This window comes from Sinohyriopsis cumingii, chromosome 8, assembly GCF_028554795.1.
Source record: "Sinohyriopsis cumingii isolate HCF-2022 chromosome 8, ASM2855479v2, whole genome shotgun sequence".
NCBI lineage: Eukaryota > Metazoa > Mollusca > Bivalvia > Unionida > Unionidae > Sinohyriopsis > Sinohyriopsis cumingii.
Genome location: NC_142968.1, coordinates 82745380 through 82817468, shown reverse-complemented (window position 1 = coordinate 82817468; position 72089 = coordinate 82745380). Strand labels below are relative to the sequence as shown.

At 34.7% G+C, this 72089-nt stretch overlaps 1 protein-coding gene across 2 annotated transcripts; it reads left to right on the top strand.

Annotated features, from left to right (window-relative positions):
- The first annotated feature begins 21228 nt into the window (after positions 1–21228).
- Positions 21229–53452, top strand: LOC149794009 (uncharacterized). Of its 2 annotated transcripts, XM_089967942.1 has the most exons (26): positions 21229–21348; positions 24982–25174; positions 26798–26944; positions 27790–27925; positions 28243–28373; positions 30924–31106; positions 31603–31788; positions 32008–32262; positions 34101–34298; positions 34775–34984; positions 36444–36622; positions 37926–38232; positions 39587–39748; positions 40462–40623; positions 40960–41164; positions 41603–41766; positions 42495–42671; positions 43729–43959; positions 44466–44636; positions 44998–45201; positions 47086–47352; positions 48922–49104; positions 50189–50344; positions 50645–50677; positions 52396–52480; positions 52888–53452. In XM_089967942.1, exons 1-26 carry the CDS (start codon positions 21280–21282, stop codon positions 53033–53035), a joined length of 4542 nt encoding a protein of 1513 aa, XP_089824068.1. In that variant the 5' UTR covers positions 21229–21279; the 3' UTR covers positions 53036–53452. The 2 variants fall into 2 exon arrangements, with proteins under 2 accessions (XP_089824068.1, XP_089824069.1); XM_089967943.1 differs by lacking the exons at positions 34101–34298; positions 34775–34984; positions 36444–36622; positions 37926–38232.
- Positions 53453–72089: the final 18637 nt, after the last annotated feature.

Genomic DNA, 72089 nt, shown 5'->3' with positions numbered 1-72089 from the left:
TGAGTCTTTTCACGGAAGGACAGAGAATGTCAGCCTCTAACTGACTGAGCTAATGTTTGAAATCATCTCTTTGTAACTACCCACTGCTAATAATACTGAGCATATCCTAATAAAAATACAATTTTTTTGTATATTAAGCATTCGGACACTAATAATTCCATATCTCTACCGCTCAGGTGATATTCGTGTCAACGAATTTATCTGCACGTGATGTGATGTGATGTGATTTTTATTTTTAACGTAGCTTTAACAATTTTTCAGTCATATCGCTACGATGTCTGCAATGTGGCAGTTTATAGTGATGTCTAGCACTGGGGCATCATGCCGCAGACATGTAGCATGATGTCCCACCCAGTCACATTATCCTGACACCAGGCCGACCAGTCCTAACACTAACCTCTTAATGCTGAACGCCAAGCGAGGCAGCTGTTAGTACAATTTTTTAAGTCTCTGGTATGACTCGGCCGGGGATCGAACCCACGACCTCCCGCATCCGAGGTGGACGCTCTAACCACTAGGCCACCGGAGCGGTTTATCTACACGTAAATATGATCGTGATGTCGGACGCTCGCTTTCCTTGAATGTGTTTTATGTAGGCGCCACAGGTAACGCAGGTGAAATATTATGACCCAATCATTTGCGGGAAAAGGGACATGAAATACAGATTCTCGTTTCTTCAGTTTTCTATTTAAATTATTGTTAATATTTGCACAGCATATCACCAAGTAAATGATTAAAAGTAATAAAAAAATTCATTTTTGTGTAATTGTATTGACAATTATTAATATCGAGTCATTTTTGTCATTAGCCTCCTTATATTTCAGTATACGTATATGTACCTTCTCCATAACAAATGTTTCTCTTGAGAAATATTTCAAGCTCAGTCACCTTATTCTTTTGTCACCGTTTCCAATGCATCATTTATGATATGCCTAGTACTAGCGGATAAATGATGACCTAGATAGATTAATATGTGATTTTGAAAATTCAACGCCAAATCTAGTATAATCATATGTTAAACCAGTTGGACAAAGTTTTCTGTATTAATGTTATATTTCTTAGAAGCTTCACTATTGAACTCAGCCAATTGCATCGTTATTCTGATCCATATGATTTAGTTTTTTAACGTTGCATAAAGTGATCTCTAGTCGCAGGTATCTATCTACCTTACAGGCATTTCCTAGCATTTACTCCCTGCGAATCAGCCAGAGCAAACGTACGGATGCTTGATAAGAAAAAACACATTTGGCTTTGTTTGGATACATTCGAATTAGTTTACGATTAGAGAAAATTTGATAGAACATGTCAGAATTATTCATATTATGGGGATTATTTACTAGGAAATTATTCGCTCTATGTTAATTTTAATTCTTTCAAACTGCTTGATTTGTTACACTTTATTGAAATAAATTTATGCTTTGGAAACTTGAAGAATTGTTGTATTGCCTTGTCATGTTGGATACGCTTTAGTCCTAGGCGTAAAACTATACAGGTTTAGCCAATATAACCGCTGAACCTAAACGTTGCGAAAGTGTCCCGTAGAACCAGGTTCGAATTCCGAAAGGTCATTTTTGGTTGTTTATAGAACTAACTGTTTGAATGCGACAAATACTAGATATTAGTAATACAGATGTTAGCTTCTGTGTCCGTGGGAATTACATTTCACTACCATGTTCACATTAAGATATAGCCAATAATGTTTTGAAGATGCCCCAGCAAATGAAAACATATTATTCTTTAACGTTCTTACGATTTGTTCACACCATTTATAATGCTTTAATAGCGCCGACAATATGACATGGTTCTGGGGTTGGATAGCGTTTATGGTTTGCACTCTGCAAATTCAAATGGAGAATCAGACATTTCAAGTTATGATCAGATCCCAATTAGATTTTTTTCCTGCCAAATAACACTAACTGTGCGTGAAAGATTACATGTGGATCCTTTAATGAACGGAAGATATCTCATAAGTGATATAGAATATGTCTTTCGGATCCCAATTCAAAATTGATAGATTTTCTAACTGTCACATTACGTTGTCGCGTTGCAAGCATGTGAACCTGAGTGTGATAAGATAATGTATATTGCGATACTAGTACCTGTTTCATTATGTCATCAATTAGACTTAGAGACCTTGCAATGGTCCACAGCAAAACTAAGACAAAATGGCTTTTTTTTTAAATATGTAGACCACAGAGAAGCAAAGAAGACTAGTGCAACTGTTATCCTAACTTGTTAACCAAGAGATTCGATAATACCCTCAGAGAACAAACAAACTCTGATATCATATGTGCATGAAATGATCGTTGTCAAAATTTAGCAGGGTAACGGAGAAACACAAGTTTAGAAGCCCCTTAAAAATCTAATAATGTAACTTCATTTAAATCAGCCTTATAGTAAGTCTTAGATATCTGAGCTTGACTAATTTGAGTTTTGATTAACATATTTCAAGCACAAACCAAAGAAATCATTTCAACACTTAAACTAAACCTTAATGACGGTTGAGTCACATTGCGTGTTAAGCAATCTCTTCCAGTTATATAGGTTATTATGTAGAATGTTCAAACCTTCCCCTATCTAAAGTTCATTGATATATATGTATAACTTCATGATTTATTGTCATTCTATGGATGTGAAATTAAATGTACAAATACTATACAAGAAAAAGAAGGAGTTTGTTTCTTTTCTTATCATATTCTATGGCCCCATTCTAAGGACAAACGATTTACTTTGCACAAATATCTTCAGTTCGAGATAAAATTGCTTGGTGAACAAGAATACGAGACTTATAAAGTCAATACATATACGTTTGCACAATACCCGCTTTAAAACTAGACAGGTATAGGCAAATCTTTGACAAGGAAGCTATTATGAAACTACATGACTCAACATTTTTTTGGCGAGGAAGAGGACCAACACCAATTGTTTCGGTTAATAAGAGATCTCGAAGCCTAAATGATCCGTAATCAATCATATCCGATATCAATATTAAAAACGTACCAAACGAACAGTTTTCGATTTTTTCAGCAACTGTCTTGTTTTGAGAAAGGAAACAACTCACTTGCATGTTGGCTTGCAAGTTAGATTTGTTGATCATAAGCTACTTGGGATTACAACTGATCATATTTGTATATTCTTAGACATTTTCTTAACACACGGTTTCCATATCAACCAGCACATGAACACTAAACCTTTATCACAATTTAAGTAAAATCACCTCATACTTATAATATATATCATACAAAGAATTTGATGATGAGGGGCTGAAAAGGGTCTTTTGTCAATATCAGGTCCTCTTTTTGTTGAAAATTATCCTTATGCCCTCCATTTATGTATCGTGGAATGTAAATATGCAATATATATACAAGATACCTAAAGAATGGAAAGAGGATAGATAGATAGATAGATAGATTCAGACCCTTCAATGCAAGTATCTACTAAATTATGCGCATTGCACATATAATTCATTTTTTCCCTAGACCTTAGTTGCTTAATATAAAGTTGATTAGTATAACGTACAATATTCGCCGGAAATAACATGATCATTTTGAAGACCTAAACTATATTGCATACTTGTTTGTACACAATATGGAACCTCCTTGATAGGACTGTAAATATGCCTTAATGTCATATTTTTATAAAAACTATCTTCTTAATTTCGTTGGCATTCCTGCAGATAAAAGAAGATCAAATGTTATATTTACAGAATAAATAGAATATTGTGCGAACAATGTTCTAAGTATAAACGATTTCCGGTGCATAGAGAACATCAGACTGTAAATATGCCTTAATGTAATATTTGTATCAAAACTGTCTTATGAACTTTGTTGGCATTCCTGTTGATAAAGGAAGATCAAATGTTATATTTACAAAATAAATGGAATAACTTTATACTTTTCTAAAAGTAGTCCAAGGAACAAACAAAGTCCCAAACACGCGCCCGATAAACCTGCAAAGCTACACGTCTGATAAGTTAAAGCTTCATGTGGATACTCAACGACTGATAAATTGATCCTACAGCGACTGCAGAACTCCAGTAAATTGTAATGCGATTATTTACTTTACCCTGTCAAGATGAATAGTGTTTCGCTCGCAATGTTTAATCTTTCATGAGCGTAACCGTTCTAACATCAACCACAGAAAGATCAAGATGTGACGATGGATAGATTTCTATATTTGTAAACAGCCTCAGTTCTAGAAATACTTACAGTGAATTCATTAGGTTGAGATCAAAATTCAGATATAAAAAGTACGGCAGATAGTATGTTTAGTTTAATGGAAAGGTTTCATATAATCTTCAATTTCTCTAACGTCTATGTCTAAAAATAAAGCTGTTGTACGATCTAACATTCAAGTGTTTTGTTATAATACGTGATTGAAATATTTTTGATGATCCACATTTCCCTTTTCTTAGCAAAGGTTTAATCAATGATACATTACTGTGAATTCGGTATTTATTATAAAGACGAACTATTGAGCTATCGGCAAAATCCATACCACTTTCAAAGTGAATTGTATGATTCTGATTAAAAAGATCAGTACAAAGTTATACATCTAATTTAATCATGTTTTTTTTTTATTTTTTATTATTATTATTATTAACCCCGTAATAGGTTGACCAATGGGTCGGGGAACCATCCCAGGGTCACCTTACAATCAAACATTTCTGGTTTTCAGATAATCTAGGGATAATAAATATAATTTTCAGAGAAAGTAAAAAAGAAAACACACACACACACACACGCATATACACATGCATATGGCACACAATCTAGGTGACATGGCCTTTGTGATATTACAATATTTTGTTCCTGTTTACCATCAAGTCAGAGACAAGTTAAATGTTCATTGTTGAGGTCCATTTTTGAAGAAATTGGTCCTCTTTTTTTATTTACCTTAGCAGTGTATTTTTCAATGTTCTTATGCATTGCAACTATTTGCTTAAAAGCAAAAATAGAAGGATTTTTCATATTGAATCTGCAAGTATAAATATAATATTTTGCCGAAATAAGCAGAAAATTACCCAAACTGTCCAGTTGTTCACTTCCTAAAAATGTTTCTTTTTTAGACAGATGTACAATATTTGGGCAAAAAGGTGCAAAAACTTCAATAAAACGGTACCAAAACTGTGAAGTAATATTGCAGTCATAAAAGAGATGCTCAATACTTTCAGTTTCACTCTTACAGAAAGTACATTTGTTGTCATCAAATATGTTAATTCTTTTAAGAAAATCGTTAGTAGCGATTATTCTATGGATTAATTTAAAGTTAAAAGAGATCAACTTGGTATCCTTGGTACAGCATTTTGCCCGGCTATATATATCAGACCACTCCTCACTACTTATATTTTTATTAAATACTTGCATCCAAGCTTCTTGCTTCGCAGTGTGTTGCCTTTTAGTTTCCTGTAAAAGATCTTTGTAAACAAACTTGAGTGAATCTTGTTTTCGCAAGTTCGTTATTTTATCCTCCTGCTTATCAAAATTATTATGTACTAGGTGGTTTTTTATGGCATATTTCCATGCTTCAGGAATTCTGGGTATTAAGGAGAAGTATTTCAAGAAATCATCGCTTCCAGTTTTTTGTTTTATTATCTCAAAAGGTATTAAATTACCGTGATCATCTACTAGATCGTTCAGAATTTCAAAACCAGCTTCTGTCCAGGATTTGTATTGATAAATCATTTTAGGCAGGGACAAGATTTAAAACACTCATGGATAGATACTCGTTAGGACTTTGCGGTTCTTCTTTCCATTTAGATACTGCCAAAATTACATCTCTCCAAAAACTGTTTTTAATGAACTTACTAAATTCTTCTAATTTCCTTCTCCCTAAATTCCAAATATCCTTTTTATTTCTGAGTATAGTTGTACTGACTAAGTTCTGCCACGTCCCATCTTCCTTTTCCAGCAATCTTTTAACCCATCTTATCTTAATATACCTAATGAATGAAAATATTGTATCATATTTAGTCCTCCCTCGTTTTCTGGGGAAACTAGTATATCACGTTTTATTCTCTCTACTTTTCCACCCCATACAAATTTAAATAACGTGCGATTTAGTTCTGCTTCAAGTTTTGCTGATGGGTTAGGAAGTGCTGAAAAAAGATGTATGAATATGGGCAGAACAAGAGTCTTTACAACAATTACTTTACCAACTATTGACAGATGTCTTTGACTCCAGCTTGCCAGTATTCGTTTTGCCTTTGTTAGTTTCTTCATATAATTAATTTCCACCGTCTGTTGTAAATCTGGAGAAAAGTGTATGCCAAGGAGTGTAAAGTTCGAAGAGGACCAAATTAGGCCCATTTCGGGACATATTCTTTCATTAGAAAATTTCCTGTTTCCAATCCAAATAGCTTTTGTTTTTGTTATGTTACATTTAAATCCCGATAATAGAGAGAAACCTTGCAAGATATTCATAGTTGCTTCAAGAGAAAAACTTGATCCATCAAGAAGAATAAAAGCGTCATCGGCATACTGACCCAATTTATATTCACTAGCGTCAAAGATTACTCCCCGTACATCCAAGTTTTGCTTTAAAGTTATAGCTAAAATCTCAACCCCAGTGATAAACAAATAAGGTGCAAGGGGATCTCCTTGACGACATCCTCTTTCAAGTCTAAAAAAAGATGACATATGTCCATTATTTATAACACAACTATTAGAGTCATTACAAAACAGTTTAAACCACTTACAAACGGAATCACCAAAATTAAAAGATTGTAGAGCTTCTTCCACAAAGATCCAGTTAATTGAGTCAAAGGCTTTTTCGAAATCTATTAACAATAATAAACCATATCTGTTTTCATTCTCAAGTTTGTCGATGATATCATATAATAGTCTGGTGTTTTCTCCAATGAATCTACCTTTCATATATCCTTTCTGAGTATCGCTGATTATTGATGGAAGAACCTTTTTAATCCTAGCTGCAATTGCTCCCGAAGCAATCTTATAATCAGTATTTAAAAGTGATATAGGTCTCCAGTTTTTAAAATATATTCTGTCTTTTTCCTCCTTTGGTAGACATGTGATGACTCCTTGAGTCTGAAAATCTGAAAGTTTTCCTACAGTATATCCGTAATTTATTGATCTATATATAAATCCCCCCAGAGACTTCCAAAAGAATTTATCCGAGCCAGGACTTTTTCCATTTTCCATCCGTTTTAGAGACATACCGAATTCATTAATTGTAAGCAGACCCTCGCATGATTCTTTTTCCTCTCGACTAAGTTTAATATTGTGATTAAAAAATCTATTTCGAGTTTCTTGAGTAGCCTCGTCATCAAGCTGAGCAATTCTACTTTTGAACAATTCCATATAAAACTGTTTTTGTGCTTCTAAAATATCTATTTGGTCAGATATATTTGTCCCATCATCTAAAATAATTTCCTTTATTGTCTTATTAACATAGTTTCTTTTTTCAAGATTTAAAAAGTACTTTGTGCTTTTTTCCCCAAATTCATACCATCTAGCTTTAGATCTTAATATAACACCTTCTATGTATTTTTTCCTAGATTCCTTTAATTCTGCCTTTTTTCTCTCTAAATTTTCCAGAATTTCCCCATTTATGTTATTCGACAGTCTCCTCTGAATTTCTATTATTTCCTGCTCAATTTTCTTTAACTTTTCCCGTTTCTCTTTTGATTTCCTAATAGAATAACATATGGTTTCAGATCTTATTTTCATTTTCAAAATTTCAAAGAACATTTGATCGTTACAGGAAAGAGAAACATGGAGAGAGTCATTTTTATTTCCCCCTACATAATATTCATTTACAGTGTCAGTTATACACTTTTTGACCAAATCAGTATACTCACTGTTCCTCAACAGTTGGGTATTAAATTTCCAATATCCTTTTCCCCTTGGAAACGTTGAAAACGCCACACTCAAAACAATAGCTGAATGATCAGTCTTGTACCCTGGTAAGATACATGCATCAGCTGTATTCAAATGAATGTCATCCGATACAAGAAAGTAATCTAGTCTACTTTGTTTCAAGGGAGAGTTTTGCCTCCAGGTATACATCTTTAAGTCTTAGTTGGAATTTCGCCAGGGATCAATTAATTCCAATTCGTTTTTCAAGTCTTGAATCGCTGGCCTAGACTGTTGGTGTTTGTCATGTAAAATATTATAAGTATCCAAATCTAAGTCTTGAACAGTATTCCAGTCTCCGCGCTTTATAATTGATGAGTTCTCAAAAAATAAAGTCTCCTCCTTTAACTTTCTAAAAAAGCTAGGATTATCATCATTATAACCATACAAATTCACGAGGGTTATTCTGTTGCCATTAATTGTAATATCTAAAATAATAAATCTCCCTTGACTGTCACATCTTTCTCTATGAATTATAAATTCAAAAGTATTTCTAAAAAATATTGCAACTCCAGCACTCTTACTAGAGCAGTAGCTAAATATACATTTGTATCCCCATTCAGCTGCCCAATATATTTCATCGTTCTTTGTACTATGAGTTTCTTGCAAGCATATTATAGATACATTCTTTTGTTTTACCCAGTGGAAAATATCCCTCTAACATTAATAGATATAATTTTTATGTTATTATCCATGAAAACAGCAGAGATTTTACACATATATATTCTTGTACAGGAATGTATGAAGTAATTATCACCTTGAGTTTATCATATGCATGGCTTTCACACTCACACTCACACAGAATACAAACATCCATAATAAAATCATCCATGGTGTTACAGTAAATGCTGTAGCTATGGCTGCGTTTAACATTGATACAGTATACTATGGACAACAAGTGAAACAACTCCATTTGCGATAACTCTTATGCACCTCTGACAGACCTTTCCGGAGCTAAGACAGTTTTGTAAACCAAACGGCACAGATTAAAAAGAATATAAATTACAACTTAAAGAATGAAAGAAGGGGTAAAAGAGAAGAAAAAGAAAGGGTGAAAGAGCGCATACATGGAAGTGGTGGGTGATTGAATGTATGAGCAAAAAATGTGAGACTGAGAGATTTATCGTGGAAGACTAATGTTGAGAAAAGTGAGTAAACAACTGAGTAAATGTGTATATGAGAGTATAAGAGTGAAAGATGATTTATAAACTAGTGGGAGAATTTATTAGGGAGATATATAACAGTGGACCAGCGAATAAACAAACATATTAATTAAGGATAAAATTGGTGAGGGAAAGAAATGTCTTATAAACAAAATATTAAAACAAATTAGAGTAGAAAAAGGAGTATCAAAAAGAAAGTTCACATACCTATTCGGTCAATTTCATAAGTTCACAGAATTGCATATTACACTTATAATCTAATTTTCTCATCAATTTCATCATAGATGTCAAATTTTATCCTTTTTCCTGATTTGGTTTTACCATACACAGATCCATTAAAGTACCATGCACTGTCAATTTCTTGATGCCTAGATAATTTATTGATAAGTTCAGTATTCAGCCTGGTTACATCGTTTACCAGTCTAATTCCTTCGTACTGCAGAAAATCCTTCCTCTTCTTGATAATTGGAAGTTTACAATCCAGACTCCAAAATTTGACAATCACTGGCCTTGGTTGTCCCTGTCGACCTGGAATCCTATGCACAGCCACTATGTCCCTGTTATCTAAATTAATTTTTGTAACTTCCTTCACCAAGTTCGGAATTCTCTCTCTCAGATTTTCATTTTCCTCCTCCTCCAGCCCTAAAACTTTTATGTTCAGTTTCCTTGAATATTGTTCGAATTGGTTTGAAGCTGCACTTGCTTGCTCTGATCTCCTCTCATAATCTTTCATATCAATCCTCATTTTATTATTTTCCTTCTTTGCTTCCTGTAATTTTTCTAGCAACTGGTGGTTTTCAAATTCCAGTGAATCCACCCTATCCATCAACTCTCCTGTCCTCTCCTTTACTACCCTTTCACTTTCTGCTTCTATCTCCTTTCTCAGATCTTCCTTCACATTCTCTAACAATTTCCTCACAATAGTTGTAACAATTTCTGTTAGGTCATCTTTTATCACCAAGTCAGCAATAGCAGATGTAAAATCTGCTTTTGAAATGCTCCCTCTGAGACTTTGCTTTATTTCATCCAAGTCCAGCTGAATTGTACTCAAGGTTGATTCACTCATACTTGTGTCAGATGTCTCCATTAGGGTGCCACTCTGTAATCTGGTTTTTATTTGTTGCTTGCCTTGATCTTTCTTTCCACTCATACTTGTAGATAATCTTGTTTGGACTAATTTTTTCTCACTACTCAGTTGTGACACTGACATTTATTACTCACCATGTGCCAAACAATTCTTACAATTGAAGGCAAACTACACTGAAGTAAGTAAATGAGTCAAACAGATCAGGTAGGGAATGTCTCAAAACTTCACCACTAAACTTCCATCTCTATTCCATCATATTTGAATTTTGAGTGGAAAAACACATTTTTTTTCAAAACTGATTAAGATCTACCAATAATGTTGTATGTCCTGCATTCCTTGAATATTCACACATAATCCCAACAAGTATGAACCATTTCACTGTAAAAATAACCACTTATAACTGCCAAAATCTACAGAGCCCACTTTACTAGCTTCCACCTATAGCCGCCATTACTGAACACGTGTACCATTTTCACTTCTCGTTTTATTGATTATTGTGTGGAATGTTTGATTGTTCCACTAAATAAAACTCTTCGAGATAGATGTAAAACATAATACATTATTGATACCCTTTGCAATCAGATTTATATATACAAACAAGATTTAAGGTAAGGACAGTGTTTATATATTTTGTTATCTTCTTGTGCGAGTAATGTTCCGGTGCACATAGAGCTTCAGTACGAGAAAACAATGCTTCGAATACGTTCAACCGAAATTTACGATGTCGATAAATAATATTGTACAATAACTGCTTTAAAACGAGACAGGTAGTGACGACTTTGGACAATGAAGCCAAACAAAAACAACATGACTCTACATATTCCATTGCAAAAAAGATGACGAACACCAATATTGTTGGTTAATAAGAGATCTCAAAGCCTCAAAGTTTCGTGTTCAGTCATAACCGCTATCAATACCTAAAAGGTTGCAAACCAACAAAAGTTTGTCTTTTTTCAGCGAATGTGTTGTTTTCCAATGGAACATAACACACGTGCATGTTGACTTGTAAGTTAGATGTATTCATCATAACCTACTTGGGATTACTTCTGATCATATTTAGACATTCTTAGATATTTTCGTAACGCACGGTTTCCGTATCAACCAGCAAATTAACACAAAATATATGCCACAAATTAAGTCAAATCATTTCATACGTATGATGTACATCACAGCGGAAAGTTGCATTTGGTGCCAGAAAATAGTCCGTTGTCAAAATAGTCCTTTTCCGATATTTAAAGTATGCTTGTTTCCTCTCTTTATGTTTCGTGTAATGTAAATATCTAATATATATGCATGCTACCTACAAAATGGAAATTAGGTTATATATATATATATATATATATATATATATATATATATATATATATATATATATATATATATATATATATATATATATATATATATATTGAGACCCTTCCATCCCAATATATATTCAGTTATGCTCGTTCCTTGCATCAATCAGGTTTAAACTTCGTTATCTTTATAGAAGTTGTATATTTAATTTCAGTTCCATAGAATGACAATAAAGTATGATGTTATACATATATATCAATGAGCTTTGGTTGGTGGAAGGTTTGAACATTCTACATAATAACCTATATATCTGGAAGAGATTGCTGAACACGATATGCAACTCAACCGTCATTAAGTTTTAGTTTTAGTGTTGAAATGATTTCTTTGGTGTGTGCTTGAAATATGTTAAACAAAACTCAAATTAAGTTAGGTGCTTTTTATAAAATCTGGTTAGTATAACATACAATATTCGCCTGAAATAACGTGATCATTTTGAACACCTAAACTATCTTGCATACTTGTTTGTAGGAAATGTGGATCCTCTTTGATCAGACCATAAATATATCTTAATGTAATATTTGTATAAAAAGTACCTTATTAATTTTGATCTCATTCCTGTTCATAAAAGGCTACCAGATGCTATATTTACAGAATAAATGGAATAAATTTATACTTTTCTAAAAGTAGTCAAAGGGACAGACAAGGTCCCAAAGACGTTCCCGTTAAAACTGCACAGCTCCACGTCTCATAAGTTAAAGTTTCATGTGTGTACTCAACGACTGACAAATAAATGGTACTGAATACGTCCCACCGCACTCCAGTAAATCGTAATGCGATTATGTACTTTACCCTATCAAGATTAATAGTGTTTCGCTCGCAGTGTTTAATCGATCATGAGTGTAACGGTCTAACATCGACCAAAGAAGGATCAAGATGTGGCGATGGATATATTTCTATTTTGTAAACTGCCTCAATTCTTGAAATACTTACCGTAAATACTTGAGATTGAGATTAAAATTTAGACTTGCAAAGTACAGCAGATAGTTTGTTTAGTTTAATGGAAAACTTGCATAGAATCTTGAATTTATCTAACGTCAAATATAAAGCTGCTGTACGAGCTAACATTCACGTTTTGTGTTATAAGAGGCGATTGGAATATTGTTGATGATCTAGATCGTCCTTATTTTGCAAAGTTTTAATCAATGATGTATTACTTTCAATTCGATCTCTACTTTAATTTTTACATTCTGTGCTAAGCGGCAGAGCATTTCCCACTTTGAAATTGAATTGTTTGATTTTAAAGTACTGTAGCGAGGATATAATAATGGATTGATAACGTTTGGTAGATAACTACATGCTTTGGAGACTAATCATACCTATTATTTTCTGTCTAACGTTCTGTCAGAACACACGTAAATGTTTTCGCATTTTGATTTGAAAACAAGCTACCATGTATCATCCTCTTCGTTTTGCATTATTATGAGTATCCTAATGATGTTCATAAGAAATACTATTTTCCGGGAGAATACGCAAATCAGTAATGTTCGTTTTACGCATTCATTACCAGCAAACTCTTTCCAATCAATTAAGATGCTATCTCTGATACACGATACTAAATGGATTAATCTATATGAATATACTAACCACGATATGAAACAATTTATCATAAGATCTATTTGATATATATATATATATATATATATATATATATATATATATATATATATATATATATATATATATATATATATATATAATGAGGCAGTCATCAGACATGTGACAGAGTAATATTTGATCAATTTTTAATCAAGGCACTGTCCTCAGTCATGAATCGTTTCTACAGTCGCAAATGTTAACACTGATAATACTGATCATATATATATATATATATATATATATATATATATATATATATATATATATATATATATATATATAGTGTGCTTGTGTGAGTGTGTGTGTGCATTTGTGTGGATGTGTGTGATATCTGTATCGAATATCTTATCTATCAAAAAACTATTGGATAAAGATATACATCTTGTGTTATGCGTATACTTGTACTGTACAATGTAAATGGACCATTACAGTTTATTATATAATGGATGCAATATCTATTACGAACATACATATATTATCGTTACTTGCAATGCATAACAAGAGGTTTTTACATTTCATATTCAGTTACTTTATGAGACAACCCGTCATACGGATTACACACATCCGCACATGTAGCTTGTTTTTATCCATATAAAAAATTCAAAGCTAAAAGCTAAAATACATTTAACCTGATTTAATTTAGTTGGTTTCTCTGTCGGTTGTTTCAGTATTAACTTTAAAAAGAATGGGCATGCATTAATTGGTATTTCCGTGGAGTACAAGGATTGTTTTCAATTATACTATAAAGCATCCATCATGCCTACCTCAGAAGAGATTTATATAGACAACTCCGTTTTCTCCACGACTGGGAAAAAGAATTACAACTAAGATTTTTTTTTACAAGAGTTAATTTTGAAAGGGATTGCTGAACAGAACAACACTTTAGTTTCAAGCTAGATTGTGTAAGCCAATATCTGTTAAGCCCAAATTTCGGAACGTTAGTTTTATTCTGCTTATTGCATTATCCTTGACTATGAGGGGTAATATAAAATAATAATAAAGAGTTTTGGGCTTTTATTTGAAAGTTAACATATTTGCTGCTGTATCAAACCCGCGATACCAACCTAAAACAGCCTGTAACGTGTTAAAGGTGCGGTTCTAAGCATCCGCTTAAAAACAGTTATATATCTAATACAACGCCTTTTCTTTACCTGTCGTTCGCCTCCGTATCAAACAGGGTTTAATAGAACTCTCACCATACCACATGCCCTTATATTTAGGTGCAGATTCTTGAAAGAATTACAAGATAGTCAGTTTGGATAAAATGATTATATTTAATAAATGTTGATATTTCATCAATTATGTAAAAGATATGATGCTTAATACAGTACATAATCATAAGTGAATTGTATGCACATATAATCATAGAAGCACAGTCTGTTACGTCCAATTAATGAACTCTTTCTCTGTATCTTACTCAGTAGTTATAACTCAAAGGTCAAATTAAATATTTAATGCTTCATTTTGCAAGGATTTTAAGCTTATAAGTGTAATCATGATGTACACAGTGAAGACTGAGATTTTATAGACAAGGTTTCAAGTTTCATCTACACAATTTAGAATTTTTTATTCGTGTCAACACCTCGACATGTGTATGGGATATGGGATGTGTATGGCATATATATATATATATATATATATATATATATATATATATATATATATATATATATATATATATATGCAAATAATTCAGCATAATATATATCACAAATGCAAATGTAAAATAGCACATTTAACACATATTAGACATGAAAGTATGTAAATAATGGACAACGAATCAGAACAGTATTCTGACTGATCAACAATTCAAAATACAGATGTCACTGTGGAGAACAATAGCTGAAATTTAACATATGCTTCTGTCTTTATTCGAATCACGTTGAGTATGTAATATACGTTGGGGGGAAAATGTATAATTATACCTCCATAAAGTGTTACTTTGAACTGCGTAAGACAATTGTATCATTTCTACCATAACTCATAAGACCGGGCCATAAAATGACTTATCATGGTTTGACCTTTAGATATCATTAGTTTTTTCCAGTTAAATCTGTTTATGTAGTATGATCTCCAAGGGACTTCTTTGCTTCTCCCTGGCAATGTCGTACGCTTATTTTTAAGTATTTATCATGCATGTAATTCTTTGTAGTAAGCGTTGCATGTTTTATGTACGCTTAATGTTTAAACCAGTTCTAACATTTATAAAGCTGGTAAAGCATTTCATAGAGCGGCGAATGTCATGGGCATCTTTTTCTTGTTATCATCTATTTGTTTTTGCAGTTAGCAGATCTTTTGTTTTCCTGATTTGTTTGGAACCTGTTTGATCCAGCTTCTTATCGTTAAACGGCTTTATCAGTTAATACCTGCACTTTCCATGTATTATGACAATTTTTAATTTCTCTTTGTTGACTTCTTGGACTGCTATGAATCCTCGAGCATCGCTTCTTTGCGGCTTCAAGACTGTCTGGTTGTGATGCATTATATATCCGTTAGATTATAAAGGTACATATATTGAGTTTTGACTCATCAAAAAAAATTAATGGCGGTAAGTGATATTATTATATGGTAAAATAAACTCCCAAAGAATCTGATCTTAAATTTGATGATCAATCTCATGCTCTTACTAAACGTCTGCTCGTAATAATATTCCCGACCCTGCTATGATAGTTCATCAAAACGCAATTGATCAGATGTAAAAATCAATAAACGTATGAGAGAAAAACATAAACCGCATATTGAAGGTATATATATAACTTTGTATAACATATACCTTGGTAAACCCAATTTTCCTTATACTAGCGTTTAGTCCACACCCAAACAAATGTTATCATTTAGCCTATTACAGTATACCACGTAGAAGTTCAACTATGTTCATGGAAATTGTAAGTGGTAACATAATGGATATTAAATAAACTAGGCCGAAAATAGTACGTAATATAGGACTGAATGCAATGAGAATCGATATAATCAGACAATACAGATAACAAATGATGTTTATAAAACAAACTGTTTCCGAATAGTTCGATATAATAGCAGCAATGCAGGAGGAATTAAATACTGGATAATTTGTGGGTTGTACATCAGAATGAAATACTAAATACTACCAAAGAAAGTATACGACCAGAGAAGAAATTATCTAAAGTTATTAATCGATCAAGAGAAAATGTTGTAAATCGAAAAACAGTAACAGTGAAATGGGACCTTGATATGTTCAAGCACAGTATAAGAAACATTAGCGAATATATTGCTAAACACAAACATCACATATAACGTTCGTTTATTTGATATAATACAATGTAGAGAAAGCCAAAGAGTACAAAGAGCCATTATCTCGTTGTAAAATACAATGATAGCATTTGAAGCCTTACAAGGGAATTTTTCTAATTTGGACTTTTCAAGTTTATAAAAATACGTTTCCTTTCATTTTTTCCTTCGACTATTGATTTGTTTCTGTATTTTGCTCACTTGGCAGAGGTTTTTGCTTGAAAACTGATGTCTTATCTATGCAAAGATTACAAATACCTTTAAACTGACCCTGAAACCAATTTTTTAAATCCTGTTACTGCAACTGATTCCATACGTTTGTAAATATCAAGCTCAGTCCTCTTTATCAGTTCACTGTTTCCTGAATCTGATTATTATAATTATGCTACTCCTGGCCATTCACAAGTGTGTGTGTGTGTGTGTCTGTGTGTGACAGACAGACGGACAGACAGATGCTATAAGAAAACCGAGAAATAGCTGGTTGAGCAGAGCTTTTAGGGGTATATCCTTTGCATCCTTGTTCAGTTGCTGGATAGTAAATATGATATACATACTATCTTATGTTTAAACTTACAAGGCATACATGTGTGTTAAATATGTGCATGTGTATCGTTCTAAACGGTCGACAAGGTCTACCAAAGCTGCTGAATGTCTTTTTCAAATCAAGCTATACATGAACAGTTTGATTACCTCACTTGTAATATGGAAATCTCTTTTTCCTTTAATATACAATCGCTATTGAAAAGTTTTGATTTCCCTGGAGTCCTGTGAGTTACAGCGTGTACGTACCTTACTTGGCATGTACAAGAAAGGGTGGATGTATGTATATTCTTGCTTTGAAACAAATTCATATTAATGTAGATGTAAAGCATTTGACATTTGAACACCCGAGATGTTGCTGATTTGTACTGTAAATTCGTTCAGCTTAGCAGGAATAAAATATGGTCTAAATCTTTTAAATGTTGAGTTCTATGTTTGGATGTCTTAAATGAAGACAATAGTGTTCACGTCAGCTTGACATTTAATATCTTATGGCTTAGTTTATATGGAGTGCAAAGGTGTAGAGATGTAAAGAGAAAGAGAAAATGCTATGGTTATGTATATTTATAATGGACAGCTTGACTTTCCAAATCATTTAATATATAACTTAAGACCTCGGTAAATACAATATGGCAAAAATGTCTCTGCAACTAAATCCATGACCATTTTCTGATTATAATAAACTCTGAATACATGTCAGTATAAAGGATACATCTACAGTAACCATGATTATTATATGCTCCTTTTTGTTCTTTAAGTTTCCAGTTTCAGAACAAAGCAGTATTTTACGTTTTACGCTACTGAGCACTCATATTGCACGCACGTGCACGACACGTGTGACATTAAACAGTATACTATATTAGGAACTACTTTTTTAACAAGCCACATACACTCGTGTAGTTGATAATTTATGGTTTGGTTGATTAAATCTGTTTGTGATTGAACTAAAGCAGCTGTTTCGCGCATTAGCAAGTATAGATGGTAAAGTTAGCGACGTGGAGGAGTTCACTGAGTAAGAAACGAAATTATCAAATAAGCAAAAGAATGAACGCTATATTCGCAGTGCCAACAAGAAGCGTGTGCAGTAATGGAAAATACTGTTCTGATCACTAAAACAGGAGAATAGTCTTATCTTTAAGCAACTAGAATGATTAAGACTATGACGACTGCTCTCTAGGGTCTATAAAACATAGAAAAGTATATTGAAACCAAGGGCTTTCTCATATATATCAGAGACATACTGTTTTAAAGGTCTGTCAAAATATTAGATTCAAGAAAAAATGCAACTGAAGGTTTTGTAGGAAACAAACAGCCTCAGAGACAGTAATCCAAGACGACATAAATTATTATTTTCGCTGGGTATACTTAGTGTCACACAACGGTTGCTTTTCAGTTTTCTCCGTGTAAGTATTTTAATATAATGTTCAACTAACGATAGCAGACACTGTATGACACAGGTCATTTATGGAGTCCCTCAAACAGCGGTATGAAAACAACAGGGCATAAACATTTTTTGATTAGTTGGTAATACGAATTTTAATAAATATACTTGCATTTATGCATAGTGAATTTCCTAAAAATTCACTTTCTCTTATGTTTCAATCCGGCCGACATGTTCTGTAAAATCTGATTTACACCGAGGTTATACTGGAATTTCGAATAGCTTACATTTCAGCTGAAATCCATTCTTATTTTTGCACTGAATTGACCAAAAATCCATTCCGTTTGTAATCATCTAATCAGCACTGAGTTGGATCAACAAAAGGAACATTCATTCAACACCAACTGCAAAACGCTGCTGTAATGCTCCTTTTTTCACAATGTGACTCTGACTTTTAGTTTTCAGGAGACCAAAGCGACAATTTTGTTTGAACGTGGGCGGAAGTATGTGCGCATTGTTGATATGTACTGATAAATATGCGCTTGTGTATTTTATTTAAATACAGCTGAAATCAATTACTTTGTTTCTTGTAGTGTATCTTTTCATATCATTAAGCCTGATGTAGAATAAGAAAATGAGTAAATAATAAAAAGGTTACTGCATTTTTATGGGAAAATATGATCTCTTTTTCTAGGATGAATACTGGCATTCCCATGGTTATGCAGTATGAATAAAAAAACACTCGTTCCTCTTTTCCCATACAAATGCAGTAACGTATACAATTAAAACAGCTTAATGACATCATGTTCAGTTCTAATTAATTACGCCACAGCAATGATGTCTATAATAAAATCATGGTGAGGGCAGCCTTTCGAAACTAAATTGATTTGTATTAATCTGCGTTATTGTTATTCATTTTTTTAAATTGTGTCCATTCTGGAAATAAGTTCATATAAAATCTGAACCCATTGTCTGCTCACTCATGGTCTTGAAAATAGATGTATCATGAAGAAACTGATATCCTCTGTGGATGAAGTTAGAAAACCTTGCTGTGTATGTTGGACAAATGCTCAAAAGTTCTATATAGTACAGCTATAACACACTCTCTCTGCCTCTCTGTGTGCGTGTGTCTCTCTCTCTCTCTTTCTCTCACATTCAAATTCAATAAATAAATTCGAATTATTAATAACCTAGATTAAGCTTTGACCCTAATGATATAACATATATCTTTTTTCGGTGACGTAACAAAAAAATTTATCTTTATACGTAGTATGAACAATTGGCTATTATTAATTTACAAGGTGTTTGCAACGCGTATTGTGTGTACACAATTATTAAAAGATGCGCAATGTTGAATATACACATCATACGAGCAATGCTGCAAAACAAAACTCATTATTTTAGACTTATCCTTTGCATGAATATAGGTACCACAACGGATAATAAAATACTTTTCGTTAGATTTAATGTGTCCTCGTTACGTTTATGTTGCAGCTAATCTATAGCTTTCCTAAACAGTTCTTCCAGTTTTATTCCAAGTTATTCAAGTCATGTCTAACTAGCCTTTGGATTGTGATAATATCTTAAATTAAATTTTCAAACAATAAGTACACTTTTAGTAGTAAATAAATTGTAAACAAATTATACAAAAATCAATGGAAATAACACGCTCCACATAAGAGTGTTCAAAGAAAACATATACAATAAATGTTTGCCTGTGTGCTGGTCTCCTGATAGTTTTTATTCACCTTATGCAAGGTCAGTGTTCAATTTCTAATAGGAAATTAAGTTTTGGCTTTGTCATTTGGGTGAGAAATAATTATATATTTGTCATACAATACAGAATATGTTAAAAGTGTTCATTACACAAATCCAGTATTCCTTTGTGTATATAATTTGGCTATCGCCTTTGTAGTAAATAACATTCAATATTAAATCATATAAATCATGATTGTTGGTCGTTTAATTACCCGTTTTATTGATGTACTGTTGGCTGCTTCCTTTTTTGGTAAGCAATTAGAGATATGACATTCTATCTTTAAAATGTATTTTTATACGGTATGCGATAGGTATTCGTTTTCCACATGATGATAAATTCAGCTTGATGTTCCAAATGGCTTTGATATCCAATTTCGGTTTCTTTAATTTTGCTCTGACAGGAATGTTATCCGTGCTTTTTGTTGTTTTATTTTTTGAATTTCCAACATGGTACTGTTGTTAAATTAGTGCCTTTTACGTATCCGGATTTAATATTGTCCCAGTGTTGGACCAGTGTTATGATATACTGTTGCGTTATTATTAAAATCTAGATCGTACATGACGACCAAAAATATTACTTTACTGTATTTTGTCTGGAAAAAAATTGAAGGAATCTGTGTCCTCTCTCTCTCGCTCTCTCTGTCTCTCTCTGTCTCACTCTCTGTATCTCTCTGGCTCTCTCTGCATATATATATATATATATATATATATATATATATATATATATATATATATATATATATATATATATATATATATCTTTGAGCGTATAACAGTGATTCTGTTCACGTTCAGATTTATTCACTGCCTTCACTAGTGAATACTCTCTGTTCAATCAATATTCAATTAAAGGAGGAAGTGATATTTATGTTTATGTGTTGGGTTGCTCACGAGGTAAAACAACGTTTTTATTAAAAGATGTTACAAATATTGCTGTAGTTCATAAAGTGACATTCCTTCACAACATTTGCATAGCTTTCTTGTAGGCAGAACATTCAACGAGTTCTAAGAAAGAATAATGACTTTCACCTGAATAAACGTGTAGCTGACAGCAGTGAATTTTAAGAGACCACACAATCCCTTAAACTAGATAAGTTTTACCAACGGTAAAAATGGGCGGTTAATACGACGTCAATCAATGTCGGAGCGTCTTAGAGAGAGTGTGTATCGTTGTTGTAGCCAATCCTAGTTTGTGTGCGTTTACTGTTAAGGCACAAACGAGTTAGTGGTATTGCAAACACATGTCAGTTGGTCGGAATGGAACGTATACACCTTATATTGATTCTTCTTCCACTCTGCAATGCAAACCGGAATGAATCTGAAACTGTAAGTATTTTAAGTATGGTTTTTTCTTGAATAAACTTGATTCTTTATTGACACGACGTTTATTTTTCTTAATATGTTAGTGCGTGACAATTTTAAGCACTTTTTGATTATAATTTTTGAACCAATTCAGTACGTAATTTATCACAGACATATTTCTCAGGGTACTACTTTGCAAACATTAAAATGCCAATAAGAACACAAGAGATTTGTATGCTTGGTCGGGGTCGTGGCTGCCTAACAGCATATTTTGAAGCGAATTTACTTCTTTTGGATTGTCATTTTTCTCATCATACCAGTTTGTTTCAGAAATAGATAATTTGAATGTTGTCGTGTTTTCCTGCTTTACGTCTCCATCAGTATATCCTATACGAATCTCTGCACGTTGACCAATACAAACACTTTTTTATTATCTAAGCACACTGTTTAAGTGCGCACCTTATTGCTTTTTATGTTTGGTGACATGACATCGTTCATATGATGTTTCATAATAAATATGAATGTCACTGGCCACCTATATTGTACAAAACCGTGTTATATTATTATTGTCATAAACAAAACTCACTTGTAATGTATGACCACCATAAAAAGGTTTAATTAGGCTTAAAAATCCACTTTTTTAAAATTAAAACGTTGTTCGGCAATCACCACAAGCAATCGATAGTTTCCGCATGCAGAAAACGGATTTGACGTACATTTATTCCTTATATTCAACATAGTCATTCAAGTGTTTAATTTCCCCACGTAAATGTCCATGTGATATATCTTACAGGAAATATTGTGCAATGTGTTGCAGATGGATGAAACCAAAAGAGTGATGATGGATAAAACTGTTCTTTCTTTTGCCGAAATAGCCTTTTTACCAGAATAATTAAATTCAAGCAGTGGGTGAGGGATGGGAAAGTTGCATCATTTAAGCCGGATTATAGTCGATTTGACCCAAAGACAATTCGTCCCAAGACAATTTGGATGAATTATATATATATATATATATATATATATATATATATATATATATATATATATATATATACACATACATACATACATACATGCATGCATATATATATATATATATATATATATATATATATATATATATATACACATACATACACATACATACATGCTTACACACACACATATATATATATATATATATATATATATATATATATATATATATATATATATATATATACATGAGAGAGAGAGAAAGTACAAAGTGACATATCCTGCTCTTTCTAATTAAATATTTATATACATTTTTATGCTAATAAATTATATGCATCTGCACAACATTTTCAATTTATGAGATATTGTGACAAATATATTTAATTTTAGGCTTCAGGTTGTAACACTGCTGCATATAATACACGTCCCCGATTACACATGAAAGAGAGAGTGAATAATGTTGAACATTGTGTCAGTGTTTTGTTGCTGCAATATGAAGCTCTTACTTGTTATTATTGTTAATTGTTTTAATGTTTCAAATTGTCTTAGTGTATTCGCGTATTAGTTGAAATCGTGTCATTACTAGTCAATATCGTCAGTCATATTTGCTCCATTTTTCACAACAAAAAATAGATGAAATAATTTTGTGTTTAATTTGTGCCCCCCCCCCCCCGCACGATAGAAAAACAATTGCTAAACATATACTTTTTTGAAAATAAAATGAAAGAAACTAACCCTGCATTGTTATCAAGTATTCCTTCTTTTTTCAGCATGTGCAATTTATTAAAGAAAAAAAATATCTCCACGAAAAACGTATGTGTAGCGGATGTCGGCTTGCATATGCATCCTTAGTGTAGTGTGCATCGCTAATGTCAAAAATTAAAATCGTAAAAGAGACGACAATCTAAACGTTCCCTATCCATAGCTTATAGTGTTTTATTTTTCAACAATATGAGGCATGTACTTCGTCTTGTGCGGATAAATGTACGTCATTTCCGGTTGGCGTCCTCTATAAATGGGAAACGGTAGCTAAGCGGAAGTTACAGCGTTGTATACTCTTTTTTCGAGTAATTAAATTAATATTTCTTCTTTACAATTGATAATATTTTTGTTCCTTTTGTGCGAGTATAACTACCTTTAACCATGTAATGCAAATCTGATGTAAAAAGAAAAATAATGGAGTACGGCCGGTGACCTTTAAGTTTTGATATTCAGTGTGTGAGCATTATGACATTACAAATGACGTAATTATATTGTATAGTGCACACAGGTAACGACCGAGACATCTAAATTTACTTTGAAGTCGTTTTGCTAATCCGTTCCAATGTTAACGCTATAAATCAGAAGCTTTTATTGGAGATAAATAATGGACCTGAGAAATGCATATAACCTTAGATTACATATATTGTCTGTGTATAATATCACTCTTTCGTATACAGGCCATACATATACATAAATTTGTGAATATACAACGATGCAGATAGATTTTTAACTCCAATATGCCGTTACTAATTTTCATTGCACTATAAGAGGATTCCATGTAGACCTGTGTTGGATGAAATAAAATATTTTCTACAATAATTATATGATTTGGCACCAGATGGACATAACTGACATTTTCTATTCACTATTTTGTGTCACATCTAGTCGAAATGTGCGATACACTCTAAAACAAACGATATGAGTTTACATTAAAAGATCTATTAAATATAATACAAAAAGTGGATATTTATTATTTTTTAAACTCTCATCACAAGCAAATCTATGTTTCAAGGCAGCTAAAAAATCAGGCATGCATGAGTATAATTTGAAAGATGATCTAAATTGACCCTATAAATGTGGGTCAAAAGTCTCTTACAGACTCAGACGGCCAGCATGCCAAAGCCTTATGATTCAAAATGAATAAATAGCAAAATTAATACCCAATAGGAAAACACACAGTCATTGACATCTTTACTTGATAGCGAAAGGGTCATGTTGGCCGTAAACTTCGAATGCGCTTTGATGTTAATCCCATTTGAACAATGTTCATGGTATTACCACTTGATGCAAGTGTACGAAACACCATTGCAAGTTTACATATATAAAACTTCAATTATTTGCACGAGACACAAGCATAAATTGTAGATGTAGATGAGAAATGGCTAGACAAAATATTGTCCTAAAGAGTATTTTTTGATATTGTAACTTTCTTTAATTGATGTGTTTATACAGCTTACTCTTCATTATTTAAACTGCCTTATGACTAAATGGGAAACATTAACGCCCATAGACATTTTCCGCCTTCAGCTATTTAATTAAAGAAAGTCTTTCTTTCGTCACTTTCAACAATACAATATTAAATGCATTCTTACATCTATTCCAAAAGCATAGTTGTCCTCCTCCTTTAAATGCCTATTTGTTCGGCGAATAATCTCACACTTTACTTCCTATCAGTTTAATCATCCTGCAACTAAAACTAGTTTTGGATCTATACTTATCTTCTTTATCCTTCTTGTGGTAATATCTGGCATAACTTGTTTCCATATTCTGTTCTACATCGAACTACCTAACATGCGAGATTTCTGAGATTTTTGTTTTAAATGACAAACAACGGGACTGACATAGACTTCTATTTAATGGGATTTATAGAGATAATACTTGTTTTTTCATCTAATGATACTTATTTTATCCAAATGACAGGCATCATGTCTAGCCAGCGAAAATGGACTAACTATTGGTACAAAATGTTTAATCCACGAAACCCTGATTGAAATAAAGGATCAAACGTCCTTTCTTCCTTATGGAGCAAAATGTCTGGCCAACTATGTAGATCACCGTGAACGAATATATTGGTTCTGTCAAGATGGAAAATGGATATCAGTCCAGGAAGAGGGTCAGTAAAACGTTTTCCCTCAGTAATGTAATATGATCCGAATTATAAGGACAAACAAATATGATAAGTATACTGTATGCATATCAATGTATGCAGTTCAAGATTTATAAAGAAAATCTTTCGCATGGTGTATGTATAAATTCGTGGCCTAAAATCTTTTATGCCTTCACTCTTTATTTTTGAAACGGAAAACTAATGTAGTTTTATGTTCTTGTACCTACATGATAGGTAATCCCAAAATTACCTCATGTTTATGGTTTGGAAACAAAGTAATCATAATTCAATATCATGCATCAGGATATGTGACTTATTTACTATTTATCATAATATCTCTTATAATTGCAAGATCTATTGAATCTGAAGAAAATACCGCATGTTTCCTCAAACAAATGTGTAATATGAAAGGCAAAACAACTAATTCCTGAACTTTATAGGTGTAGCTCGTTTCTTTGATCTAGAAATTTAACAAGTAACAGTGGATTAGCCGTTTGGCAAATATAGCTCTAAAAGCGTGATGTTTGCCGAGACAAGAACTTCCTTGTCCGACGCTGATCTGAAAACTCTATTCGATACAAATAGCTACATATTTATGTTACATGTATATGCTCATCATCGTCTGTTTGGAAGGCAAACTATCTGGTGGAATTTAGGGCTACAATATCCCATCAAATTTATTTTTGAGTAGTGTGTAGTCCCTATACAAGCAAAATTTGGCTGTGAAAAACAATCAAATTTTAAATGTCATAGTGTACGTTATTAATGACGTATTCTAAATATGTTAATTTGATCTTCATCTTTCATTATTTTCCTACTGATGGAAAGCAATGCATAATTTAATGCATGTTTATTATTCAAATGGAGTTACTCATTATAATTCCCTGAATAATATGTATGTAACTATTCGCGAGACGAGGCATATGTGAGAGTAACTTTAGGTACATCTGGCATGATAGTTGATGAGTATGATCTGTTTCTTGAGCAGAATACGTGTAGATCTTGTGAAAAGGGAGTGAATAAAAAGTAGTCTAATGCTCACGCGATCTACACATATTTTGTTTTTCGTCTTCATTTTCATATATATATATATATATATATATATATATATATATATATATATACAAAGTAGGGTGGTAACATATTGTACACAGACAATGAGGTCATAACAAAGCAGACCATTCTCGTTTATTTTAAGTTACAATTCTGTCAGTCTGCTTTTCTTTAGTTTATGGTCTATGGATCTATTATCGTCTACGTTGACAAATCGATAATGATAAATATAGATTATTGATACGACTTTAACTGCTGGCTCTATGAATTCGTTCTTATTACGAAAGTAGTCTAACTGTATTATATATATTTTTGAGGATGTGACTCTCTGCTGCAATTTGATAATTTACTTTTATATTCATTCGGGTCTCTAAGACTAATTGCGTAAAAAATAAATTCCAGATATATGTACAAATGATCACAAATATATATTTTCCTTTAGGAATCATCAATGCAGTTTAAACACTGCTTCACAATGATTGAACACTTTACAAAATAAAAACATCTTTACTTCTTTCGCAGACGATGTATACTGACTGTATCTCCTTTATCATGCGATCATATTTTACTCTTTAGATGAAAGGGAAATAAGCAAAGGAAATACAACGGTCCAAGGTCTAAAACACAGAGACAAACGTTTCTTGTTTGGCTTCGGCTTCTTCGACTTCCTCGGCTGTTTACTTACCCTATGCCCATTGTGGTATCGTCCAGAACCACCGAGAGGTACGTTATGTGGTTTGTTTCCTGACATACTTAGGAACAAAAAGCGACTTATCAACAAACGTGCAAGCGCTAGATATGTTTGCTCTATAAATTTGAAATGAGATACGTTTTACATAAACTGACAATATTTGTGCTTCTTTCGAGCTTATCATCATGCCTATTAAATCCTAAATATATGAAGAAGGGGTCTTTTTGGTCTCTAACCACTAAAATGTTCCCGTTTCTTTTTCGTAAATCTCGTTCATCCAAATAATAAATTATATACATTAATGTTACATCATTCAAACTTAAATGCAATTGGGATATTAGTGACGTCACAAAGCAATCTCAGTTTTCCTCTGTCTTTGGCATAGCTGTGACGCTATCCACTAATTTTATATTACTGTTCGTCGAGAAGATTTTTCGTAACCAGCATAGCACAGCATTCTGTCTTATCCTCATGTAGGTATCAGTCATTATGCATGAGAAAGTAATGTCATTTCTGCGTTGTTTCTATAACGTCAGGACCTACTATCCGAAAATTTTCAAAACCGCATGTAATAATTTCATTAGTTGTTGTTGTTGAATAAGAATATATTTTGTACTGACATTCTTTAAAAGATTCCTTTAAAACCGTGTTAAAAATATAGTTACAACAATGTTATGTATTTGTATCGACTTCAGATGAGCAATTTCCATTTGATCAAGGATGCAATATTGATGGCATTGATGGAATTTACCAGTGAAACACAATTTTACTTCAATAGTGTTCCAAACACAAAGATATAACAAGCCTATTATGTACAGTTATCTGGTATAAATGTTTGGTTCTTATCTAGGATCGTTCAATTGTTACTCGTTTTCAGACTCTACTAAACCACGATTTCTGATGCCATTACCATCGGATATGATATTAACAGCAGAACCCATGCAACTATACGCGAGAGCGACATGGCAGGAACCAGAGGCTGTAGACGATAATTGTCCGAATGGCAAGTGTGCGTAAGTCACAATATTTGCATGTTTTATATAAATGGATACAAAAACATCATGCTAATTTATTGAACATCTTTCTTTTTCCATCAACAATATTGTATCTTTCAACGAAGTAGTAAGGATTCTCCTTTACATGTTGATTTGTATATGACCTGCTCTATGTATGGTAGAAGTTTAGTTATAAATCGTCGTTTACACTATTCTTAAAGCTTACGATAAAGATGATCGATACATTTTAAACCCTCTTTTTCAGCATCGACCATGCTTATAACACTCTTAAATGTTTTTAAACGTTTGGATGAAACCAAGCAATATTTTTGCAGTGTATTGCGGGAGGGAAGTCCCCCTGATCGTGATTTGATGGAAACTCTTGACAGACCTCATAAGATAACATATAGGGCACGTGACAGAGCTGGCAATGAAGCTTTATGGCAGTTTACTGTTACAGTAAGAGGTAATGAAACTCATGTAAAGATTAATGTTCAATTATCGATAAATAGCATGTGAGATGTACGCTTGAATGTGTGTATACTTAGGTATGCACATTTGCATGGACTGACATTGTGAGATTTTATGAGTTTAAAACGTTAATATGTTGCCGTATATTTCCTAATATTAGTGTTAATTTCAAGATTGATGCCAAGTTAATGATACAAAGTTATTAAAGTTTGACTGACACCAGATCGGTAGATACAAAGAAGTCACAATTGTCACTGAGAATGTCTTACAGTACAATTTGGACACACACGAACACAAACTAGCACATTACAACGTTTGCGTACAGAATTGTAAATATGGCTACTCTCGTAAATGTTGCTATACTTTTGAAGGTAGACTCTAGATCTGTAGAATTCGTTCAGATGTCATAATATTTGGATGCAAACTTGCATTTCTGTTTGAACCTACCATTTTGATTTTGAGGAAAAATAGTAAAGCTATAAACGTGACTCCAGCTAAAAAAATATTGTCAGTTTGCTACGACATAATAGTGGGTTGGCAAACGAGCGCAATATGTATTGGCGATTTCATCCGTGTGTCCGCGTATAAAGAACACAATTTATAACACATGTAAGAGTTCTTCTGCTGAGGCGGAGGGGATATGGAAGGCATCAGCAGTGCTTCTTGGACAAACATGTGAAAGAACATATGGAAATTAAATTATATTTAGAAACATTTACTTGAATTGAATAAGATTTAAAAAATGCTGTGCATCATATCTTTGAACTGCAATGCGAACAAAGATTTTTTGATGCTTTTGGATCTGGTATATTGATTACGTGCCGAAATCGTGAAGACAAAGATGCATGTAAATTCTGAGCCCAGACCATGTCTATTTTCTTCACTACATTTAGAGCTTGCACATAATGATTTTAATACCGACACACGCATTGTTATAACATATAATTTTGTTATATCAATCCATATCAAAACCACTGAATATTCACCCATTTTTATATGACTATTTAATGTATCTCCCTAACCTTGTCGCTTTTAATGCCAAATATTTTCGTTTAGATCATTTATGAGATTCTTGTTGAAAATTGATACTGTTTTCATTAACGAAATGTGTTTACATCTATAGTCTGGATGAATTTCTTTTTTAGATTTAAAATTGAACTTTCATTATTCATGTCAGAATGTAGTGTTCCTGACAATGGTGAGACAAACATGTACTTATATTATAGTAGATAAAAGGCGAAGAGCCTGAACTCATCTGTAATCTAACGTGCAAATTCAAGTAGATTTTGTCTTTAAGTCTCTGTTCTCTGTTATTGTGGGGTAGGAGATTTAAAGACGTGACATCATTAAAAGTGACACTTACATTTAAAGGGACAGCGATCAAGTTCTCTACTTAAGGCGATATGTGCAACTGTAATTTGTACCTTCAACATGTAATATGCAAATTGCACATCAGTATGACATTGACCAGTCTTAATCAGTTCCATATTTAAAAGCATGATTAAATGAAACGTTTAAATGTTTATTTCCTTGTGGGCAAATATCAGCTGCAAACATGAAGCTGTTATATTGACTGTAATTAAAGACGTATTTGAAACTTTTCATAGACATGGCTGCATTTAACCCATAGCACCAATTTTCAAAATTACTGAAAGATCATAACTTTCTAAGCAACAAAGTATGGTTCATCTGGATTTACTCTTACAGACAATTTTTCAATAATATTAAAACTTATATGAAATCTGTTTTTGGAATCAATTAAATATAATAATGTAAATATTAAAGACTTATTCTAGTACCGGGTGATGGAGAAAGAATTATCCCTTGTCCTGACCTTTTGCTGATACAATCAAGTATGAAAAAATATTTATTTGCATAAGACCAATACTTTTGCATCGGGCGTATCACTGGAAACATGTTTACTAATCCAAATTATAGCATATTTGAGTAAATCCAATCCATCGTTTACAGTATCCTGAAATACAGCTTAAAAGAGCATTTACCTTCATAAAGATCCTTATGTTCGGTGCATTACAAAGATAAGATAACATTAAGATAATACACAATAAAAATACAAACTGAAAATATCGTGAAGGAAATGCAAATTAAAAATAAAATTAAGGCACTGCATGGTTTAAAATTCAACATTGTATTTCTTTTATAACCGCATATTAGTTTATTTGATGTTTTTCCTTCGGAAAAGTATATTATGTTTGGTTCAAAATATTCGATCATAACTTTGATACTTCGAGTATATATGTAACGGCAAAGGCAGAATTGAAAATGTAATGCAAGTATGTTTCTCAAATCTTAAAAGGAATTGTGAAAATTTCAAACAAGAAAACGGGATATATGTATCAAGTGTTAGTAAAAATGCTCAAGACAATAAGGGCATAAAAGGAATGATAACATATTTTCATATCAACCCGTTAGCTTCCCATTAAACGTGGTATGCTTTAAGTTAATTGCTACCCAAGGGTTTCAGATGAAGCCAAGAGGATCGGAACTGTGACGATGCTTTTCATTTTTATTAATTTATTTTCAGTGATTCGATGTTCAAAGCCAACATCTATCCGAAATGGTTACTATATTTGTCATCCGAGCACTGAGTTCATGCAAGGGACCTTCTGTCGATTTGGGTGTTACGATGGGTTTGAGCTGAAAGGCAATCAGATCATCAGATGCCAAAATACTGGCATATGGTCTGATTCACAACCCCAGTGTGTCCGTATGTACAGTGATGCAGTCTGTATAGAGACAATTTTATACTAACTATTCATACATCCTATTCGTTGCGAAACGTAACTCTTATTTATTCAATGAGAAATTAAAACAGAATGCAAATGAAAGAAACGTCTCATTTTTTGGGCTCAAATTTGTTATTGTATCTTTTAATATTATTTGAATTGAACGCAGCCCCTTGGTTAATATAAGATTAATTGTCTTAGCGAACAATATATCGGAAATTACGTCATCATTTATGCAATTGTTCCATCCAGATTGCAGTACAATTTACTCAAAATTTGCAAACTTATTATGATTATTCGTAGCAAAACAAATTTGGATAATTATAACATATTCATTGCACAATGTCAAGATCGAATTTCTATGCAAATCGAATTAGTGTGCATATTTCACGTAATGGCATGCCATGAAAGATCATAAGGGATAGTTTTCTCTGACTTTAAAATTATTTTCAAGTTTCAATATTTGCATATTATCAGCTTTCAAATGCCCGACACTTCCCGAAATAGAAGGAACTACAGTACAGTGCTCGAATGAAAGCTATTTTAGGAGCATTTGTTCATATCACTGCCGAAAAGGTTATGACATGCCGCCTGGGGTCAGTAGTACTGTGATATGTTCCATCGAGAAGAAATGGAAAAAAACTGGAGATCCACGTTGTGTGGGTAAGTCTAACAGGGGTAAGTCTATTACCCCCCCCCCCTTCCCCTTAATAATTTCGTGGCGATTTCTCTTGCATATACAAAGTTTATGCTTAGAAATTAACAATTCTATGAAAGGGAGGGTGGAAACTTTCTTAAATATTTCTTTTATCAATAAATCCATAAAATAGAACGGCTGTTGAAGTGAGGAATTGTCTAAAAATTGATTGTTTTTTTATTCAGATATAGAGCCACCAACGTTCGATTTTTGTCCCGATGTGGTGATAGCGGGTACCAATCGTGGATCTAACTTTGGGCAAGCGTATTGGAGAGATCCACTGATCAAAGACAACAGTGCACAAAACATACAACCAAGGATACTCGTTGGTAAAAAACCTGACTCTCTATTTCCCGTGGGCACACATGAAATAGAGTATTCGGCTGTCGACAGTGACGGAAACGAAGCCCTACCGTGCAAATTTAAAGTCGTAATTAAAGGTATGTAAAATAGAATTTACATATGTTGCCGTCCATATGATTTTTTATGAATATTTCACAACACATTCAACTATGCTATAATATGTATTCCTACCAATCCAAGAACAGTCATACAGCGATCTTAAGTTGAGATAGAACTCTTGGAAGGTTTCGGTAATTCGCAAGAGATAATAAGCTATATCTGTCACAAATGTTTCTCATGTATTATAGCAGATTACAACCTTACGGCTGCAGATCGCAGCTAGACGGTCTGAATATATGTTGTAGCAGCGTGATTAAGTGTATAACAGTAACACATCAATGCGATATTTCTTATTTATCTAATGCTGCCAATGATGAGGAATGAATTTGCCACCTTATTCATGCGGGGAAGTTCAAAACTGTCAACGAAACTGATGTGCAAAATGTTTAACAATGGATAAAAGAAAATTATATAATTTCCAAATGATACTGGTCAAAACAATTAAATTTCAACACAAAGTCAAACTGATTTCGTCTATCAACGGACACGATCAATGTATGATACTTTAAAATAAATAGGATTATATCATCACATACGAGCAATCTAACAAGATACAAGACTGATATCGTTACGACGCAAAGTCTTAAACTATCGAACAGAATGAAACAAAACTAACAACGTTAGTACAATCAACAATAATTTATTTCTCTGTTTAAAAGTATAAATTTAAGAGACGCCTATAGTATATAAAATAATCGTACGTGTCCTATCACATGACCATAGGTATCGAATGTTACGAATAAATTCCAAATATTTAATCCCTAATATATCATTATGGTACAATCTAGAATTTCTTTGACTATGTTCTCCATAATCCAAAAGTAGTATCTTAGTCCAACTCATCAATGAGAATTTGCCAATTCCAATGACTAAGTTAAATAAATAATTCTTCTAGAATTATATCTGAATACACTATGTTGAATAAAAACTAAGCATGATTTGTAAAAGGAATTATAAATAAACATGGTTAATATATGGTTTATCAACAAGTATGATGGATTTATGATCAACTTTCACAAATACTATGACAGTGAATTTCTAAATGGACTATCTGATGTTAATTGTCTCATGGCGTCTGGCCGATGAAAGGGATATTTCCGATTCCACAGCTCCCTTCAAGTGGCGAAGGAGAGATCTCGCCTGGTCCGCTCCATCCAGACTGCTGAATGATCCCAGAAAAAACTCATATCCTACAGACCGTTGCTCTAGAACATTTAGTCCCTTAAACACTGAAATGCCAACACCATCCTTCGAACTTTCGTCACCAATAGCAATATTATCCAGGTTATACCAGAACGCGACCCGTATGTGGGCCACGCTTATGTAAGAAAACTATGACTTACAGGCTATGTTGCGCGCAGAGAAAACGAAACCCATGTACAATTCTTTTAGCACACAGTTTCTTGAAGTAAGATTTGCTCTAGAAACGAATTTACAGAGAGGCATTATGTTTCTATGTAGAACAGAAAGTTTAACATGAAGCATTCACATTTGAGATATTATTGTTAAATCTACTGAAATCCAAGAATCCCATTCTGTTTTGATTCGTAGTCACATGCCAGCAATAATTGGGATTGTATACTTCACTACTGACTATGAACTTTGTTATATTTATTGCAAAGGTTGTTGTTTCTGCTCTAATATTATTCCTACATTATAGCTAAGTTCATTGGATTTAATGTATTGCGAGTGGGGGGTAATATAAACATATAACTTCCATCAACATAAATGGCTGATCCTTTAGTATATTTTCCGTTCTAATTACGGTATGTTTTAAAATTTGATGTTTTAAACTGCATGATTCTATTTTTCTTAGATATTAGGTGTCCTCGACTTTTTCCCTCGCCATTTATGCAAATCAATTGCCCAGACGGGTATAGATCAGGGTCGTCATGTAACTTCACCTGCGAACCGGGAAAAACACTTCATGGACAGAGCTTTACTTTATGTGAAAAAAACAGTCAAGGATTGTATGGGTCATGGCAAGGGATAAATCAAAAGCCGAGTTGCAAAGGTAAGAGAAGCTTTGAACATTTCCCATAATGTTTCCACGAACAATAATAGATAGCAAATAGAAGCAAGTAGAGGAAAATAAAATCTTGCCGATAACACTTTTGACTTTAATTATAATTTATAAACAATCTCCTTTTTGCTACCCCTTCTGATTTTGTTTTGCTCTTATAATTTACTCTTATTATTGTACACAGTGATCTACGTTATATGGTTGTTTATGTGATATACTTAATTGCTCGACTCACACAAATTCTTGATGAACAACCTAGGTCATATTTAATGGAACCTCTGATCATAAATATCGGAGTTTAGATCTCCCCAATACTTCGGAAATCAGACATTGCTAGAGTGTATTTGCACGAAAATATATTACAGCTGAGAGTTTATTCATTTATGCTCAATATCCAGAGACATTGTGAGTATTTAAACTTCACATAGAATACATGACTTAAGTGATGTAGTGTCTATTGACTGCAGCAGGAAGAAAATGCCTACCAATTAAACCCCCGGTAAATGGAGCCGTTGCTTGCGACATCTGGATGGGTGGACAGTTTTGTCAAGTGCAGTGCTCACATGGAACTGATATGCCACCGAGCTTTGATTGGCGCCATCTTCAAGTCTGTACAACAGACAAAATAAGTGGAGAAAGTTTGTGGGTACCTCCAGTCAAAATAACCAAATGTCAAAGTAAGTATTTTTACATTGTAATAAAACTTAATTTTTAAAATCAAAATTAATTCGCATATGATTTAAGGCGACATCTTTAGTGGATCAGTTTCAATTATGGACAATAAATGAAGCCGTTATGAAATTTTAATTCTTTCTTTTGATAAATACAAACATCATTAGGTGAATTTTCGGAAAGTCTAAAGGTCCGTTACGTGTAGCAGCAGAAACTATATAGTGACTATACTTGTTTTAAGGACAATTTCATTTTGATTATTGCATTCTAGGAACTGTTCTCCCCAGTATTTCGTGGTTAATCCTCCTATTGTGTTTCTCCTCTCTAGATGTCACTGGCTATCAATTCAGAATCAAGTGGTAACACAGATAATATTCAATGAAGATTCGAAATATAACCCTTCAAGGTACTGAGGGTGATTTTCGTAATTAATTGTTTTGCTATATTTCTAAATTATTAGACACCAACTCCATGGCCTACATGATGTTGATTGTTTATATAAATAATATAAACTTTCAACTTTAACTACTTACACGATGCCATCATTGTTTTAAATGCTTGAGTATCTACTTTACCATTTCATAAAATAGGAACGAGATCTTCTAGCACCAAATAAAGGGAAATTCATGTTAATTATTAATCTATTTGTGTTACAAATCAATTATCAGAATGACCATGTCCAGTTTCTAACTGAATAATCCAAACTAATCATGACAGAAATAATTTGACTGCAATATACAAAAAGTGACAGATATATCACGAAAAGACCCATGTAGCAAATATATTTCTCTTCATTCGTACTTTTTTAGCACCTGCTCAATGTTACACAGGAAAATAAATTCTAATCCAGATTAGAATTTCAGACCTTTTTCATTTCAAAAGAAATGGATTATGTCATGTACATTGACTGCATTTAACCGAGTTTCCTACACGTTTGTTTTCGCGTTTCGTCTATGGGATGTAGATTGGAGGTGGTGTTTTTAATTCGGTTAAGAGTTGCTTCCTTTAATTTATTCATGAATATTTGTTTTCGCTTTGCTTTATTTTTCTTTTAATTCATTTATTTATTTATGTATTTATTCTGGCATCATCAATTTCATTGTCATAAATATAGGGGTTTCCTGTAAATTTCAACTATGAACCACATATACACATTAAAGTCATTTTTGTCTATGTATGCGTGTTTTACTTGTCAGTATTATTGGCACGCCTATTTAAATTCAAGTATCACTCCTTTATGGGGGCGCCGACAGCAGCAGCGGCGTCGACGGTGATTAAAGTTTAAAGATACATATTTTTTTATATCAAACTATGGAATGGAAGCTAAGATAGTATACAACAGAATAGGAAAAGCACGTTCTTTTATATATATGGTTCCTTACTCTCTGTTTGATCCTCGGATACGTTCTTTATATTTTTTGCTATTATTTATTATTATTATTACTGTTATTATTATCACTGCAGCAACTCGTCACGGTTCACCCATCATTTCACCAACGTTCTATTTCTATGTTGGGGATTGCCCAGAGGAAGCTACAAAACAACAAATAAAAGCAAATTTCTATGCAGTCATCAAAACGAGCGATCTCTATGCTGACCTAATTTGCATTGAGCCGTCAGAGTGCAATAATCAAAACGTTGAGGTATCAATTGCAAAAATACTTTCAACCGTTATTTTATATGCAGTAACAAGAATGCATTCTTGGGACTCAAGCACAATATTATCTGTTTTAGCCATTGCCGTAGTGTGTGTATATATATATATATATATATATATATATATATATATATATATATATATATATATATATATATATATATATATATATGTATATATACATAGATAGATACATAGACAGATGCATACAAATATTACTGCCTGCAAAGAACATATATTGCTACTGATCCGATTATCTATGGTTATGTAATGTTTTTCTTTTGTCTATCTATAGCAGTGAAATGAATTATTTCTACGCAAAAGTGATGTGTGTGATTTGGACTTTGAGCGTAGTTTTAATAATTTGTCAGTCATATCGCTACGATGTCTGGAGTGTGACAGTTTATAGTGATGTCTAGCATTGGGGCATCATGCTGCAGACATGTAACGTGATGTCCCGCCCAATCACATGATCCTGATACCAGACCGACCAGTCTTAACATTAATCTCTCAAATCAGGGCGCCTAGCGAGGCAGATGTAAGTACCATTTTTGAGTCTTAGGTATGACTTGGCTGAAGTTCGAACCCGCGACCGGACGCTTTAACCACTAGGCTCACCGGCACAGTCGCCATAGTGGTATTAATACGACCACATCGTAGTATAGATAGATAGATAGATAGATAGATAGATAGATAGATAGATAGATAGATAGACGCACTGTTACCGATATATCATAAGTTGTCTCTTGTTCGTACTTTGGCGAATTCATCCGTCCGTTTGTCATCCGGTCACTCATTCAGCTTTGTAAATCTGAACTCCATCTGCATCGATTTATAGAGAGTGATAATATCATGGTATAATGTTTCACAAGAAAAAGACAATGAAAAAAATAAGGATTAGGTTTCAAGTGTCACAGTTTCTTCAGTTTAATGGATTCTTCCTTGTAACTAGTATTCCAACTATGCAAAGGAAGATAGGGTGGTTCGATTAGGCATGACGTTTTACGAGAATGAATACATCTCAAAGTAGGTGTATAATTTTGAATGTACATTGGTATGAGTTCTAATTGGGGGATCAATTTATAAAGGTGTGGATAGATATGACTGATTCCGTTACACGTTTTCAATATAAAAAATAGCTATATGGAGAGACGACAGTCAGGCAGCATGTAACAGTAGATAGCTATCTCATTCAAATTAAACTGGATACGTTATATCTTCATATTTTCTTCGCATATTGAGGCAATTTCGTTTCGACATTTTATGTGCATTTGCTTTTCTATTTGTAGGTCACTTGCGGTGCAGTTGACATAAATCATCGTCTTAAACGTGAAACAGGAGTTAACAATATAACAGACTATACCATTTTGACTGTAACCTACAAACTTTTATCCACTTCAATGACTGGAGCCAATTTCACGTACGTTCATTCAATATTTGAACGTTTTATGAATTACTTGGAGACAGTGATCATATCGGAAAACTTCACAGACGCTTACAAGTCCATTAAGTTGAAATATTCCCGAACAGAAAATAGTCGAATATTTTTAAACTGCCCACAAGGATCAGTCGAAGCAAATGGAACATTTTCATGTGGTAAGATTGTAGGACATATGTCTTTATATTTTGTTGGTTATCTTTCTACAGGCTCATTGCAAGAGGTTCGTCTTTTGGACAGAATATCACGTATAAATACCCGATTTTCTTTTCCACATAATTTTAAACTGTCTTGTTTCAAAATTAGATAAATTGTTAGATGATATCGGCTGTTATGTATGTTTTGCCTAAATATTTTAAGTTTATCTGAAAGAAAATACATATCAAACAGATTCCCATTCCCAAAGTTCCAAGGTTACCAAAATATCCATGATGTCCGTATTTATCAGAAAGCATATTTTACATGGAGAAGGAGACATACAGAGTAGACTGGTATATAAAGTAAGATGAGATCTCATTTAGCCTGATACGTTTTCCAAAAAATTGTTTCAGTCTCAGTCTTTAGTTCAAACTAAAATTCAAACATGAACAATACTTATCTATCTATCTATCTCTATCTACACACACACACACACACACACACACACACACACACATATATATATATATATATATATATATATATATATATATATATATATATATATATATATATATATATATATATATAGAGCTTGTTTAGCATAAGTTGGCATGAAACATAGAGCAACTATAAGGATCACGATTATTCGTGATTTAAACAGATAAACCCTATCATACTTATATCATATGCAAGGCTAATACTCATGAATTATCACCAAACGTCGGATAAGTACGGTGAATTCATAGCAATTTGTAACATATATATATATATATATATATATATATATATATATATATATATATATATATATATCAGGAGACATAATCGTCATGTAGTTTTTCATGTAATAACCGTGACAGACTGAACATAAGCTAATGGTAGTATTAAGAATCTTTTTTAACTTATAGTCTTAAAGTTGTATCTTACATTGTATTCACATATTACTTGTCGAATACATTAAATGTTTGCCGACGAATGGTTAAAACATTGCCAAATATAGCAATATCGTAATTTTGCCACGAAGAATAATAAAAAGTCTCTGCAGTTTTGAAGAAAACGTTTTGAAATAATTACATGTATGGATTTGGATCATATAGGTTCACAATCGGTTAGCTACTAAAGTCACACAATGGGAACGCACAAACAATTTTTATCAATGGCCTGTGACAATTAATATACGTTTAGTTATAGATAGCTGCAGTACAAAGCATTTATACCACAGGTAATATGACTAATGCTCATTTTATGTTTAGCCTTAAAACATGCAAACGTCAAGTAAATGCATCTATAGTTGACTCTGCAAAATTTGATGATATCAATATTGGATTAGAATTAATGTAATATTCTATTTTGTGCATGTATTTATTCTAGTTCTTTGCCCAGAAGGAACATATTATGACAACAGAACCTTAAACTGCCTGCCATGCATAAAAGGGACTTATCAGGATGAGGCTGGTCAATCATCATGCAAACTCTGTCCCATTCGTACTACAACAAAAGCTGATCAGGCATTGTCAATACATCAATGTGAAGGTACAAATAATCTTTCGTACAGATGAGTGGCTTTGCGTTTAAAAATATTTGATGGTTTTGTTTCCTGTGTGTTAATAATCTTTGGAATCCTCGTCATAACTGTCAATCTCTTAATCTCTTCTCCAGGCCGCCTAAACGTTAACTAGTTGGCACTCATTAAAGTCCTTGACATGGTTATTCTACGACTCTACTGTCTTAAACTAAGTACCTGAAAGAAGCAAAACCAACAAAATAAGTCTAGTGACAGAAGCATTTAATTCTCAAAGTTATAAAGTGATAACTTAATAGGAACTTAAGGCAAACACTCAGCTATATACACAACCCACAATGTACTGTATATATTCATAAAATTATAAATTGAATCAATGACATTTATAAAACGAACGAAGAGGAAAGACTGTATCCCTGGGTCCCATATTTAATGCATGATTATAAGAACTAACCCAACAGGTCTTTTAAATATAACCTATTTCAGCTGCCTAATCCACCGGGTTATGTACTCATCCCCATTCCCCATACATACATACATACATACATACATACATACATACATACATACATACATACATACATACACACATACATACATACATACATACATACATACATACATACACACACACATACACACACACACATACATACATACATACATACATACATACTATTTTTCTCATCCCACTCACCCCATTATTATTTTGTAATAATTATAGCTGCTTGTGATCCTGGCACATGGTCATCAGACGGCGTAGAACCTTGTTCAGCGTGTGATCTGGGATCCTATCAACCAAATTACGGGCAAACATCCTGTATACGGTGCAAAGGTTCTCGGACGACTCTCTTGCCAGGCTCTTCCACAAACCTGAACTGCGAAGGTAAAATTTTGTAAAAAAGAGATCATAATTATATCAAACCTATGGTTCCAAATTCTTCTGTAATAATGCGTACATTTTTATTATTTGGTTTTGAGATGGCATACGTTTCTATTTAGTTTTTCTCAATAGATTGAAAAGAACTGATTTTGTCCCAATTGATAATACTAATAGTGATGCAGGTTTTGTTTTAAATGATAGGGTCACTATTAAATATTGATATTTTTGCTCTTAATACGATAGATTCTCCTAAATGCTTAATTAAAGAAATAAATCTTTGTTTTCGGTAAGAGTTGTGTTTTATTAAGCGATCAAAGCCTTTTTTGAATTTATTTACAGAATTTGACATTGAATTTCCTGACAGAAAAAACAACAGTGTCTCTTTAATACCATTGTCCTCTAAATGGAGGACAAATTTCTCCATTTCCCTCTGGATCAGAGTGCATCGCATGAATAACGCCTCCATTTTGAGATTGATGGGTACAAATAACACCGATATATGCGAGATATGGGGCACGAACAATATTGGAATCAATTATTTAGGGTAAGATATTTTTCTTCTTTCCACAAACATCAGAACAATTTAAAAACCATGTTTCAGTTGAATATTTTTGTACTTGAGTGTTCATCATATCTAAATCTAAATATGTAAATATAAATTTCCTAAAAATAGAAAGTACGCTTCAGTTTCTGGAACGATTATCCAAGAACTGATAGAAATGTATTAAATAAACTATATCTTTTTTCATTGACATATGGCTGAAATGCTTTATTTTCTTATGGGGTTTTTTTCGATATCGTATTTCCAAAGTAGTAATCATTTATTCATCTTTAATGACAAACACATTGAACTCTTTTCATCGTAATAATATGTGTATTTAAGTTCACAAAATGGCAAGTCTATAAAGTGTATAGATAAAGTTAAATATTCGCTCGGGACACAATCTTAAAAGCTTACTTATGTCATTGCTTGTATTTTTAGCTTAACGTTTGTTACAACTGAAGGGTTTGCTGACGGGCGGTGGCATCATCTTACGCTTATCATTACTATGTGTGGAATACATCTGAGATTTGACCAGACTTTTGTACTCAAAGAAACTGTTCCATGTTCGGGAGAAGTCTTTCTAGAAAACATTGTTATAGGAGGTATGCAGCCATTAATTTCTCTGTAAACAAAATTAAGCATGTGATATCACGCAGAAGAGAAATCGGGAATTTTTACTTTTCATACCCCGTTCAATTATTGGCAGCGTTAGCGAAAGTTAATCTTTGCTTCACCAGATATAGCTAGCGTCACTCACTATGTCCTTGAAGAATAAATTGTATGATCATCTGTTAATATTGATAGTGTAAAATATATTTAAATTGATTTAAGTTAAAGATTTTCCTGTAAGCCATGGACATTTTAAACGTTAACAACCAAATGTAAACCTTTAGAATGATTTTTCCTCTGCTTACGTATCGTATCTATCGTTACCAGGATTATATTTACCAGGTAGGCTTAAATCAAAGCTTCCTTGGATCCCAATTGAAACGATTTCACCATTATTTTTGTACCATTGAAACAACCAACATATGTAGAAAAATACTGACCTCGTTGTAACAAGCTGTTGAATTGTTATCTGCGTACTAGTTTGCTAGTTACGACCAGGAAATTTCTTGAAACAATGTTATATCTGTTACATTAATTCACAATACATGTTTCTTTTAAAGAAATCTTATTAGATAATTTAGAGCAAGCTGCCTACTTTAGAAACGCACATTGTATTTAACTGAAGCAATGTAAAATTTTATATATCATTTTAATAGAACCTTAAGCATCAATGATATGATTATGTAAATTCCCATATTTGTTAAACTTAAATGTGTTGTAGAGAACACATTCATTGGAAGCGTTTCACAAGTCAATGTCTTCCAAACAACCGACCTTGCTGAGCTGCCTAACGGAATGCAGTGCTTTTACACCAACGGAGGGGATATCCTTAACTGGAATGAATTTGAACATGCAACCCTTGAAGGAGCTTTTATCCATACTCCTAGTCAATGCGATGGTGAATCGTTCGTTATGGAACATTTTAGTTTCTCTGTATCTCATCATGTAGAGAGAGAGAGAGAGAGAGAGAGAGAGAGAGAGAGAGAGAGAGAGAGAGAGAGAGTGAGGAAGGGAGGGAGGGATATGCGGCAATAACTTACAAAGAACATTCCAAAATTATTTTAGCTCTCATACAGTCGTTTCACATTCTTTCTCAGGTGGTCTTATTTTTCACTAGAATATCAAGATTAAGTCTAATATTAAACATATTCAACTGCATTCATATATTATGTTCATCGCTTAGAAATGTTGCCCGTATCAAGCATGAGAGAGTATGGTGCACCGTTGTACCTATTCGTAAATTCGATTCGACGTTGAAAATGGAGTAAATGATCGAACTGCAGGTGTAATCATCGTCGATATAAATATATAAATATATCCTACGAATTTTAGAAACGTAGTATACACTGCTTAGTTTGTATATCTTCAACTGATTTTGAACATACAAGGCAATAAAAGAAACACATCAGTAACACGTTTTTTGTGCTATTATTCACAAAATCAAAACCCCTCTCAGATAATTAGCTGGATGATTAAAAAAAGATGACCTTGTATTATTTAACGGGTTTCGTAAATGTCATTTAGAATTAATACGAATATATAATTCTGTTTAAAACCTTGGCATCAACATTGTGACATATCTAAGTGTTAAACCACTTTAAGGTGAACGATTTGCATGATATAAACCTCAGAATAACGATAAATATTAAATTAACATATGGACAGAGCTTAGATAGCTTCATAAATTTAGGGATGCATGAATGGATAGGTGGATAAATATTGTATCGTTTTAATAAAAATGATGTAAAAGCACATATCAGCGATAGGAATCGTTTATTTTTCATTCCTTACTCTGTGATTCTAAGAATTTACTTATATTATGCTCTTTTCTTACTGAATGGTACTTGTTAACCTTAAGGTTTCACCACCACCATCTCGTCCAATTAAGTTCATATTGATGAATACAATTTTCCAGACCGTAATGACGTTAAAAACATTTCTCATTCTTATTATAGATTTGGACGAGTGCCTCAGTGGACCATGCCAGCACGGTAATTGTAGTGACGGTCTAGGGTCCTACACGTGCTTTTGCGAAGTAGGATACAGCGGGTCTCAATGCGATATTAACCTAGACGACTGCACTATGAATGTATGCATGAACGGAGCAACGTGTTTGGATGGCGTAGCATCTTACGCATGTGTCTGTTCTGCGACATACACTGGCCAGTACTGCGAAATAGAAATGGGCACGTTTATTGTATATGTATATATAACAGTATTAGTTATTATGAAAAATTACAAAATAATATTACATAATTTGTAAAATCTTTTTTCTATATTTTATTTTCCCTTTTTTCCCGAAATAAAATACTTTATGAATGATACTTGTGTATAATGTACGGACAACAATCATACTTCTCAAAATTACAAATAGTATACGCAACAAACTGGAGACGATATGCTACTGCGATAGACCTTTCTAGATCTTTGTCAAAGGTGTTTGAGCAATCTAAGTACAAGCAAGCACTGCATTACGATGGCTACATTCCATAGGCAGTAGAGAGACGACATGAGAACTTGACACATGGTATCTGGTAAACCGGACCGCAATACATATGGATATAGTTTAGGATGTAGATTCGTTACTGATTTCAATTACATCAGCGAAGCATAATACATGCAATGTGTTAGACAGTATTCACAAATCGTACCATAATAACTTCTCTCCTATCTGTTATGTTCTTTCCTCCAGTCGACGGACAATGGGGAACGTGGGGAAATTGGTCTTCATGTAGCAAAACTTGTGGAGAAGGAATCAAAACGAGACACCGTATATGTAATAGTCCTGAACCAGACAACGGGGGCAGATACTGTGTGGGAAGTGCAGAAGGGTCTACGCATTGCAACGAATCTGTTTGCAAAGGTGTGTCATGTATAAAGCATCTAACGGATGAGTATGAATAAAAGAGTAAAAGTCGACAGGGGAGACTTCTTGTTCTATTAGTAACCGAACAGCAGGAATTGAAATCGTTAAGGCTGAAAATTTAAAGAGAACAGTACGATGTATATGGATTACTATTAATTCGATTATCTCTGAGAGGTAATACAATAGTGTTCTTTTCCATTCCTTATGAAAGAAAGTCGAATGACATATTTCAACTCGAAACCGTTCTAGTTCGAAACAAATATAATCTCCGACTTTCGTAAACAATGGTTGGCGTTGCAACACAAAATATGCTATGTTAACATCACTTCTCTCTCTCTCTCTCTCTCTTGTTTTTCAGTGTGTCCAGAGCTACGTCCTCCAGATAACGGGACATTGGAGTGCTTCAATAGCTCAGGGGCTATCAATTGCACAGCTCACTGCAATGATGGTTTCGATTTTGACATCTCCCCATTTGACTACTATAGTTGTGGACCAGACACATTGTATGAGTGGAACGTCCAGACAGATGACAATCCTCTTGGACGTCTTCCATCATGTTCTGGTAAGGGTCGATCAAATATAATGCCTTTGAAAAGCTGTCGACCGATGGTTGTGATCTATATGCTCAAATTGCTGCATATTACGTTTTAGTTTACCTCTTGATTATACACATAAAATATAGTTTATACTTTCAGGTAATTCACCAGAATATTGTTCTTTTATAATAAGTATCTATGGAATATAGTCACCGTTTATAGAGCTGTCGTCATGAATATATTCGTTCTCTACGGAACTGCTTCTACATCGGATTCATTTGCCCTCAAGATTACCCCAATTACCTTCACAAGCACCCAAATAACAAATACTCAGAATCAGATGAAATTGAAACTACTAAAGTCAGATTAGCTGCCCCCAAGTAACTGATCAATCCGACATCAGAACTCTTTTATCAAAGTTAGGTTTGAATGTAACGATTGTCTGAATTCAAGGCAAAGTTCTTGATGTGACTCCAATGTACATAGACCGACTATAATAAAAAAAAACGTATTGACAGCTAATATAAATGGATAACAAACACCAGGCCAGTCGTAATCACGTGATCATGATGCGAATTTGTGGCACGTAACTAGTGAACAAAATGAAGCTCTTGGACGATTGTATGCCACCCAAGATAAGGTGACTGTGACAGAATGTTGCCAATGTTAATTTTTGTTTTAATTTAGGGCGTTACTCTTTGAAAACGGTCATTGATTGTTGATATCATGTTTACAGTAAAATCAATTCACGGGGGTACTTAATCACTGATAATATCACTTAAAATATCACTATGATAGTTCTGACTGGATAATTCTTTTATTACCGAAACCTAATATGCATTCAGAAAGTGACATACGAAACGGGCTAATATATACTTGACATCAGCGCTCATTTTACAAATATTTATTATTTTGAATTTAGACATCGCGATTTTTGTACCATGTAATGTTGTCTATTATAATCTATTATTAAATTGGTAATCTTATACAATATTAACATTGGACCGACGTATAGAGAATCTATGTATTTTTGTTATTTTCGTAAAGAAAATGTGAAGTATAATACATGTATTTCTTAGATATAGTAAACAGAATTATAACATTGGCATGGCGTTTAGGTCATTCTAGTACAAGACCAAAGAATAAGTCGCCAGCTGATACCCTTCGTTTGGTTTATTGGTACCAGACACTCTAAAAATGTTACTATATTATTATCACACTGATATAATCAATAATTTATAAAAGATATCTAATAAGATGACACCCTTGATGTTTATTAAATCGTTATTTTTGTGTGATTTAATTACCGCGTATTTGTCCTTAATCTGAGTATGCATTGTAGGTATAGAAACATGATAATTATTGTCACTCGCCATTAATATACAATGGAAAGAATACAATTTGACAACGCATACTTAACTAATGCCACTGTTTATATTTTTTTTATCATGAGATCCTGGTTTTAAATCGTGCAACGATTGCTAAGACTGCACTTTAATACTGCACATATTGCTTTGGATTAATCGGGTAAAGTAAAAGTCAAGAGCTGCGCTCATCACTTTCAAGTTAGGCGTTAAGGAAAGAAAATTTCGTAAAATATTCAGGATTTTTGGACATTTCGTATCCTATTGACATCAATGGGAAATTCTTCTACGGGAGACTTTCAATTTTCGGATTTTGTTTTTCAAAATATGTGCATATTTCTCATCTTGATAAATTTTTAAATTTAGAATATTTTTTGACTTGGAATTCAACAGAGCCAAAACAAGATTAACACAGAATATACATTTTAAGTGAGACAATATAATTTATGTTACTTCTAATTCTAGTTTACCTGATTTCTCTCATTTTGCACAAGGACGAGATTATTGTCTACGTTTAAATGTTACATAAGTTTTCCTGCTTTTCAGAAATTCGTCCATCTGATCATATAAATTTGACATTTACTGCATATTACAAAGATCTGGAATGCCAAGATACAGGACACTCGGAACTAACGGAAAAGGAAGTTATGACAAAAGTACTCGACGTTACCAAAGGACTCGAATGTTTACAGAGTAAATCTTGTGAACTAAAAGGAATTGAAATAACAAATTGTATGTCTTCAAGAGTGCAGAGATCTGTAACCCAACCAAGAGCTGGATTTACTATTACTTTGTCCACATCTCCCTCTATAGGTATATTATATTATCCGATTTGTCTTGTTTTGCATCCATGCTACTACCAGAAGAGAAGGTCAATGCGCTTAATAACCTTATATTAAGACTTAATATCAAACCACTCTCCGTAAACCGCTTCACCTATTCATTAAATGTTTTGCTAGGAATTGTATCCATGCTTTTCTATTTGTCGATATTTCTATGGAATGCGCGAATGGTCCAATATTTGCCTCTAGGTCAGAACTTTGAGATAAGAGAAAACGATATACATTTTACGTAATTAGTAGAAATGGTACATTTAAAAAGCTTGTACGCGGTATACAGCGGTATTGTTGAATATACGGCGGTACGTGTACTGCAATTATGTTATGGACTTACAATGTATTGGTCTGTGACAATGGCCTGACAATAGTTTAAAGAAAAATTCCGTCTGTCAATAATTTGCTATGATTTATAGTAAACTAACACCATATTAGATCCATTATATTATTTGAAGAACAAAAATCTTTAAACTGCAGACTCACGCACCCCCTAAAATAACATGGTCGCTGCCTTATTCCAGCTGAATTTGCTAAGTGAATGTTAATATTGTAATCTAAGATTGTAACTAGAGTGAGCTGATTAAGCTTACGCTAAAGCTCTGCAGAAGACACCGTGTTGGCACTTTAGATCTTATTGATAAAAAGGATGTATTGACACTGAAGACTATAATTTATTGCCGATACTATTGACATAATAGGCAGGGAATCTTTGAGTGGAATGCCAACGCGCGTGCAAGATATATGGCAGAGTGTTAGCAGACCTATAACATGCTAACTCAACAAACGAGACAATATTTAGTGGAGCTGAAAAATTACATTAATTTCAAGCAGCAGAGAACTGCTTTCTTGAAAATATAAGGACTATTCTCAGTTTTACTGAGGAATGCATGTCTTTAACACATTGACATATAAATACAAAACAGTGACATTTATTTTGTCTTTATTATTGGAAACTTTTGAAAAATTGTTGATTTTTACCGAATACATTTCAAAACTCCATTTGAACACGAAGTTGGCATACGTAACACGTTTCAAACATTCGACTAAAGAATCAGGAATTTAATTATATATGCAAGATTCAGTATTAATTTATGAAAAATACAATTGTTGTGCATAATAATAATAAATAATAATAATAATAATAATAATAATAATAATAATAATAATAATAATAATAATAGTTTGTTGACTTCTTATGTCATATCAAACGAAAACATGTTGTTAATACCATTAAATTCGGAACAACATTTATCCGGATTTTGCGAACTTTGGTTACCGGCGGAAACTACCGAGGCACCGGAACAGTTAAAAAGTGTAGTGATTGGTACCAACGAAAAAAGATCCAGCTGTAAACTGGTATAATAATGATATTGCACACGTCATCTATTCAGTAATAAAAAATTACTACACAACTGAAGAATCCAAGCAAAACTTATTTATAAGAATAGCAGTATAATTTAAATTAATGCCATTTATGTGTTTCTTTCATATTATTGACTTGCAAAAGAAGACTTCATCCTTCATTTTTGTTCTTTATTTCTACTAGGAGATCCGGGAAATAAAATCAGTGCTCTAGACAGGTCTATGCGAATCATTGCAGATGCGACAAGCAACGGACAATTTACCGTTCATTTATTTGGGCAGGATTTTTTCATCGATTTGGGGAATGCACAGTTTTCTGGAGGGGTCGTCTGCGCTCCTGGTCTTGTTAGAGTCAATTATTATTGTCGTAAGTCGTATGTGTATAGCATTCAAACTCTTTAGATGCTTAGATGTTTCGCTCTCCCAATAATTTCAAAACCTATACAGTCTGTACTAAATTATGCGAAGGAGATATATGGGACGCAATAAAATGAATTCTATCCTTTTAGAAAATATTTTATACACATGCTGTCGCATGCGAAACCATAACAAAATATTTTAATTGTTTTGACGTATTTCATTATTATTTCTTGCATTATGTTAACGAATCAAATCACATTAAGATATGTATTAAACACACTTCAAAAGAAGTTAACTGTCCCGTTTCCAAACTGCTTGTTACCGATTAGTTAGGTTTTTAAGGTCTGCTACAGTCCGTGACCATTGTCATAGAGTTAACTTGGAATTGATTATAACCACTGCTTAAAAGCAGAGATGACTGATATCTGATGGTCATAAGATTTTTACCGATCAGTTGGCTATATCAAGGCTCCTACATTCCATGACCATTGTTGCAGAGTTAACTTGAAACTGGCTGTAACCACTGCTTAAAAACAGTGATGTCTGATGACTGATGGGCAATAAGATGTGCTCATATTGGTTGTCTCCCTTGTAAAGCATTCCATTCAATAAATACTTCATTCAGATAATTGTTGCCGATAACTCACGTATCAATAAATGTATGTACAGAGGGATAACACTTTGCTGTCTTACAGCTTTTGGCACTCGTTTTGTAGCAAACCAAATCAAATGATTGATGGCAACCAAGTTTAGTACAAGCCACCCGCCCATTACCCATACACACGACCTTGAAAGCCGTCCTCTTCCAAGCTTATTAAACTAAAATTTGTGTTTGATTAGAGCGTGTCAAACAATATCAGTACAAACTAACCGCTAAAATAACATGTTTCAAAACGGAGGATGACATGAATTATACTGGAAAATTTATTAAAAAAATAATTCATATCACTACTGTTCTTAATCTCTTTTTTACCTTGTACGTTTAGTAATTTACTATATTAAAAACTACCTTTACGTATCTGTTGCATTCATTGACAAGTTGCTTCTCATTAATATGCATGAAGCTGATCAAATGTTTATCTTTTCACCAGTGCCTTGTGGGAAAGGAACTTATATGGCCGGTCACTATTGTGAATTTTGTGACATTGGAACATATCAAGACAAAGATGGACAAACCAGTTGCATTCCTTGTTCCAAAGGCTTTACAACGACTGGTAAAGGATCAAGGAGCATAGACAGCTGCTATGGTTAGTATAAAACGTTTGGAAGAACATATTTAATTTCTTTATTCATTATGCATCATTATTTGAAAGTGCTTTCTGATTTAAGAAATAAAGACTTCAAAATATATGCAACGCAAATAAGACGACATTGTTTGTGCTTGATATAACTTTCTATGAATATTTTAGTCATATTTAAGTGGATCATAACCATATAGTAGGTGTATACATTTATTGTGTGTACCAAGAGCAATCTAATTTATATTCCATCAACACGGCGTAACAATATGATATCATTGTGTAGTAATTGCTATATTTTTGTTTCAGGGTCACCAGGATTGGAAGTACAGGGATTATCAGGTTTTTGTACCAATTAATCAGCTTGTATATTTATACTTTCTCAATTTTTTACTTTATTACAACCATAGGTACGAAATAAAAAGTATATATTGCACTATTTGTCTGCTTGTCTACAATGATCTCGATTTAAGGTTTTAATCATTCTTCGTTTGAAGCAAAGGTGCTATCATATCGAATGCACGACGAAGTGTTTCTTTAGTAGAACCTTTGCATTTCTAACAGAACGTGTACGTGTTTGTTTAACATGGCAATATCAATAAAAAAATCGATACATTGAAACAAAATGGTCATTGTTTTAGGCAAAGTAAAAGAAAAGAAATTATTAACATTTACAGTATTATTCCTCGACATCTAGATGCGGATCACAATATTAATCACCTTTTTCATTGTCCGTCTTGGAAGTGTTGCGTCCTTTCCATGTGTATTTTCACATGTAATTGCCTTTTTTTGATGTATTTATATCTCATTTACGGTTGATTCTTCATTATTGTAACCACTCTATGTTAGGAAACATTCAAAAGTATTTTGATTCAATTTAGTATCATGTGTGACGTATTTATCCTTAATAGTTGTTGTTCTTTGCTGACTTTTGTTGCATAATGTGTTATTTACGTGCTGTATGTTATTATTATTATTATTATTATTATTATTATTATTATTATTGCTATAGAAAGTAATACAAACAATGATTGAACCTATTTAGACGTTAGCATGGTATGAAAGTATTAGCTATTCAAGCACAATTCAAAAGGGTTTCCCAGTTAAAATAATGGAATCGACTCAAGCGTTAATATAAGCAAAACCACCGATTTCTTTCTCATTAAACACGTGCGCAAATAATTTCATGGGGAAACAAGGAGGAGGGATTGAGAGAGACAATGATGTCATGTTCCTACCAGGTCTTAGAATACTCGATAGTATTATCAGCCTTTCCTTAACATTTTTCGCATTACATTGCAGTCTGCCTGATTGCAAACCAATCTTTTGAAAATGTAATTTGTACTTTAGATTAATTTTGATGTTCATTTTGGATGGGAAAGTATACATTTGACAACATATTGCACAACTGTGCTTATGATACCCTTGGTTTTGTCTGGAGACAAATAGAGACAGATAAGCCAACGGACTTCTAATTTAAGTTGAAAGACACATCCTCAGGGAGAACAGCTGTATCGTCATCGATTTTACTACAGGCAATACAGTTATAATTGGACATCAATTATCTGAGGAATCAAATGGAGTATTCAGGCAAGGCCATCATTGCAATCACTTTGAACGAGAAATCGATCTGGGAAAATTCAAACCTAACTTAAGTCACAATCTTAATTTGTCTAACACTTTTACTGCTTTATTGCGATTTACTGGTTAATTTACAACGAAAACAGACTGATTTCTGAGCATAATCTATACGCACAGTTACATAACTTTCCTTAGCTATCTGGGGCAAATTCACACGAAGCAGGCTAAGAAAGAAATACACTGTGAGTCTGTTCCCTAGAAATTAAGATTTCATACTTCATCTAGAAATGCTGGTGTTTATTCTGAACAGTTGACACCTAATCAGTACCAATATCATTTGGTGTATCTTTGATTAAATTTCTCAAAGCACAATGGTAAACCAAACTATTTTAAGTTGTCCCTTAGCCAGTCTTTATTTTAAAACATTATACAGTTGAACGTTTCCTACCACTGATGTATTGACCTTCTTTGTCTTTCAGTGCTTGCAATAACCCTTGGTTCTAGCGCTGGAGTGTTGGTGGTATTGGTTGTAATTCTCATGACGTACATTCTAAAGAGAGCCAAGTATGAGCTGCTTTTTTGCGTAGTAGTTTTGTTGCTAGAAATCAACTATTAATATAACTATTTACTGTCGTGGTGTCTGCAGAAAACTATAGCTTGTCCTGCTTTGATTCACCGCCTAAAATAAAATTTATTTTAAACAACAAATCCTAGAAAATCATACCTCAAGTTCTTTTCAAAGACATGTTTGCATGCTTTATATTGCACATAATTTTCACGATAAATATAATTTCTAGAACGGCAGCTGTTGCAGACAAGATAAAAGTGGAATCATTAGTATGTACCTCTGCATTACGATTCTGTAGTTTGAAATAAATACACATTTTAGGCTATCCTTTTGTAAAGAAGAAGGCTTTATTCTATACTGACATGTAGGTAACAAATAATATAATTACTGTATTATATTGTAGGCGACCAAAGATACACATCATCTCACCATATCCGTTGGATCTGAATTGCAGCGATCAAGTAGCAAATGTAAAGTTTAAACGAAAGATGGTTGCATCTGAGCCTTCTAAATCAGTGGAGAAAGTTCCGATGGACATTCTGCAAATGTGAACAAAGCAAAAACGTCTTTCTTGAATTAACAATCAATTAAAACTCGGATGGATCAGATGTATTTGCGAGTCCTAATTATTGACGTCCAGTTTTACTTGAGAGTGCCTCGTGCCTAAAGATACATTTGTGTACATTGTCGTAGAGTTTGATTATGTTTTTGTTTTGTATGTTGCCTTACAACGAAACAATTTGTTATTTAAATCTTATAGCGAAGGAACAATATGTTCACAACGAGTATCACCAATTTTTAATATGTTCGATCCTCATAGAAATTAAACTAACTAAAAATATTTCTGCATTTTTGACTCGCAAGGAAGGTCTGTTACACAAGGCTAAAACCTACGTGGTTTTAAATAATAATTGTTACAAATTACATTTGCCTAATCGTCACATCTCATCTCTATTTTCTCTATAGCTGCTCATTCATTGTGATTATCTGGATTTCTCATATACCTTTAAATATGATTATAATATAGTCCTTATTCCTTTTAAAATGAAATCAAACAACTATGCCAGCAATTAATGATATCATTTTCATCTTCACTATTCTGCTATTCTGTTTAATGTCAATAAAAGGTTTAACAGTAAACTGGCTACATTAAATTTCATTTTCATATTTAGTTTTCTTTTAAGAGTTCGTATATCATCTCACACAGATGAATATAGTTTGATCGACATAAGGTATCCGATACATAAAAACGTTGAACTATATCAGTACTGTAATTAATTATTTTTAGAATGCTGTCTGCCATGTTTAGTTTGCACATGTGTACGCAATTTCTAAAATGCACTAGGTGTTTCAATCAAAATCTTATCTTATACGTACACGTTGTATTTACATGATAAATATATTTCCAGTGAGCAGTCGTCGATGTTCCATATGATTGTTTAAATAAGTAATGAAATTATTCAAACATATAGTAATAAACTATACTGTCTGCTGCTAATAGTTTTGTAAAAGTGTTTAAATTAAATCTTGCGTTGCATGATATGTTTCAGTTATGTTATATTACATTAAACGGACGTCAAGATAGCGCGCAAAATATGACTGCTGGTTGGCCGATGATAACTTATAAAAAGTTGCTTTGCCTTCATTTCGCTCCATGGCTCAGTTGTCAGCTAATCAAACGTGCGAAATTAAGGATGCGGGGTCGAATCCTGCACAGACAAGGCCTTGGTGTCCACCTTTTTTAGATCTGGGCAGGACACTCTACTTCGATTGGCTTCGCACGATGCAAACTTCCGAATGTTGATCAGACGCTAAACAGCAACGGAATTAATCGAACATTTTGTTCATCCGGAGAGTTCTTATAACTGTAAGATTTTCGGTGCGTATTTGCGTATTTATTTCAGCAAAAAGTTATTAATTCAATATTACTAAATTGAAATTTGTTTGTAATATTTGCATGTAATAGTTGAGATGTTAGTTATATCTGAAAACCACAAGTTTTGTTCAGAACGTATTATGCATGTCCTTACCAAACACGTATCCACTGACTTCAAAGAGATCACGGACGGGAATGCTTTATACCGAGAGGTTTAGGCAGGTTTCTGCAAAATATCTTTTGTTCTTCTGTTATATGGATACTAAAACGTTTTGAATACTTTTAATGAAACAAACCAAAAACAAAATTAAAATATACAAATGTACAGTATTACTCATCTTCAAGCATGTCATTTAGAACAAAAGTCTCAAAATTGAAGAATGTCATAACGTTCGTTTGTTTAATGAAATTTCTTTAGCGCGCACGCTGTGCTAATTTTATTTCATTGGTTAAAATTAATAACTTGTGGATCAGAATATAAATTCAAAGTATTAGCATTAAGTAAGCAATTAATAAATTCATAAATTCATAAGAATAAGCTCTTGGGGAAGTTCAACGCAACATACATTATATATTGTGCTATTTATGTTATGAAATATTTATAATTTTTGACCGTGTTCACTTCCATAAAAATGGTTATACATGTTTTCAAATCAGTTTCTACTATTGAAACAATCTAACATAGATGGAATGGTGGGCAAGTGGCCATAACTAATATTGCTCATTCACCCAACACTCATCTACTTCTAGCTGGACTGACTGACAGGTGAACTGCATATATGATACATTAAATAATCTCAAACTCTTTAGTTAACAACTATTAGCATTATAAACAGTACAGAAGCATACATCTTTGCCATTCCTTGTGTTTCAACCACAGCTGCAAGAGGTTGGGTGTGGTAAAATGGTAGATAAGCATTCAGTAACTATGAGGCGGAATCGCCAGTCTGAGTGATGTCTGGGCCGAATGGCCAACATGCCCTATCTATGAGGCAGATTCGCCAGTCTGAGTGATGTCATGGCAGAATTGCCGATGTTTGAGGCGGACTCGCCAGGATGACTGACTGACATCACTGATAAGGCAGAATGGCCGCTGTATTAAGGCAGAGTTGCCATAACTTGTTATGTCTGTAAGTCGAGTGGATAGGGGACAGAGTTCCCAAGTGATGCTGCATGCCGAGAACGGAACAGCAGTAGTATGCAGTAGTATGCAACAGAGCCCCAATGAACGGCTATATATAGACAAGAAGTACCTGCAGTTCTGTTAAAATAAGCATGAAAATAACAATCAATAAAATCAATTAGGTATAAGAAAAACGAATAAGAAATATATGACTGTGAATCACCATAACGGATAATACAGGAAGAAGGAGTGCCAAGGTGTTACTGTTCAGGGAACCATGCCTGCATCCAATATTATGGTGATACCAAGACTAAAATCACATTATATCTAGATTTTAGTTGTAAGCAATGCTGTGATGCAAGTATCTGTAAGAAAGTCATATATGACGAAACTAAGACAAACTATAAACATGTAAGTTCAGCACTGCAATGATCATGGCTTGTTTCCCGTTCAGGATCGGTGTATAAATAAAGTAAAGGTTTTCATAAAGAGCCACAAAGTCTACTTCACAGCAATGCATAAAGTTCATGTAGTTCTATCATTAAGTCAGATGCACATTCGTTAAACTGATTGAACAGGAAACCTCATATATACACCTAACAACAGTATGTAAACACGGTGCTTAAAACGCTGCCCGTGAATCTGATGATACCGTTTCACAGACCCCATTGTGAACACATTACTGGTGCGAAACACACCTCACCGGATGAATGAATCTGATGATCACACAGTACCGATATGAAACACATATCACAGAGCGACTGAGTCTGATGATCACAATCCATAGAAACACTGAAGAATTCCAAAGCACAATGAAACCCTTAACACAATACACATGATCTGCCTACTCCCTTCTCAGAAATAACTCAATGTAAAGAATCTGAATGATCACATCTGAACGAATACACTGACACATACGATTTAACCGACATTAGAACACACACGCTTCCATCAGATGAACTCAGTCCTTTAACAACGTAAATGAAACTGCTGATACGACGGTACTTCATATATAAAACAGGTAGATCCACACATGGCCTGCTATGGACATAGAATGGCGTTATTCGAGGTCCTGATATAACGCAAATAAGAATCAGAGGTCAAACAGCCTAGCGTTTTAACAAGGTGTCCTCAATCCCAGCATTTGCTGCGGTAGTGACAGCCCCTATCCGAAAGGAGTGCCCGTTGAATTGGTGTTGTGGGTATCCTAGTACGTTCAGGAGCAGACGGAACTTCTCCTAAAACACGTATGTAGAAAGTTGATTAATACCATCTGTAGTAAATAGCGGATTAGAAGGCCTAAGACAACCCACCCTGCCGTAGAGCGCTAGATAATCGTACATAGCCATTAAGGGGAAAGTACAGTTATGCACTGCAAAAAGTCTAATCTGCACACCATAACGAAATGGATGGGACTTGGATGCTCTCAACATTAAAGTCCCATTCGAATTATCTGCAGCAACAATAATGTCACTCCACATCCGTAGTTGAAGTCACCGTAAATTCGCCACAACGTAAGAAGGCAAAGAAAGCAAGGAAGATGCAACAAGTAGCATACCATCCATCCAGGAACTACAGAAACCTTTTTAAAGCAAAGTACACATGCGCACCAATAAATGGACGGTGATGGGTAACCTTGAGTTAGGTCCTTTACTTTGCGATTTCTTCACACTCCGCAACACCATTTACAATCTTGGACAGCGCGAATACGAAGGGCCATCAAAGGGGCGATGTATGTCCCATCTGACACAGAAATACTTCTTCACACTATACAAATACAGCTTGATAGATTCCTATTAAATACGAATACTCTTGAAGCAACAAGCCACACAATAAACAAGAGCATCCTGGTCAATTGTTACTGAAGGTTAGTCACACCTATGATCTCAGAGGGGCAACATGAACAAAACATCACTGAAAACTTTCAAACCAGATAAATAGACCGATTGTGTCCGTGGGCTCTGTGCTGTTTGTAGTAATATAACCACAGTTTTGTTTACTAGAGTATCCGTTCCTCTAAGACTGAGCATGGGTGAAGAGTTATTTCTGCAGTTGGAGCCAGATGCCAGAATGTTCCATCTGAAAACGGGAGAGAATGAGGGCCTGCCTTTGAAAAAACCGCCAAATCCGAGAGTCGATACTGCATCAGTAAAGAGCTCCAAATTTGTAGCAATAGTAACATCAGAGTCCAAGAAAATAGAAATTCCATTCCACTGAGCCATAAAGTCACTCCTCATCTTTATATCCAGTCTACATTCGCTATTTATTTTTACATGATGATTTAATTCGGTGATGGTTGTTGACAAGGATATTAGATGTGATGTGAAAGACCGACCAGGGGCGATTACTCGACATGCATAATGCAAATGGACATACAAACTCAGCAATTCCCTCTCCGCACACAATTTCCTTTGCTGGAACGTTTTTAGCAGTGCAGCTAATCTGCTCAGCTTATCTTGTGGCAATATAGATTCCATTTTTTTGCGTCTAGAATTATACCCAAGCATTCCATGACTGGTGACGGTCTTAAAGTCTTGTGGGAAGCAATTGGAATAGATACCCTATTGAAAATCAATGTGATTAATGCCATTGTTATTTCAGCTGAAAAACCATGCTCTTCAATAGAAAAAATAACCTAGTGAATGCAAGACATGCAATATACCATAATTATGTTGAGCTATCCACGAAATTGCTCTGGACAGTGTATCGAAATCTTAGGACTACTTCTACCACCAAACACTAAATTTGTGTAGAAATAATAAAACAACTTGGAAATCATGATTTTCGAACACAAAAATAACAATACTCAATTTCTACTTAAACTAGAATGTACAAAACAGATATAATGAAGAAAGAACACCAACGTGTGAGGTTACTTTGGAGGATAACATCCTTTTAAATGTCTTAAAGAAGACTTGCATAAGTGTACCAACCATATTATGACCAATTCTCGATATGGACTATTTAACGGATTGTCTCTCAACCGCCTAATATGTTGCATACTTTAATAGTGTGCACATATAGAGGTAGACTATATCCACAGTGGATGTAGTTGACATTTAAACCCACAAGGTAGAAGTATGTTTTTTAAAAACCATTCTGCGACTCAGCGTATCAGAATTGAGATTTACTGTTCACTTTCCGTTTGTTAGTTGTATGGTTTGGTGAAGTAATTCTACCAAGTGAAATAAAGAATTTCAACACATTTTGGAAGAGTCGAACACAACAGCTTCACCCTAAGAAAACCAAGAAAACCCTGCAACAACAGAGCGAGTGCGTTTGACCACATGAAGCAGTGTACACTGTGTGGTGCAATATTGGCAATGCAGTGTAATTAACACCTGACTTGCCGAACAAATAGGTTTTGTGATATCATTCTTATCCTATGAAGATACTGTACCCACCTGGGTTCCTAATGCATTTGTATCCAACATTAATACAACTCCCTGTGATGGGTCTGCTAGAACGGAACATACATTGTAAGGTTCTTCATGTTATCAAAAGCCTTCTGATTTTCCTTCCCGAAGGATATGTTTATGTTTTGAATATTTGCTCTGAACTGTATAACCTTTAGGAAAATGTTGTACATATTTACGGCGTATGTTCATAAGCCGAAAACAGACTGTTAAATATATGTCTTTATAAGTCGGGTCGGTTTTTATGGCCCCAGTTTTCAATGACGAAATGTGAGTTCATTCATGCCCAGTGGTTATTCAGCCGACAAATGTGGCATCCGTTTTGAAAAAGGTAGATATTGAGTGGCCTAGGCTTTGGATTGGAATTGTAGAAGCATTCGAATGTTTCGGCAGGATCTCTAATTCACCTTGAATTCATGCACACAAAATTCTTTAATAGTGCAATTCCTTCCTTGTGATAGATCTAAGTATCATCTGCATGACTCTTTGGAATGTGATCAGTACTCCTCATCTTGCTTTTAAAACATAATTGGAGTGCAAAGAAAAGTTCTTCTTCGACTTGTTTATACTAACCGATGGTTTCAATGTTGTGAATGGCGGCCATGTGACATCCTAGATGTATGTACTCTCTTAAAAAGGTTTGAAAGTATTTCTGTAGCTCTTTAAATTTCATGTGCACAGTCTCTCAAATCTACATATATTTTCAATGTTACTGACATACGCTTACTGGTCATGCTAATCGGCCAGATAGTTCGAGGAAAGAGCAAATAAAAGGTATGCTCCACCAGTTAAAGAAATTAAACAGCGATACACGCAAGAAAAATAACTTGAGACAGAGCAATAGTATAAGGCCTGTGTACGATGCCTGCCCATTATGGTTTAAGGAGTCGGTTGGTTTTTCACCAGAACAAAGGTACCGACGAATTCGCCTGTAACGCCAGCGAACGACTCAGGCAACACACCGGACACGGGCGACATAGCGGACACCGGCAAAACCAGGTCGGGGTTCTAGGTGAATCCAGGATTCGCTACTGCCAAATTTCGGCCGACATTGTAGTACAGCTAAAATTGATGATCACTTCTAAACAAGTGTGTACTGTGGATAATGAGATGGTGTAAATTTTAAATCATCTGCTGAGCCTAAGACTGATCACGCGCGATCAGTACCAAAAATATTGTAAAATAATTTAATCCGCCGAGAGCCGATTCAATTTGTTATCAGCAAGCCGATCCATTGACTGATTCCTAACCTATACATTACCTACGTGAACAGCACACAATACAATAAAATGTCCCTCGACGATACAACGCTGTTAATCGATTCCAGCTCGGATAATTCGACCGTGCGATACAATCCGCCCTTACAATTAAACCAGAAATCTAACGTTTGTATGTATGTTCTCGCCGACAGTGTTACGGTCACCAGGGTCAATAATATCATCACCGATATAGCTACAGAAAATTAAAGGTTGATGACGTCTTAAAGATATATCACCGAGAACATCAAAATTGAGACGAATCACTCGACGTTGCAAACCAGAATGAACATTACAGGAATTTACCAGGTGAGGTTTAACTTGAATAATTCGATCAGTTCCGTACTTGCTTTTAAGGATCTCCTTATCTTTGACAACTATGACGTGTACGAGGAGCACCTACCAATTAATATCTCTCACGTGAACGGTTTATTCCACTGTGATTAACGTGCCATTTTTTCTGTATCCCATCGTGAACACGTACACCATTTCGGAAATTGCCATGTGGCTCAGGATCAATCATGAAACTACGTTGATAATAACAACAAAAGAACCACATAGTACCTGCATTTGTAAACGTAAACGTCTTTGAAGCGACTGTGTCGTCAAACTTTTATCAGGTAAAAGTATAAAACATGAGACGATCACGGACAGCGCGCGTAAAATTGTTTGTGGATATGTATCCGCGTTGTTTTCTTCGATTTAGAACAGTGTTACCTGGAATTGATGCTGAAGCAGGGCAGTTTGATCTCAAAGCTGCTGTAGCCGGGGCGACCAGAGCAGCCTCTGCCGCTGAAACTGAAGTAGGACAGATAATCAGATGAAAAGTATGGAACCAGCTCCAACGACATTCTCGCCTCAAGCCCAACACGCCTTAAAATAACTGCAGAAAAACTAACGTTGCATGCACCAGTCGAAGTTGATTTTACACGAGTTAGAGATGAACACATATGTAAAACGCTAATGGATTACTGGGATATAGCCGAAACGATCTTTGTAACCATAGTATAACACTATGTATCCACCTCTGGCACAAGATTATCAGAAGATCTACGAGGACACACCGGTAAACGTTTATGTTCAATACCAGGACACGAATATCACCAATATCGATGCAAGTACACAGCGAAAAATAAAGACGAGGAACGAGGATATGTATTTGCTTCCTCATAAAGACTTAATAGAGGTCTGGGGCCAAATTCAGACGCTAGCAGCTCCGGCAAATGATTTTGCCGTGAATTATTAGATCACGCTTCAGAACAACGGCAGGTCTTTGTTCAGTTCAGCACAGGACCAGTTAAACAACCAGACCCTGGAAAAAATTAACGGATACTTTCCTCAGGCCATTTCCATTCTTCATCTGAACATTCATGGTTTATACCTCGACGTGTGATACAAGCATATTTTCACAAGTACTCAAACGTTGAATTGCAGTGAGCACATAGGTTGCTGCAGATAACGATATGCTTTCCGGACTCAAGTTTAGGGCGAATGTTGCTGCTTCTCTCCATTATGTATTCAATGAGGGATTTATGATTACGCGCGTTGTTACCGTTTCCTTCCATCAAATCTGCATGCTGCTTCCTCTGAGCAGTACTTATGGCATGTGTCACGATATCAATACGGTGTTCAAAGGTATCAAGCATACGCGGATTCTCAAGTGAGATTTGCCAGCGCAGTATATGTTCAGGTCTGAAGGAACGCTGATGGCCAGATTTCATGACTTCAATGTCTCTGTGGATGCCCAAGATTACCCCACCGATTATCTACGCGCTCGAATTAGAATCGACGCTTGCTTGATTTACCAAGAACGTTTACTTTGAGCAAAACCAGATTTACATGCATTAGGTTATTGCCGCGAAGATCACTATGCCGTGGAGGGCAGCAACTAACGTAGTCAGCGAACTTCCATGGCATGTGTTGGAGGCGTTTCAATTACTAGCAGGATGTGCAGTCCAAACCGGAAACAAGCATGAGATTAATAATCTTGATATTATACATCATTCACGTTTGCGTCAATTTGAGACAGTATCCAGAACGAGAACTTTACAATTTTACCGCTGATACAAAAAATTACACTTGCGTATACATGATGCTAATGGAGGCTATGACCATTACTAGGACAGGGATACGGGCACACAAAATTTGCTAGATGAGTTTGTAGCGTTGTATCGCATTTTCCGAGCGTCTAAAAGATTCACCTGGGGATACTGAGATCGGATGGACCCTCTATCCTGGTGAGCATTCCGTGTGCTACGCGCGGGCAACGTCAGACCAGTTCAGGAATTGTTCAGCGGAAGAATGAAAAATATTGTCTGAATGACAACACGTGTAACCTTAAATGATTTGCATGTCTAAAGTTCTTTCAAAGACAATCAATCGTATAACTAAAGTGTATTTCTAAAGACAGAACACATCGATAGTCTAAACAATTTTGCGAAATATGCTATACAGACAAAGTATCCAGCGTCACCAGCCACAAGCTAGCAGAATCGCCATGGGGGTTCCATTGCCTGCGTGATAGTACCCATTGTCCGTACTTTTGCACCTAAACTGCTCACTTTTGTGTTACTGACATGACATTAGGTATATCCGCCGCATCAGTAACGATACCTGAGCAACCCAGAAAGCGATGCTGGGCAGGGGAGTTGCACATCAAAAGTGTATGATTGTCACCTCAGCTCAGAGCTACTGTAATCCTGAAAAGAACTAAAATATAATAGCATATGTTTTGACATAATTATTTCGCACGTGCTAGTAGGAGTTACTTTGACGCCGCTGCAATAGAAACATCATTACAGCATCAGCACTCCGTAGGAGAGCGACATCCATTAAACTCTGCGCACTCACCGACTGTGCCGGATCACCTCGTAGTTCACGAGCGTCAAACTTCATCGATAACCAAACATGCCGCTACTACCAACGGTGTCATTATCCGATTATCTTGATCTCAGTTATCCAAGGAAGGATAATTTATCGGATAGCTGAAAGCCCGTCTTGAAAGAGGACACGGTCTGAACTCGCAGGGGACGGCCAAACGGAGGTGATGTACAATTAGGATATCAATAGCTGTCTGGCGTCGACGATGAAAAATGTGGCTAAAGTGCACGAATATTTGAGCAAACACATCCGCGGCATAAGATCATTTTCCAGCCGTAACACTACTCGGTATTAAGTTTTTGTATGTGAGATTGTGAGCCAGTATAATCTTATAAAGCAAGGCAGCATTAAAATTACTTCTGCGGAACCTCGAAGTGATAGTCACGAACAGGATGAGACAGAGCAATTATTTATTAAGCATACATTTCAGTTGAGCGACCACGTAAGATGCAGCAGATTAACAAGCACATACGTAAAAGGATGCACAGCCAGCTTGAAAGAGTAAGTTTTGTTGAACATACAATGTAGAAGACGCTGCCGGTCACGTACACGCATGAAGATGTGGCAGGAGAGGCCATTGGTTGTTCATTTTACAAGCAGGAATTACAAAACTAGGACGTGTTTAAGATAAGAATGTTATAATGTTTTTATAGGCCAACAATCTCTTGTACACTAACTTGTTTACCTGTTCAAATTCAGACAGCGGTGTTAATGACAACACATGATGCGTACTAAGCGCGTTAGAAATAATTTTATCATACACATTTTTTCCAGAGAAACAACGGCGTTTCACAGCATGTTCGGGCAGTCCCATCGTCTCTAAAGTACACTTTAAAACGTTAGTGACTTTAACAAATTTTATTCGACCGTGACCAATTATAGAAATTGACAAAATTGCTCTCGTTGTGTAGCAGTATGGTTAAAAAGCTTGAGATTATTTTCGACGAGGTATTGCAGCTTATACTTTTTGTCCAACCGCTGACGGTGTTCCCACCATTTCATGTGGTCTTATTCGTGCACGTCGGGATCTTTCTCGGGAAAATCAGCTCTAAATATAATTCAGATCTTTATTTGCTATCACCACAATCTCATTGAAAAGTTGCATTAATGACGCTGAAGTTTCTTGCAGCATTAGTGTCGAATCACTTTTGTATTAATAATAAACAATAAATTAAAATCTGCTATACAACGCGTACCGTATTCACAGATTAGAGAGAACGTCAGCATTAAATTTAATGTGATCGCCCAGGTACGTTTAGTTAAGTTCTTTGGGGATGACTACGATAAATCAAAGCGTTGACCGAGTGCAATATTGCTATGCGGCAGCGTGCAGTTTTTGATGTGGAAGGCATCGACGTCATGTCATTATACAAGAAGATTCAACAGTACGTGGAAAATAGTTGATCGCAAAGGTTCTGGTTGGGTGTGCGATGGTGTGACTGAACTCATCGTTATCACGTCCAAGTAATCCGCTCAGGGCAAGTTTGTGGTTACCACTGCCCCCCCCCCCAAGAGTTAGGGTTGCAACAACGTTGTAAATACTGACAACAAGTGTTTAATATGCGTGGTGTTATCCGCAATTTATCCTGCGGCGAAAACCCCAGACCTAGTCAACCATGAGCAATACTAACACACTCTGGATTTCACTCGAATTTCGTATCCAATGCCGACAAACATGAATATTAAAAATAAAGCAAAGTCCAGATTCATTTATTTGGGGTTTGGTGTGAGCGTGTACCCGTTAAATCGTACATCCGAAACCTGTTTGTTCATACGTACCGCCACAAGTAACGTGGTCACGGCGAAGTATAATCTGCTCAGGGCAAGTTCGTGGTTACCACTGCCCGAAAAAGTAGTCAACAGTATGGGTTGCAACAATGTTGTAAATATTGACAAAATGTGTTTCATTTGTTTGGTGTTATCCGCACTTTATCCTGCGGAGAAAAACTGTGACCGAGTCAATCACGAGCAATACTAAAATACACTGGAGTTCACTCGAATTTTGTGTCCAGTGTCGCCGTCCACAAAGTTAAAAAAATAAAACTCGACATTCGTTTTTGGGTGGTTTTGTGTTGGAGTGTACCTGCTCAAACTGACTTCCATAGTGCATCCAAAACCTGTTTGTTCATACGTACCGCCAAAAGGAATGTGGAAACGGCGACGTTTGCTATTTTGGGATCAAACATTGCCCCAAAGTGATGAACGGTTCTGTCTCCAAAAGCTGTAAAAATGTTTTACAGCATTCACTAAATTTGAAAAACACGGCCTCGTTTGCGTTAAGATCATGGGATGAAGCCACCTAAAGAGAAGAAGGAGACAAACTCATTTGCCAATTTTCACTACTCGCCGAGTGTTTCTCTTGTCATGTACGTCGCTTTCGAAGCTCTGATCGCGAGGTAGTTGCGATTATGTATCAAGACCACGTGTCGTTCATATTTTTTTATATAGAATCATCAAGTGAGATTTTACCGAAAGCCGGATTGCTTAGAACAATTTGTTCGGGATTCGCTGAATGTGACCAGTAAAATAGATGACATCGTCCAGGCTTAGAAAAAGTTTTACTACGCAAAACCAGACTGATTTTGGTGGGTCCGTAAATTGCGTACGTTTGGCAGTGAAAAAGTGCAAAATCATTGCTTGTACAAAGGCCACTACCTGGGAGCAACTCATGACACGTGCCGTGGTCGCTTTCTAAAATCGCAGATTATTCCGGTGGTTTTGCATAACCTCATCGTGAAAACGTTCGCAAAATTCTCTTAGCATAACATAAAGTGCTTTTTTAAGAACGTGGAAAAATAAGTTTTTCACGTTAGAAAGATTTAGGTAAACATGACGGTCGTCAGTTCGTGGCAACGTCGCTGAATGATCTCGTCAAAAACATGAAACAGTTTCGGTACAACACTGAAGAGTACGGAAACATGATTGAGTACGTGACGCGTTAAGAGATTTATCACTACGAGTACGCGAGTCGTGGGAACAAATCCGAAAAGACGTATCGGTCGCCTAGGGAAGCATTTTACAGTTCTATCACCGATTCGTACATCATATAGGCTGATTATGCCCATGCGCAATGAGTGTCACACTTGTTGGCAATGGTCAATATGGGAGATTGTCACAATTTGTATCTGACTACCGACGTGTTATTGTTCGTGGATCTTTTCAAACATGTCAGATACGTATGCACGACTTATTACGAGCTAGATCATCTCTGCTATTACTCATTTCCAGGATTAACGTGGGATGCTGCATTGAAAATGCGTTGAAAATCAGCGGAGTCAAAATGGATATGTTGACCGTCGTCAACATGTTCAATTTTGTGGAAAAGGGGATATGTAGAGTAGAACACAAGTATGTCCCAGTTTGTATCCGGAAAAGGAATCCATCAAAGAGCATCGTTTACCTTGACTCTTATTGATATATTTATGGGTCATGTCACAGCCTATGCCGGTTGGAAATTTAACCTGGATGAATCCGAACAATTAACCAAGCAAATGCTGAACAGTGATGACGACGTTGGGTATTTCCTTTAAAGTCGACCTGTATTATCCGCTAGAACTTCATGATCCGCATAACGATTATCCACTAGCCTGAATGTTTAGTGATCGATGACGATATGCTGAGTACACATACAACTGAGGTTCGAAACTCGACTGCAGAGGGTTATAAAAGAAAATCTCATACGAAAAAATCGGCACTTCATTCATTACAAAAATCTTTGGCAGTGTCTGGTTAGTATTCGAGCTGGTGAGAATTTACCGCGTACTGAAATTTTCCCAGAGAGGTACATCATATTTAACAATTCTAAAGGGCATCTGTCACAACTGGTATTGAAAGGACTTTTTCAAACTCATGAACAACTCGGAGTTTGGCAAAACCATGGAAAGCATGCAAAAACATTCAACGTCGAACTCGTCATACCCTGTCGGACACAGAAATACACTGGTAAACGTTCCCACTTCTGTCAACAGGAAAAGCTTTGGCGAAAGCATGGTGGCCATTCACAGAAAGAAAAGCTAGCTGGTCATAAGCCAATCTGCTGCGGGTTTGGAAACAGTATGGTAAGGAATCTGTTCGTACAAATGACTGCAAAAGATGTTATAAGTATTAAAATTTTGAATCGTGTGAGCAGTGATCCACTAACTGCGATTCTGTCATTTTATGAATTGCTTAATGAGTTAATTTGAGGTATTCTGAATGGCATATTTTTCTGTTTCAGATCTAAGTTGGAGCAGACTGAATTTTGAAGACCATTCGAGAAGGATTTTCTTATCTATGAATAGCGTTTTATGATACTAAAATATGTGTGGTTTGGAAAACTATTGTACAGACATTTATCAATGATGCAATGAACGAAGATGGTACAAAACAGCTGTGTGACCTTAATCTGGGAAAGCCGCAGTTCCATTTCGTTGCTAAGGTGGAAGACGCTGAAAGTTTTTGTTGTATTTGGCTGTAGACGTTATTTTGTGAAGAAGTCCGCCAGTTCCTCTAGGTCAATGTGCAGTAACTCCTCAAGCGCAGTAAATAAACGACTTTGGGTTCCGAGACCAATGCCATCTGTGCTTTAGATAAGTTATTGATTTAGACCTTGCTTGGTGGAAGTTTCACCGCCGCTGTGAAGAACTTCATATCGCCGAGACGTTTACGTTCAATATGTATACACATTGGTCTGTACTGACTGTGTGGGAAATCAACTAGAACAGATTGGCTTACTAGCTGAGGATGGTCACCCAGCAAGGCTTTGGTGAATAGTTCTTTTGCAATCTTTCATAATGAAAGATCCCACGCTGCTTGGATGCGTGGGTCAGAACGAGGTCATTGTTTATCGCCCACTTTATCAAGTGTTCCCCGTCTTCACCTGGATGTGACTATCCACAGTCAGGGTGATGACTGTTGAAGTCGACTATAAAGACTGCTGGGTGTTCGCGAGTTGGATGCATATTAGCAATCTTGTACCCTCCAACCTGGATCACATCGCAACATATGGTGGAGGAAACTGGAAAAGCATGAGTAATTTCACATCGTACATTTGTAGCACGGCGTTCAAAAATTAGGTCAAAGTCTCCAGTGGTGTATCGCCCTGATACCTATACGTAAGTCTAATGCAGGCACTTTATGTGTACATTAAGACAGTTTGCTATTTTGCTAATAATGGTTCGTTTGGCTGCTGGGAGTCCCTCGACGTTAAGTTGTAAAACTCGTGGGGTTGGTCCAATGGTTTTAATGTCAGATGACACTGACACGCTTGTGGGCGGGTTGCTCGTTGTAGTGGCTCGTAACCTGTATGTATTGTTGAATTCGGTTTGCAAGTTAGATCGTTTGTTTACCCAGCCTTGAGCGGAGCCTTGGCTGAGTACGAACGCGGAGCGCAATGTGAACGAAGATCCAATCATTAATTTCATAGTTTAAAACTTCCGAACAATTACAAGCATATGACATTTTTCAACATCTTGTGAACTCATCGCATTTCAATTAGTAATTACGAGACATCGATCTTTTAAGATATAATGTTCATTTGATAGCCCCAAAATAAATATATTTGCATTAGAACAATCTAACCAAATACTAGATGCATTGATCCACATAATCGGAGAAAAGGGGCACTAGTCACAATTCGATCTCACAAACACATTACTACAAAATGCCTGAATTTTAACCCATTGTCAAACGATTAAAAGTGCATGTCGTTTTTTGATCTGTCTTTATTTCATAAACATATTAAACAACCTGGAACAAACCTGTAGTGAAACTGCGACCCCAAGGTTAAGGTGGTTTGTAAACGTTCCATATGATGAAGCATGTTAGCTTCATAATGTTGTGTGATAGGTATCACGATACAAATATCAAGCGGTTTTTTGAACATGCCATTAAATGAATTGTCTTAGCAGCATGCACGATTAATGAAAAATGATAAATATGATATGAATCTACCGATGTTTAAAACAAACCAAAGCTTTAACGTACTGCTGACGGCACTCGTTTTGCAAAATAATTTGACTCAGAACATCGCAACGAAGCAAACCTCGTTCAAGCTGTAGTCTTTGATCGGTGAGGATCGATACATCCATAAATAATCTGACTACGACAACTGACATCTCTAGTACAACACAAATATAAAACAAGAATGTCATTCACTGCAGAAAACAGTAAGGGTTAGTTATCACGTAAAAGTATCTCCTTTTGCAAATCACAATAACGGTCAGATCCACTGTAAAAATATTTCATATCGCCAGGACAATATGACTAATATAACTAGGCAGAGAGAAAAAGATCAAGATAAGAAAAGAACGGTTAGCAAATCACTTAGATTCCTCTACCATTTTGTTAACAAAATAAAATATAGATACAAAATCTATATGTCTCTATACTTTTATTACTACCATTCATACTATTGTATACCAATCAAATAATATTACCTAACCTGAGTATTAAGGTCATGATTTATATCCGCCAATACAGCCCAGTATTTCGTTCACAGTTGTTAATTTCATAACTTTAATATGTAGTTAGTTAAAATACGTGAAATTTATGGGGAACATGTCCTAATGTATAGTAATGGAAAATGTTTACACTTGACTTTAATAAAGGTATTTTATATGGATGGGAGTTGAGATAGAATGTAATTGCAAATACTTGATACAACAATAATAGCTTAAGGAAAGCAATAACATAATCATATTTATTTTGACATTAACTAAGAGCAAAGAAAGATACACATTGATTATCCAGAATTGTATTGACTTTATACACGATGAAAACGTTCCAAACATTTGAACTTGTGCCATTTCTGAATAAATAGTTTCAAATAGATAGTCGCAAGTACCCTGCACGTTATTGGGAAAGGCTGCAATCACAAGATGATACTGGTCTACATTGACGGGAATAACTTGTACAAAAGCTTATATAATCAGAGAAACTACATGTATTAACTGCAATGAATCAATCGTACACTTGCACATATTATTAGTTGCAAATACAAGTCAGCCGACTCTCAAGCAGTACATTGTTTGGATACGAAAGCTCACAGTTGCTTTTCTTATTTACTATGTTGTAAATTATTTCACTCCCTGATACCTTGCTTTCTACCGCCCACAAAATTAATAGGTAGGCTTGATTATCATGCAAGAACACTATTAATTTGCTAAATCGTTTATTTATTAAGCATATGAAGTCGTACTGTCATTCTGGCCAAATCTCCTTCATCGTTAATGGTTTGATTGCAAATTGTAGAATTGGAATGGTACTCGAACGACTTGACCTTAAATATATGTCATGCAAATGGTGTCAAAAGACAACAGAATATGAGTAATCATGAAGTAAAACCGGCTACTTTGCCAACGACTACACTGTGGAATATTTTGATTCTCATATTACATTTTCTTGAAAACGATTCATATGGATTATTTTGTTTACTTTCACGTTTGCGTCAACAACCAGTTAGTTCAACCAGTTAGTTCAACAACCAGTCTTTCCGTTTGTTGTCGATTCAAAAACAGCGAAATGTTAGCCAGACTGTGCAGATAGTCAATTCAACGGATTAAAAGGATGAAATAGTGAAGAAATAAAGGATATATGCAGAGAAGAGGAAAGGCGGGAGAAGGCCAAGTGGGTATTCCCATGCACATGCAGTGACTATATAACAACATTTTATCTCACAGATGGAAGATTGGGGGTTAGAGCCAGATGGAGATAATTTTAGACTGTGTGTCTCCATCAGCAGCTGTAGCACAAACTACAACGAGATGCGCCCTAGTTACAGAGCATAGCAAGGGTGGTTATGTTCTTCTCGATATATCGATATCGGGAATATCAAAGATCTAAGACGACTGTCAACTGCTCGATTTTCAGGGAGAGACAGATCTCTCTCAAACAAAATATATGCTATCCAATTTTTGCTTAAATCTATTTTTATGTGCATATATTTCCCGCACAATTAACAGTTACACTCCAGTGTCCAGTGAACGTTCGTGTGTGTAAACATCTCTAGCTTGCCGACCCACTTTCACTCCGTATATTCTAATATCGATATATGTAATAGTGTGTATAGTTCCTGTATGGATAGTTATTTATTTGTTAAGGCGTTGATCTTCTTTATCCTCAAACGCTTTATTTACATTAGATTTTGTGTTGGTCAGTAGATGCTTGGGAGAGGGTCAGTCAGACAGACTGTTGATTAGAAAGTATGTTGTTGGTCAATAGGTGATCTATGGTAATGTCAATTAACGTTTTAGTATTATATTTCCCATACCAATCATTAATCAGTCTATTTTAATCTATTTTAATCGTATGAACATTTTCTCTATTTAACTGCCTTTGCGCCATACCGTCCCAGTCTTGAACTCCCATCGTGGCTATATCGGTTAACAATGATAATCTGATGGACATTTAAACATTAAACTTTAATTACTGTCAATTAGGTTCAATCCAAAATTTCCACTAATGTTGGATTCCAGTAAAAATCATAGTGGTCCACTACTTCGTGTTTCATGACTTTCATACTGTATGCAGAGTCGATATACGAATACATATACAGTATAGGTTTCGAATGTTTGAGCCCTATTTAACTATGTGCTAATTTTGGGTTGTTTCCAAATGCACAGTAGACTAATTGAAGACCATCTGTTTCTGAAACGTGCTGCTTTATGTCTCTTGCGAACAAATGTATCATAGAAACTAAACCCTGGTTGAATGTGTTTAACATTTTCAGTGCCCATGATATTTTAGAGTTTACTTGCGGTAAGTATTACCTTAGGCCACATTCATGTGAACAAACTACTTTTAAAACCACAATATGTAACATGCTGAGATTTTAACGGGTGTTTATTGTCATGAATTCAACAACTGGTTTTAATCAATATTATGCGTGTGTGCTGCACACGAGTACATATAGCACCGATTAAGTAGCATCATCTTTGGTGATGTGTGCTTAGTCGTAATGGAATATGGGCTGGTGCGTGCAGACAAGGCGATTGGTGCAGACGTGGGTTCGAATATCCGTAGAGTACGAATTAACAATCCCTAACCAGTATTTTTATTAAATAGTATTTCTGCCTA

Excerpts from the sequence above, each read along its gene's own strand:
- LOC149794009 (XM_089967942.1), top strand. The coding sequence starts at position 21,280 with ATGGAACGTATACACCTTATATTGATTCTTCTTCCACTCTGCAATGCA. Across the intron at positions 34,985-36,443 it reads CAAAATAACCAAATGTCAAA|CAACTCGTCACGGTTCACCC; the intron begins GTAAGTATTTTT and ends TTATCACTGCAG. Across the intron at positions 39,749-40,461 it reads GTCAATACATCAATGTGAAG|CTGCTTGTGATCCTGGCACA; the intron begins GTACAAATAATC and ends TAATAATTATAG.